The following is a 72089-nucleotide window of genomic DNA, read 5'->3' on the forward strand; positions in this document are numbered from 1 at the left end:
AATGTCTATACTCAATTTTCATGAAATGAAAATGATCTAATTGCCTCAAGGGAGTACATTGATTGAGTTATGAAATCGAATTCAAGTTCAACATCGTTGCAACGTATTCAAATTTTTAAAGAAGTTATCAGAATATTTAGGTCTCTTAAAGAGCCTATGACATGCTAGCATAGTATTACAAAAGTTTATATGAATGGCTTATACTCTTGTCCTTGTAATTGTAAAGTATGAGTTTGATTATATTATTGTTTTGATGATATTATAGAATATGATGTTATTTTGAGAATTGTTAATGTGAAAGGATTTGTGAAAATAGTCTAGAATTGTTTGGTATTACTCTAACCTCAACATGGATTCGAAGGAATTACACACATATATCCTCCAATGATGATATTGAATAAAATTTTATACAAGCATTACCAAGGCTCGCTATGTAAGAGGAAAATGAGATATCAATATCATTTGTGTTGCATCTTCAAATAATTCAAGTTTGTCATCATCATGGGGAATTTATCAGGGGAAGCATTCAATAATTTTCTACATACAGGACACATGCGCACTATACTCTTTTCCCTTCAACTAGGTTTTTGTCCCATTAGGTTTTTCCTAGTAAAGTTTTAAGGAGGCAACATAAGCGCATCCAACAACATATCAATAATTCAAAAGAATGTTGCACTCTTTTTCCCTTTATTTAGGTTTTGTCTCACTGGGTGTTCCGAGCAAGGTTTTTATTAAGGTAAGTATGTCATTGTATGGTAGACATCCAAAGAGAGTGTTGTAAATTCACCCTTTTTAAATTCTATGTAATGTACTAAATATCATAGTTATGGACTTGTAATTTATGAATTGTTAATGTCTTCATATAATTGTAAGCCTATAAATAAGAGGTCTTACCGAGAAGAAAAATATAAGTTTTAGAGCCCAAATTCCACTGTCTTTATTTACTTCTCATCTCTCTCTACAGTTTTCCTCTCAGTTGTATAACTTTCATAATTTTCAAATCCATATGCATTTTTTTATTTGTTTTAGATTATGACCGTACCAAAATTCTGAAGGCGAGCATGAGCAAATAAGTTGATTTAACTCTGTAAAATTTTAGATGATAATTCTGAACACAGGAGTTGTTAATTTTTTTACATCGACTTGGTAAGTGAGCCACAATTTCAATTTTACCATTCCTACATGTGATATAAATCCAATTTTACTTTGGTAACCATTGCCATCGTAAGTGCAAACCAAGAGAAGCTGGAGATAAAGGAGCAAACCAAACAACCAACAAAAACACCTAGATTTTTCTGATTTCTACGTTTAATTTGAAAACCACGCAATCAAGGAGCATACAAATAGTGCTTAATCATAAGAAACTCTAAGGCCCAAATACACTCAATCTCACTCACAAATATACAAGAGAAAACAAAAGGAATCTTTGCAAATAAGAACGAGAAAAATGAGAGCATATACTTGCAAATAATACAACAAAAGAAGTATACTGGCATTTAACCCAATGGAAAAAATATACAATGTTGTGCTCCACGTTCAAGTACAAGAAGAAATTGAAAAGGAAAGGAAAAAAAATACAAATAAAAAGCTCAAGAGTGTAAACAATGGAAAGAATATGGTTCTCAGCCTATTAACTACATTACAACACTAACACATACAAAGTGACATTCAGAGAGTCAAAACCTTTGGAAATTTACAAATTCATCGACGCCTATTCCGGGAGTAGCTTGGGGATCCTGTGTTGCCTTTGTAGTTTCTGCTGGGTGAATCTAGTGAGCCCCTAAATGAAGCATAAGCGCGCTTAGCTGATTCGGGTACTGAGTCTAATGGAATTGACTCCACAAAACATGCTGTGTTGATTTGAGTCCTCTCGAGCTCTGCTTGAAGTAACTCAGAGCTATACTGCTGAGCAAGGGCCTGAAACATTCAACAAACTAATTGAGTTGACACCTAAGAAAAAAACCTACAAGCATACAACTTTAACAAAGGTCATACATGAAAACCAATAGATGACATAATAAGAAAAGCATACAACTTTAATGAAGGTAATACATGAGAAACAATTGCTGAGGTATAAGAAAATTTACGTTTATATTTTTCTTCATTCTATACACTATCCAATGTCACTAGTTTGGGTGATTTTGCAAACGCATATGCACACAATACTATAACCAACTAGTCAACTGCTTCATTGGAATTGAAACAGTATACAAGAAGGATTACTAGAGAAACTAAGGTTCTTACAATCAGGTCATCTGGTGACACACTTGTCCCCTGCTGTCTATCATCTGAAACCGCATCTTCACTTCCGCGTGTTGCTCGTCGGTTATGCCCTGGATTCTCCACATTTTCTGTCACACTCTCAGTGGCTTTATCCAGAAGTATCCCTTGTAACGACTTCAGAGACTCCCTTGCAGCCGAAGTAAAATATGGATTCAATATAGTCTCGAAGTACTCAAGCTGCATTATACACCACATAATGCAAATGTCTAAGATACATATAATATATTTATAACATGATTAATGACGGTAATGACTCGTTCACAGTGAACAAGAAATCAAATGAAAGCTCACTCTCTAATTTTTAAATTCTGATCAGCCTTCTAATTTTCCTTTATCTTTTATCTGTTTTTTTTTTTGGGGGGGCGCGGCCGGCTGGGGAAAGGGAGAGATAGGCAGTGCTAACAACTTTCCTATATGCATAAAGCAGATGCATTAAGATCTAATCAAGAATCAAAATCAGGTGCATTATTATTTTTTTTTTTTGGGGGGGGGGAGGGAGAGGGGAGAGAGAGGCAGTGTTAACAACTTTCCTATATGCATAAAGCAGATGCATTAATATCTAATCAAGAATCAAAATCAGGTGCATTTTGACCAAATATTTACTCAGAGAATTTCATTCATCCAACACACAAAGGAATATGGAGCAACTGCAATTGACTATCGCACCAGCACAGCAATATGCAAATTCAAAACCATCAACTTGATACAAGATTTCCAGTTCAAAGATCTTTTACCTCAAGCATTAGCTGACAGAAACCATTTGCATCAAGTGATCTAAGCTCTTTCGCTTGATTTTCATGAAACAAGCTGATAAAAGTATCAATTAGACCTTCCACCAGAATGCCAAGTGTCTTGTCCAACAGGGGCTTAGCACCAGAAAATACCTGGAAAGAGGAAATTGCTTTAAGTTTATTGAGAAAATGAACCAAAATCTAGAGCTGGGGGGATGATAAATTATAAATGCACAACCATTAACTGAAAAAAAAAAAAAAAAAAGTTAGCTATGTGCTTATTCAAGCAAACAACGAACCATCTGACATTATAACCTAAAGAATAATGTCAACATCAAATCTAAGCTAAAAAGCAGAAGTTAAAAACTGCAACTACTAAAATCCTTTTAAAAGATAAAAATCTTTGTAATAGCACCAGGCTTCCACTAAGTACCTCTGCATGCACAGCTACCAAAGTGTGCAGTAACTCCACAGCAGCATCACGCACACCCTGCAAGACTAGGTCGCATTATATGACTCCATAGAGGACAGGAATGCTTGCCAGTTAATTTTTTAATTGAAATAAATAAATAAAAATACAACTACAAATGCCAAATTCATTAGCGTCTGACTTTTAAAGCAGGTGCTGCTCCCCATTGTACACCAGAATCCAACAAATAGTTGAAGGCAGCAGTTCTGATCAAATTTGCCTGAGATTAAAATAGATCTGTTAAGGTAACAGCCAAACTTTCACACAAAGGACCATAGAGAAGTACATCATAACTTCAATCAATGGCCGCTTAATTGGAGCAACAAAAAGCTCAGCTGTGATCTTTTATTTGGAGCCTCCTGGTAAACAGAATCAAGATATACTTAATGCAAGTAAAATGGGACCTGCCAACTCCATCTATTTTAATAGGTAAGAAAAAGGAGAAAATCTAATAACTGATCCTTTGGTGTTATGGTGACTTTTTTTCTTAGCAGGCCATCTCGCCGCATATATGCAACCACGGTATGCCAAATTTCTATGCAGGCCGCTAGACTACATTGGGTCAAGGATGCAAATGTTGGCTGTGCAGATAGTATCGGCTATTCAATTTACGGATATTTCGTGGGATATACAGATCTCTATTTTGGTATCAATATATTGATGTTGGTTTTATTTGTAGAATAATCATTACATTAATTGGAAATTTAGTTTGGCCGCCTACTGGGTTAGTAGAGGACTGTGGTAGTACAGAAGCCTACTAAAGAAATGCAAAAACTAAATCTCTATAAGGATCTTCATATGAGTGCACTATTGACGCTATGAAGCTTCAACAATTGATCCATTTCAACTCTATCACCACAAAAACCTTAGTTCATACAAGTCCCCTAATTATTTTTTCATGGGACATATATGTCAATTAATTCACCCTAATAATTTTCCATTGACAAATTGACTCACACACCAAACATGTATTGAACCGGCAAACTCACCCTTAATCCCATAATCATGGGGAGAGGAGACGCCATTTGGCACAAAAGTTGCTTGGCCTTAGTCAATAATAACTAGAAAGAGTTGCTTTCAGAAAGGTCCTTCCAATGCCCTTATATGAACACATCAACTAAAGTGGACCTATAGCCTAACTATATTGTCTGAGCAAAGAAGGTATCAAGTGTAGCATAGTGCCAACACGAAAATACAAGGATAAACACTGACAAAAAAGAAAGGAAGATAATACAGTAGAAATAACAGGAGCGCCATGAATTTCTGCGGGTGTGGGTGTGTGTCGGGGTGTTCAACCATACCTTAGCAAAAGTATATTGCTCCAGGACCTTCTCTTCAAGCACAGAAAAAGACATCACCAAGTCTTGTATATCACTATCATCTTCCTCTCTTTCCCTGTAAAGAATGAATAGATAGAGAAGACAGCAGGTAACTAGGCATCAGCAAACAGATCATAGAAGTGCACAAAAGTTATAATTCATCGATAATTTGGCATGAGGCAACCTAACAGTTGGCTCAGGATTATCACCCACTGGCTAGTTTTATGTTTTTTTTTTGTTTTTTTTTATTTTATTTTTTTTTTGTGGATAACCTGGGGAATCTGGATCTTTGACCCAACTAATACCCGTGGGCACACATATAGACCCTCCAATTCATACGGCTGGAACAAAACTCATTTGTCCATTTATTTGATGCTAAATTCAACACAACGTACATTATTCTTATCACAGATAGAGCTAGATTTCATGCGAACTAGAACTGCACAAATGACTCTTTAAACAAAAAAATGTCATTCAGCCAAATACTACTCATATACAAATCCTAGTGAGTATTGACCCAACTAAACAACTAATACATTGACTTAGGCCAGTTGAGAGTAGAAGATAGTAACCAACATGGCTTTCTGGTTCTCTCCGATTTCTGCTTTAGTGAATTACATACACCATTTCAAATATCAGATATCCTGTCTTATCCAGTTGCTCCTAATAACGAGGGCAAGAAACAAGGTGAAAGAAGGGACAAATAGTGGGCCACTTACCTAGACTGTAGCCAGATATGCTTGTAATTGTTGTACAACTCATAAGAAAGTTCTTCTTTGCAATAGCCAACATTACTCAACACTATCAACAACTGTTGATGTGGACCAAAACTTCCTGGGAGATCAGACATTAGCTTTTCTTCTAGGTTAGGAGAATAACCATTGTGTACAAGTGAACTTCCTTTGCTTGATTTGTTTTGGGCAAGCCCACTTCCAATACGCTCTAGATGACCTGATTAATATATACAAAAATGGAAACATTATAACTGGACACAATGAATACTTAACAACATGAAATTTAGTAAGCTACTCATCCATCATACCTGCAAAATCAAGAATACAGTTCAAAAATGCAAGTCTGACAGAGTCTTGAATTTCTTGGAGTTGCTTATACACTTCCTCTGACCTCGTTGCCTCACTTCTTAAAGACTGAACCATCCTTAAAAAAATATAACAATATTAATTTATAAATAAACAATGAGGCCAACTATAAAAAATAAGTTCTCACGATGATTTCTAACACAACTACCAACAACTCAAACCAAATCCAATATAAAATTAGCAGGTCTTTGTTGAGGTTGGAACTAGTTTAACTACGAGCAATTAAAAGGTGAAGTATAATTAACATAACAAAGTAGGCAGGCTTCCACTGTCTAAGTTTCAATCAAAATACCAAAGAAAGTAAACTATATGTCACATGTTAAGAAAATTGCTGTTCTGGGTTATAGATGTATCAAATTCATAGGATTTAATATTCAGTTCAAGCTTGTCTTTGAAATTTTTTCATGAATTAAAGAACAGATAAATACCTGTAACCAAGTACCTACATGTGGACACCAATTTATGACCCACAAACCTAAACTTCATCCTTCCCTACATATACTAGTTAGTTTGCCTTTTGATTGCATAAAAGTTAAATAGCTCCATTCCTGGGAATATACAAAGTTTGGAATAAGAAAAAATACAACGAAAAATAAAATTATATGCATCAAATAGATACAAATTGAATAAGATTACTTATTACAAAAGCTATTGATTCCTCTCCTTAAATCCGACCTTTTACTGACACTGTTCTTAAAAGCAACGTCCTTCAAAATACTAAAGAAAGCTAATTAAAAATAAAACCATGACTTTAAAATACGCTTTTAGTTCTATCACAGTACACCTGTCAATCACTATCTAAAATAGACAATATATGCCAAGGATATTTTGGTCTCGTCTTTGGAAGAAATCTATACCGAAGTCTACTTATGTAACATTATTTTGTTAAGCTGAGCAATGAATTCCTGGTTTAGAATCCCTTATTTCTCATGATCAAGCTCTACAACATTTCTCCCTCTTTCAATAAAACTTATATATGGACTCTTAAGCATGAAAAAAGTCTTTTGAAGTCTGATAAATGATAACACACTAACAATGTTCTGAACTTCTGCAGAGAAACAGGTAATTAGTGACTAGCAAATCTTGAGCTTGTCTATCACTTGCAATGAATTCAGAAAACACGGTGAAAGTAACCTTTAGATACTTACAACTTGATCTGATCCATTGCTGACGTCATAACATTGCGGAATGCTAAAGGCAAGAAAGAGATTGTGTAGGGAGATTTATTCCTTTCAAGAACTGATACTGGAACCCATGTCTCATCTTTTGAGATATCAGCAGTTGATGCCCGCATCCATGAGCAAAGCCTTAGGATGTAAATCTTTGTAATCTCCGACTGAAGTGTTCGAATTGCAGTTACTGTTGCAAAAATATGACCGACCTTCAGAATATTTTGAGAAATCAGCAGATTGCAGGTTAAGAGACAGCTAACATACCAGCAATCGAAGGAGCTGATTCCTTCGCTTGAAAAGCTTCGCATGCTTTAGATATTTCTGTTATGGCATCGCTCATATATGGTTGCAGAATATTTGATTCCTCAAGATCATGAAATGTAGTACGAACCTGCATCAAGAGTAAAAAAGTTTATAACCACCTGCTGAACCTGCGGTCTGAACTGAAGATATGCAAGGATGACCATTCAACACAATTTGGCATGTACCCTGCTAAATTTAAATTTGAACCATATTAATACAGCAGATAACCACAAGATATAATTCAATATTTATATCCCAGCAACAATTTGTATGGCTCCTTAGATTTGATAAAGATGAAACATATGAACTTAAATTCAGAGCTCCAAAATCTGCAGTTCTCTTTAAACTCTCCTAATCTCTGAATATGGTGAATGTCTCAAGTAGTGATAATGAAAGTTGGGCTAATTGCATATGCATTAACTCTGGTTAGAACCTGTGTTGCACGGATACCGGTATAGGCACGAGGATACGATACAGAAAATCTCCAAAAACTATGATACGAGTACGGCAAAGATACGGCAATTAAAAGAATATATTTTATTTGTTTATATGAATTATTATTCAATTAACACATTAGTTCTTTAAGTCAAATATATCACATATGCAGGGTATGGTTAAAAGGTCAAAAATGTTTTATTACTTATATATATTACGTTTTTTAAGTATGGGCTAGGGCAACATCATCTTCTTCACCACCTCTGCAACTCAAAAGCAAATTCAAGAATGACCAGCTTTCACTAAAAGGAGGCCAACAACACTATAGAACTGTGCATATTGGCCGTATCCATCACGTATCCCAGCAGTATTCCGGCTGTATCGGACAGTGAACAATTCAAAAAGCCAATGCATACTCCAATTTCCGGATCTGATATGTATTGAGCCGTATCGAGCTTTTATCATGTCTGTATCTGTACCAGAGACAGGCATAACCCCCAAAAGATGTGCATACGTACAACATCAGTTAGAACTTAGGCCAACCTTGTGAAGCTTTCTTTAATTCCTTATTTTTCCTTTTGATGACACTTGTATCCCTTTTTTTCTTAATAACAGGCATTACAAATGGCTACAAAATTATTTCCAACAAAGTACCATCCATAATTTTCACCCTGTTTCACCCTTTTCTTCAAGAAAACTCACTTATATCAGGTCCTAAATCTAATGTTTTCAAAGAGCGGCTTTATATCCCCCAAAACTTTTTTAATTTATAAGATCATAATTAAAGTTTACACATACCATTCTATTTGACCCTTTCTTCAACCACAAGGGGTATTGTCACCAAAAGTTAAAAAATAAGTCCGAAACCAAGGGCTGTAAGCACAGTTATGTGGCAAGGTCGACACACCCTCCCCCTCCCTTTTTGTCGTTGACTATAATCTATGGGTCTTCAACAACTATATTTTTACTTCGCCTATTTTTTTTTTTTTAGGAAACAAGAAATTTTATGAACAAGAGAAAAGAGAAGTACAGAACATGAACAAGAAGTCCATCAAGAACACTTCAACTAACAAAGACACACACTAAACCACACAAAAACCAGAACAAACCACGCTTAATCCGTAACAGCATACGTATCCAACTAGATCCAACTAAAGGGTACATCCTTAAAATTCTTAGACAAGGATGCCCAAAGAGGAGCGGGGAATTTAATTATCCTACTGTCCCACAGTGAAGTCAACGCTAAAAATCAGAACAAATTGAACATGACAATGATAACTAATGACAGACTTTGGCCTCCACTTCCTCCCTGCTAGAATCTTAAAAATCCTCTTAGTTCATTCCATCTGCACTACTAAACATAAAATAGCCAGCACACAGGACCTCCAAAAGGCTATTGCCCCTAAACACATAATTTTTCTTTAACAAGCATAGAAAAGCGTAACATTGGAATCGCCAAAATAAAATTAGCTTCCAAAAACATGTTATGTCGAAAATTCAAAATTATAGGAACCCGAAGAAATAGGTGATCAATACTCAGCCTCTTCTCTACACAAAATGCACAAACCGAAAATAAACAAACATTGGGCTGCTGTAGGGTTTAAGAGTTTTGACTTAACGATGTGAAAGGTGTAACATCAATTTGTTTGTTATAAGAGTTGTATCTGGATTATTTTTATGAAAATTCTCATGAAAAATAATAAAAAAATAAAAACATTGGGCATTTTTTCAATACTATCACAAGCATCTCCTTATTCAAAGAGTGTACCACTGGTTTTCTTTCCAAAAATTGAACACACACACACATACAGAGACAGACAAAGAGGACCAAGGAAAAGAAACCAACTGCATTTGTGTAGTGGTGCACTGCTATCGTAAATGGGTGGACGAGCTTTTGTAAAATGGGCTTTACTAGCTACAAAATACAAGGTTTTCCCTTTTCTACTTTTACTTTAAATCGAAAAGCTGCAGTGTATTAGAATGTTATTATTAGGTTTATTGGGGACTATTTTGGGTTGATTTGTTCTGTATTGGCTTAGATTTTGTGGCTTGTGGCTTTTGAAGAAAAGAAAAGAAAGTGACTACATAAAGGAAAATTAGATGTGAGTTTTTTGTCTACTTGCCCATTGCTTTAGTAAAGGGGCAGACAAGCTATTGTAAAATGTCAGATTTTAATCTTCTTTATGGGCTTGGTGGCTACAAAATTAAAATGTTATTTTTAGGTTCTTTGGGGGCTGTTTGGGTTGGTATTGTTCTGTATTGGCTAAGATTTTGTTGCTTGTATTGAAGCAGATTCCTTCTCCACCACTGTTGTACTTCTTTGTCGATTTTCAATAAAATGTACTTGTCTTCTAAAAAATAAAGAAAATAAAGCATCCAAGAATGAAGAACTCAGTAGATGAAGACAACTTCACATTCTACAAAGACTGTTAATAAGCACTTTTACTAAAGAAAATAAATTAATTCGGTAAAATTTGTGCGCAAACCATTATCTGCGGCCATTTATGTACTCTAGTTTAATTAACTGGCTTCCATCTATGTAATGGTAATAAGTTGGTTCAGCCAGTATACTCACCTTATCTGCATACGCAGTTAATGTAATTTGTATCATTCCAACAACTTCATCTAGAGAATGAGTTGAGTACTTCCCATCTCCAACTTTTTCATCCGTTTTATTTGCTGGAGTGCTAGCATTTGATTCAGTAGAAACTTGGGACGACTGAAAGATTAAGATTGAGTATAAGAAGAAAGTGAAATTGTCTATCATAGAACAATAAATGAGTAGATAAATCAGATCATACTTAAGTATAACAACACAAACATAAATAAATGTAACGCAAAATCAATAAAAGGTTTGTCATCACTGAATATGCATATCTCTGCATTGATCGGTATTGAACATGCAATAGTCTTAACTTTTTCCATAAATATTTACACATGAAAACAGCTCAGAAAAACATGTATCAGTTCAAATACGCCGAAACTCATATTTTGATAGTTGAGAAACATGACTGTAAGAGCTATAGATATTAAACTCTCCAGCATTAGAAATGTTGATACCAAAAGGAGGAAAACCACGTAGAAACTAGGGAACCCAATTTTTCCATTTGGGATTTAATAATAGAACAGTAACCCAGAGTGCATCCATCTTCAAGCACTTTGGACATTTTCAATTTTTTTTTTCTCTAGTGATATATGTTAGTAAGTGATGTTACTTGGATGCCCATGAATATAGCTCCAAAACCTCTGACCTATTCACTACATCTTTACCAATGCGTTGCGTTTTCCAGCCCATGATGAGTTTCATAAGCATATTAGGACTAACAGTCTTGGAGGATAAGAATCCTATTCCCAATTGAAGAGGGGTTTAATATACTTGCTAATATACTCGGGTTTCCTTTCTCTACCTTTCTTATTGTTAAACGATATCACAACAGAATGAACTTAATTAAGGTGACTACATTGATTTGCAATATAGATAACATGGAAGAGTAGGAGATAAACATGTAGTAGAAGAACTTTGTAAGTTACCAGATTAACCTATTGACTATTGTAATTTTACCAAATTACACTGGCTACTTGTTGGTAAGATAAACGAGGAGGTCATTCATATTGATGGTCTTTTTCAAATAAATGATGTTAGTGAAAGCTAACAGCCTACATCTACAGTTCACATCATATGGTAGTATGGATGTGTGATGAACTGCATAATAACAGAACTATTTTTCATACGAAATTGTATCAGTATGCAGTTCAATGAAACTGTCTTAGCATATCTACTGCATTGGCACACCAAATTTATACATGTATACATGCATATCTGGAACTGTAAATAAACTGCGCCACAAAAATATTAAGAGTACAGAAGATAAATGCATGAGCACCATAAGAAGACATATCGTATAGATTATTATAGGTGGATCTTACATTTACACCCAAAAGCTTATAATTAAGCGTCCACCATACCTTTGCGAATTTCCCACTGAAAACAGAAAGTGCTACTTTCCAGAAAGCTGGTATGTGATAAATCAGTACAGCAGTTAATCTGCGAATATACCTCCCTCTAAGAGCATCAACTTCTTCACCTGTCAAGTCTACTGGAAGAGAATCTACTGGAAGGTGGTTGTCGCCAAGAGTAAGAGAATAGTTGACATCTGACTGACAGTAGTAAAAAGGAACAAATTGTTAAGCACTGACCCATTGTTTAACTGTCATTCTGTGTAAGATGATCCTTCCAGTGTCACACTTACAGATTGATTTATATCTCCTTGAATCTGCCTCCATCGTGCATCAGACACAGCCCTTTCACGTAACTCATTATGTAAAGTCTCCATCCTAGTTTCATGATCTAACGTGCATTTCTCAAGCAAACCTCGAATTCTGTTATTCTGGAAAAGAAACAAACTTTTAAGTCAGTAAGTGGACACCTGACCCCTCTCTAGTTTGTTTGTGTGCAGTAACATTAGGGTGATTTCTTTCCCTTAAAAGTAACTTCAGACAAACTGTGGCCCCTCCTTTCATTTGTTGATGTTTGCTTAAAAAAATATAAATATATTTGTTGATGATTGCTTCTCTTTCCAGACTTTGGATCTGTACCCAAATCAGGTTGATTGTTTGCCTGAATGTGTGGTCAAAATACAGTCTGGCAACGAAAGCATTTGTTTTTTCAAGCGAACATTACCCTTATAAGAGCTTCAGTTCATGGATCCCCCAAATAAGCTTATTTGAGGAACACCCTTGTATGGCCCACTATGTATTGTACTTTTATGATCTAAACTGTCAATTATCTAGATCACTTAATAGGATGGGACTAATATATATATATATAAATATATGTATATATATATTATAGAGTCCCCTTCTGTTGAGGGACACCATTTAGGATCTCCTACGAATTTTTTTCAACAATCCAAACCATCTATTATTTAAGTCTACATTCATATTGCAAAACAATTGACAAATCAGAAATCGTTTCGACATCCAATTGTCCTACAAAATCAATGATATCTCTCCCTCTCTCTCTCTCTCTCTCTCTCTCTCTCTCTCTCTCTCTCTCTCTCTCTCTCTCTCGGAAATTGAAATTGCAAAGAATCAAATTCAAGACTTCGTACTTGGATACCATGATAAATTTAACTATTTTTATAATTATTTCCAAAAGCTAAAGCTATTCGGATGTTGCACAACAATTATTTCTCTAAGATACTGGCTTCACCGACCAAACCAACTGCATTTTCACATCCTAATAAGTTGTATATTAAACTATACCAAGGATTTAAAAAGAGGAAAATAAGTAAATCCCAAGGATAGTTCTGAATTTACCAACCTGTATATTTAAATAGTGCCAAACCGGGTCTGACTCAGGCTCCAGCTCCAATAACAGCCTCACTGTGTTTTCAACCTACATTAAGCATAAAATCGTTAATGTAGAAAACTATTAAAGCAAAAAAAATAATAATTGCCATTTCCTACAAGCATGAAATCAATACATTGGTAATACAAGACACGATCAGTCTCAAGCCATAACTCACATTAATGCAAGTGTATCATCTTGTTTAGCAAAATCACACTATAACCTCTCGACTAAGTCATAGGTGGAGATGGGGTTTATTCCCTACTATGTAATGGAATCTTCCTCAATACTACTCATAAAAGCATCTCCTATTAAGTTTTACTAATGCCTTCAAGAACAGGATAGCTCAAAGATAACTGAGATCCTCTACCCTGAACTTGGATACCCTTAAAGACTCCACTCCAGATCTATTAACTAATATGGTTACCAAAAAAAACACCATCATTCAGAAGATCTGAAAATGTTCAGCTATAAATAAAAGAAAGAACCAACTTAGCAACCCTACAAAGATTTTTATTCAATCACCGGTTAACTATCACGTGTGCTTTATTTGGCAATGACTTTTTTATTTGCAATAAATTTATTACTTTTATCGAATTAAAGTGGACCATGGAAAGAAAAAGAAAAGAAAAAAACCCCTGAGAAATGGTAATATGGTCAGAACCTGTATTTTGGAATTAACCACTGCAAAATAAGAAACTGAGGACAGAACACCACATGCTACTTTCATTATTATTAAGATTATTGAAGAAAGAAAGAGAATGGTGGCCCCTTTCGCCCAGGGGGCATCGTAGGAGAACAATGTCGGGGGCAGGTGAGAACCTTCTAAAGATTAAAACATTACCAATATCTAAATAATGAGCTTACATTTGTTAAATCTATTTGTGGATCTTCCATAGACTTGTAAAGCATGCCTTTAAACTCATGCATCACTTTCTCAACCTCTTCGAGAACACGTTTCAGTATGCCCACCTGCAATTGAATAATAGAAAAAGTAAATAGAAGATTAGCTGCCTTCTGTACAAACATAATATACCGGACAATGGAAAGAGGATCAAAATTCTTTGCCTTTGAAAATTGATGTCAACAATTAAACCATCCACACAATAAAACTACAACATAAATGCGATATATTTCATAAATTAAAGAATAAAATAGCAAATAATGAATCATGATAAGCAATTAGAAGGAATCAAATTAGTTGATGCGTAGATACAGCTCATGTGATTTGAAACTATCCAATTTTACCGCAAAAGAAAGTTAAAACTAATACAGATTGTTTTATACATGAGAAGGCAGAGCAATCGACTTGGCCTTCTTGTACTCCCTAACTGCCAAGTCATATTCTCCCTTGCTTATGCTACCACGAATTGTACTGGGCAAGTTGAACAATGTCCGGAACCTCTGTAGCATTCCTTGGACGGACCTGATCTTCTCAGCTTGAGCCTAGAATCAGTCAGAAACTAGATGAAACTTATATCATCCCAGTTGCATAAACAGACATAAACCTCGAACCACATCGAAAACTTAAGTCTGACCAACCTGTCTCTCAAATAGAGGCTGGAATGCCCGATTAGCCAACGAACTCACTCCTTGCATACAATTAAACAAATGAGAAGTGCCTGAACCTTCAGGGTCTTCTTCAATCCGTTTCAACTTTGACTCAATATCTGTGCAAGAATCAATATCTTCAGCATCAAAAATCAAGAAGCACCCAACAAGCAGCTATGATTGCAATGAACTACTAAAATTTTATACAAAAGGAAGAAATAAAGAAAGGCATTGAGAAGTTGACTATTCATCCAATAGAACAAATCTCACAAGCGAATATTAAACAGAAAAGTAAACCAACTGCCTTTTATTGATGTGCTTTCCACAAGGGTGCTCCAGATAACAAATTCGTAGTATGCGAGCACATAAGTATTTTGATCGCCGAAGCTATTACATCCCTCAAATAAATAGGACTGCAGATATGCTGGTTGAAAGTCTAATCTTTTCATGTTAAACAAGATGCAGAACTTAAAAGGGGAGAAAAGCAATCCGATGAACAAGATGAACTTTAAACGGGAGCAAAAGAACGAGAAAGAGTTTAGTCGTTTATGGCTAGGGCTACTAGCGGTGAGAGATTCCACAAGAAGGCAATAGAATAAGACTAAGAGGATTGCAGGTGGGGATAATTTTCTTTTTGGTTAATGGACAAAATAGCTGTAAAGATGCAACATTTCTGGGTGTGACAGAAATAGCACGAGCATGTACGAGCATCCAATATGGGGTTATGGAGGTAATTGATAGTTAGTTTGATAGATGAGGATTATGATGCCGTCACTGGTCAACCAACCAGAAGTGCACGACAGCACTAATAATTTTCAGCTAGATGCTACTGGATAGTTTTCCCAAGACCGTGATGTAGCTAAGAGATGCACACGATGGTGATGGACAAGGGCTTATGTCTAGTTGTCACACATGGCACAGGTTCTTGTAATTTCCAACTTCTGAAATGTAAAACATATCTAAAATCAAGCAGCTCTAAAAAAACCCAGAGCTGAATGTAAAGACGATTGTATACCATCAATTGTTGTTTTGCAAGAGACAAAGCAGTCAAAATTGTCTTTGACCAATTGTTTTCTCTGCAGAGTTCGTCCTTTAAGATCACTTTTTAGAGCCAAAGCACCAGCCTCCAACTCTGCTGCAGCAGTGTCTTGGTGAATCCGCGATATAAAGAGCTTGGCATCAAATTTCTCAGAAAAATATAACAACTTCTCTGCAAATATCAACATAAAAAAGAAATGAGCAACAACCGTGAATGAAGGAAAAATGAACAAATTCGGGTTATGAGATCAAGGTGTATAAAGTATAACATTCAAAAAGATTTTCTGAAACTAGAAAGATTTTCTACTGTTCCTACCATTTTTATTAGTACTAGATTTTGTATCTCAAAAAGAAAGAAAATGAAATTTTTTGTCCAAAGACATAACGACATTTAAGCAATCCAATATTTTGGGAATTGCAGCCTTTTAAACATTTTGATAAGTAGAACCTCAACTCCCAGAGAGGTGTTCATTTATTATATACACAGACGAGAGAAAAAAAAATAGTCATCTCTAGGTGCTTCCATTTTAATTTTATAAACAAAAGAATAGTATTAAAAAGGGGAGAAAAATAACTGCTAGGTGGGGATGAAATTACAGATAATCCAATTCAAGGATTAGTCCTTGTTATGCTACATTACCCCGAAGGTTATTATCCAATTTGTCGTCCTTGGATGGCGAATAGTCTGAGGATTCAGTTATCAATCTTAAGGTTTTGTTGTCTATGATCCTGCCAGAAAACACAAATGCAAATGAGACTAAGAGTGAGGCTCAAGTCCCAAATAAATTTGGAAAAGAAAATAGACAAATCTGAAGATAGAAGCAGATGCTAACCCCAAGCCTAGGGGATCAATACATTCCATGCCCCGAGGGAAGGACTGTAAATTGTTAAGGCCCTTTCGTACCAAGCCTGCCGACGACACTTTGCGCTCAACCTTTTGGGCCACCGGTGCTGTTCTCGTCTCTCGCATTTCACGAACCCTACGAGCAAGCTGCCATACCGCCACACAAACCCAAAAATTGAAAAATCAAGCATTCAATTCTTCAAAATGTGAACATATATGTATATATTTACCTCAGCCTCGTCGACGTGCTTCCAGCAGCCAGGCTCACCGCCGTCCCAAGGGTCATCGTCGTCCCGGGCTCCAGCTCTGGCGGTAGCAGCAGAAGCAGCACCGCCGCCTCGGAAGCGGACACGCTGCTGATCCCTGGCGGTGGAGTCTTCATCGCCGCTGGAGATGCTGAGCATGTCCACATCGGACTCCTCGTCGTCGTCCACCACCCGCCGCTTCGGGTTGTTGGCGTTGCTTCTGGTAGTGGTGTTGTTTTTGGGGCTCGGAGAAGCCGCGGCTTTTCGTGGCTGCTGGGACGGAGGAGGCTGCGGCTGCTGAACGTAATTGGCGACGGGGGCAGTGCGGGAGTTGCTGGAGGGTGGCTTTTTGTAATTCACATCGCGCTGGGCTTGCTCCTTTAGAGCCATCTGGAGGAGATCGTCCTCGTCTAGGTCGCTGTCGCTTGCCATTTTCTGATTCTTCAGAGTCTGATTCTTCTGCTCTCTCTCTCAATTTTTTAATTTCGAGTTTGATTTCAATGTGATTTCCTTCATGACAAGTTTCAAGTTTCAACACAGCTTTTAGATCTCAATTCTGAGACTGGAACTCTTTCAAGCTAGCTAGTAATGAGAATGAATTTTGATCCTTTTTTCTTTCTTTCTTTCTTTCTTTTTTTTTTTTTGTTAAAATAATGAATTTGATCTTTTATACAAAGAAAAGTCGGAGTTCTGCAAATTGTGGGAGCAGGAAAAAATAAAAATAAAAAAGCTTAATTACATTTTTCATATTATAGTTTTGACTTATTTTTCATTTTGATCCCTGTCAATGTTTTTGTTTGGGGAAATAGCGCTTAATGCCATCATTTTTTTAATTTTAACTGGAAATACCACTTTTTTCCATAAATTTTATAAATATCACCTATAAATATATACTTATTGCCCATTTATTGGCCAGATAACACTTTTGGTCAGTTTTTGATTTCTCTCTTGGCTCTCTCTTGGCTCTCTTTCTCAACACTTTTGGTCAGTTTTGGGTTTTTGTAGTTTGAGTTGGCATTATAATTTAGGTTCGCTTTTTACATGTGTGTGTTTTAATGGATTGGATCTTCTACCTGTATGTCAAATCTCAATCATATTTCTTAGATGAGTTGTGCAATAGTGTTGGTTGAAATTAATATGTTATTTATTCATTGAAAGCATATTGTTTCCCGACGATAAGTACTTGACCAAATTATAATTTGTTGTAGTTTTAGCTTGACAATTTATGTTTCTTTCTCTTTTTCTTTTCAAATTGCATAAGGAAAATAAAAGCCGAACCCAACTCATTTCCCTGTCAAGAACAAATTTGAAGTTAACGGTTACACAATGTGTTTTAACTGGTTTGTGCAGGCATTGATGTGCAAGTCATACACTGGCGTTGGAGACCATTTTGTGTTATAATATAATGTGTAGACAAGGAGTTTTTTGAGATGCTTTCTAAAGACAAAAGCAAAGCTTCTATTATGAAAATTCTAAGCAAACTTGCAGCAAACTATATACATCATTGATTATGCTTGTTATTATTAGACCTCAAGAATTAGTAAGGACATCTAAGACATTATGTATTCTTCTTGTGGAGCTGTATGTTTCTAATATTTGTGTAATGTACTTGATACTATTTTTGAGGTCATTATTATAATGATATGAAATTTTCATGTATGGTTATTATTTTTTATGTACTATTTATTATCTGTAGCAACTGAATATTGTAATAGTTCAACAATTAGAACATTATATAATATGGGAAAGAGAGTACAAAGACATCCATAGGGTACTTGTTTATTGCCATTTTATTGCTTTTTTTTTTATTGCTTTCGCATTGGTTGTCTATTGCCACTTTATTGCTTGTTTATTGCTTTCATATTGCTTTTGTATTGCATGTCTATTGCCACTTTATAATCTACATGACATTATAATGGAGTGGAAGCAACTATGGATATCGTCAAAATTAACCATTCTTACATTGTCATCTTGTATGTTTCAAAACTGTCGTATACGTGACTGCCGTACCTTGCTCAAGATCCCAAAGTTTTCAAGTAAATTGAACTAAAATTTCATTTAATGTTATCAAAATAATTACATGGTCTCGTATACAATAATATTCAATACGTGTTTTTTATTTCACATAATCTTAAAAAATGACTAAGTATCTCAAGAATTAACAAATTGAAAACAAAAATCTCCTATTTAATTGTTGAATTTACATGAAGCATACCTTTTACTCTTGTAGTTGCTCAAGCCAAACCAACCAAAACAAACCCCATAATATGAAACGAAACCAAGCAAGCCCTCAAGTTAAATTCACAACCTGCAAACATAACCAAAACTGAACCATGCTTAAATTACAACTAGAACATAAAACCTCTAGTGTAAATTCTTTTAGTTCACAAATATAATCTCCACATCAAAATGAAGTTTTTTTTTAGAATGAGAATTCATTCATAAAACCACAGATGTACAAAGAGCGGCATGATATAGTGACCTCGTTAAAACCTTCCTAGGACAACCTCATGGGACAAATCTCAGAGGAGGAAAGAGTACCACACACGTCATGGACTAACAGGAGAGTCCAATTCAAGTCACTTTGGACCATTACAATAAAAGAACAAGTCAAAAACAAAATCTAATACAAAGACCGCTGACGAGAACCACAACTAGAGACCAACATAGTAGACCCACATGAAAGGGCCGTAGAAATCCTAAATAGTAAACTCATAGGAGAGAACCGCAGAACATCCCAACTGTCAAAAGAAGCCTTCTATGAGCAAAATCATAGTCCTTTGACACCCATACAAACAATAAGTCATACCGTAGCAGAAATCAAGAGAGAACAAGGAGAACGAACACATAAACCACAGTAAAAAGACCCATGAGAAGTACTCCACTTCAACTCAGAACCTAACAAAGAAAACCTCCTATGACCAAGCACTGTTCTTCGATCGGCGCAAAGTAAAGAAGAGCACCACATCCCAACAACTACCACCAGTATTGCTGCTGCCGCCGTCGTTAAAACAGAGACAAAACATCAGCCACCCGGTATCACAACTCTCCCAAAGAGAGACACAATCCAGCATCACTACTGTCGTCGCTGTTTTATGATCTGGAAGTCTCTGAAATAAAACAAAGACAATACCAGTCACCTGAAATACTGCAAAAACAACCAAGCAAAACAAACAGATAAACATACCTAGATCCAAATAGATCTAGACTATCTAGGGAGGGGAAGGGAAGGAGAAGAGGGGACAAGAGGAAAGGAAAATATGGGAGAAAAATAAGGGGAAATGAGGAGAGGAAGGGGAAGATGGGCGGAGGGGAGGAGGGGCAGTGGCCACCTTCCCCCCTTAGCTTCCTCGCGGTTGGTTGTCAGCAAGGAGAAAGGGGATTATAGTGCGGCTAGGATTTCTTAGTTAAAAAAATTATTAAGAGGGAAGAGAGTTCACCATGACTAAGAGTGAAGTTAACTGTCTACCACAAAGCAATAAAATGGCAACAAAATGACAATAAAATGGAAATAAACAAGCAATAAAAAAACAAATTTGAATTTCAAAGGCCCAAATAATTTCCACTTCTCAGACAACTTAAGAAGATGACTATTGCATGCTACTAAGTACAAGCTAACTGCAAGCAATGAGTTCACCTACAGCTCATAAAATTGCTATAAGAAGAATACACAAGAACCAATGAAATAAAGCATCGTGTCATAAGGCTCCACAAAAAGAATACATAATGTCTTAGATGTCCTCACAAATTACTAATTCTTAGGGACTAATAATAACAAGCATAAGCCAAACTTAATTGCTAGTTCTCCTCAAAAGTCATGATCCAAAATCCACTAGCTGACTAGTCTCTCCAATCTACCAAAATATTTCATTCATTTATAGAATATAAGATACTTGATAAAACAAATCAAAAGACACGAAGCTCTCGAAGGCAAATATTTCATTCATTGATAGAATCTAAGATATTTAATGAGTATACTTCCATGCAAAGTCATCAATTATTTTCATCAAATGCAGAATGGCATGTCAACCATTGTGCTTTCACCCCACAAATTTGTTAATTTGAAGCACAATGACATCTTCGTAGATATACACTCTAGCTATGTTCAACTGTATGTGTGTTATGTATAAGCTTTTCATAATTTTTTATCATTTAAAAACTTTTGTTGGTATTGAACTCAAGACAACAATGAAAACATTTTGAGGTAGTTTGAACACGTACAACAAAGCAAACTATTACAATTGAAGAACACCTCTTACCCAAGATGTGTGACATAGATATACTGCTGGCATACAAGACTTTTCAAATTTTAGACGGCCAAAGTTCAAGTGCAAAAGTAGTAAACTGGCATACATTTATGGATCTTGCAGATCAGAAAATACTCACCAAGAGTACCTAGTCTTTTAGATTACAAAAACAAAGTTCTTTCTCTCCAAACAAAAATGTCTTAAAACTAAGGAAAGAAGAAAATGGAGTAACAATTTCATAGTAATCCTTTAAAGAAACAATGAGATTGACAATGATTATGGTTCCAAAACAATACCAGGCATTAGCACATAAATGTTGAGAAAAATACAAAGAGCAGAGATAGAGAGAGAGAGAGAGAGAGATCGTAAATAATATTTCAACCAAATCACAAGCAGATAAAGAAAAATGATATCAACATATATTCCTATTAAATTACAGTATCATACAATAAATGACAAGATCCGACCCAAATTCCGCTTTGGAATCCTAGCCAGACCCTGTGCGTGTCCGACACCTGGCGGATGTCGGGCACAAATGACCTAATTGCCCTTCCCTACAAAGCACGATAAAATAACAAGGTTGACTCCTACTAAAATAAAATCGGCAGAGTCTCCCTTGTAACTGAGTCAATACCAAAAAATTTACACCTACCAAACAAGCATATATACACAACCAACTGCCAGCATACGTATATATATACATTCTAACAGTTCAATTATAATTCTGGGGCAATTTATCAGAGCGACTACTAAGAATTTACAAAAGGAGTCAATTCTTTTACAGAAAAGTCCTACATCAGAAATGAAAGGGCCCGGTGGTGGATCACTGTGCACGCCTACTGCCTGGGGGCGCAAAATATTAAAAAGGTGAGTGGACCCAAAAACAAAGTTTAGAAAAATACATATGAACATACTAACCCCATTGTAAAAACAGTTATACAAACTAATTCATTCTCTTTATTATATTCGTACTGAAATCAATGCACTCATATAATTATACATATATATGTCAATCATACTCATGGTCAACATTAATTTCTTAAAAGCATTGAAAACAGTTTAAAACTACCACCTAGGTGTACCCCTTATTTCCATCAATTCCTAATATCCGTCAATTCCTCGCATCATCGTGGGTGACACGTACTCGTAGGTCTCAGTAACACAAGGTCAGTCCGAGCCACAACTCATAGGATTCAGGGGACCGTAGTCAGCCTGATCCGCATTACTCGCTCCACACCAGTTCGAGTACCATAGAACTCGTGGGGCAACTGTCAAGCATGTTGACTAAACCGAAGGCAACCAATAAAATCTGAGGGCAACATTTGATCTGAAGGTAACTTATTTACCGAAAGCAACATCTGTATATCTGGGTACCTACGGTGGTTTAGGAAAATATAAAGTTTTTGAAGAAAATCTGCTGAATAACTGAATTTCTGTAAACTCTAAAACTCTGCTGCCATTTATCTGATAATTAACTAGAATTTCTTTTCCTATATCCTTTAAAGGATATTCCACTCAGCAGCATGCAAAATAAATATTTAAAAGCATATAACAGCTTATAAAACACTAATCTTTGAGTAAAACTTATTCGAGATCAAATACTGTAACTAAACTGTTTAAATTCATTTATAAAAACAAAGAGTCCACTCATTGGTGGTCCGTGCTCGCTGGACCTCTTGAAGGTCCCTCCTGCAGGTCAACTTGTGCCCGGGTGCCTGATTCAATTACCATAATGTTCTATGAATACAATACTCAATATAGTATTAATTTAAAAACCCTGACCCCTAACTCCTAGAAGTGCATGTGTCAGATTAAAGTTGTTCCTATGCCCATAAAAGCTTTCCTTCCACTTGGAATAGTTTAGAAGTATCTTGGGACTCAAAAAGCGCTAAAGTCCCAAAAGTCAATCCGGGACCCTGCGGGTCCACGACCTCAAAATTATGATCTGGATGTCTCTAAAAGTGTCAATATACCTAGGACACATGTCCTGAGGGTTTGATCTCGATCGGACGGTCGGATTGATCATGATCGTACAATCGCATTATTTCTAAAATCCTAACCCTAGGGTTCGCGATTTCGGAGTATCCGGAACTCCGATTCACGATCCGTTGAATCCTAAATGATCTTGAAAATGTCTAGATTAACATATCTGAAAATGATTACGATCCAACGGCTCAACAGTATTGAACTTGGAAATCGCACAATATGCAAAAATCTGTTTGAGGCTCAAACGGTATCCAAATTGAGATCCGCGAATTCCTACGCGCTCGTGACAACACGAGGATCATTCTAGGACTGAAAGTGAGCTCCACTAAATTGCCCACGTGCTGGCAGCGCGTGGGTGGCTTGATAAATTTCTAGCGGTTGGAAAATCTCCAAACCGCTGGCCCAAACTCATGTTCTAGGTAAAACACCCTATTTGGAACCACTTTTGTTCTTGGACTTACCCCAAAAACTGGCCGGAAATGGCCGAAATTTCAAACTCAAAACCGGCGAAACTTTGGATCGTGATTTGATCTATCTAGGCTAGAAATCGTTCCAATCCTACTCAACTAGCAGCTAAGTCGTGAAAAATAGATAAGGATTCATACCTTGATCGTCCGATTTGGTGGCTGGATGACGGAGATCGACGGCCGTGAATTTTCGAACGAAAACTGGCGGTTTTCGTGGTTTTTCGGCGGGATCACGGCGGTGGCTGGCGTCGAGGTGGGCTGGGATTGACGATGAGGCTTGGCCGGTCGTTTTGGCTCTGGTCTTACGACTTGGGGTGGTCGGTGACGGAAGTTATGGGGGTTTGAAAATTGGCTGAATGGAGGATGTTGGGAGAGGGAGGGAAGAGACTGAGGGAGAAGAGAGAGAATGAGGTTTTTCAAGTCTAATTTTTTAAATTACCGTTTTGCCCCTCATAGTATTTTAATAGTATTTTCTTCGTTAAAGCTCCGATTTGAGCCCACTTCGTGTCTACGAACTCGTTTCGTCGTGCTCTACGCAACGGTGTATGTGGAATTGTCAAATTCCTTCTCGGTCAAAAAGTCAACTTTTCTTTAATAAATTATTCTAAGGGTAAAATTGTCTTTTCTTCTTAATAAATTAATAAATATATATTAATTAAGGTTTGGGTTATTACAACCTACCCCCTTATAAAAATTTCGTCCTCGAAATTTACGTGCCTGTCACTCGAAGAGGTATGGGTATTGCTCCTGCATTTGGTCTTCGGGTTCCCATGTAGCCTCTTCCACATTATGACTCCTCCATAAAACCTTCACAAGTGGAATCTCTCTCAACCGCAATGCTTACGTCTTCCAATCCAAAATCTGAACTGGTTGCTCTACATAAGTGAAATCGTCCTCCAATTCTACTGGTTGCTCCTCCTAAACATGAGAAGGGTCGGAAATATACTTTCGAAGCATGGAGACATGGAATACATCGTGCAATCGTGATAGATCTGCAGGCAAAGCAAGCCTGTAAGCTACTAGACCCACACGCTCTACAATCTCATATGGTCCAATATAGCGAGGGCTTAATTTTTCCCGCTTCCCAAATCTCACGATACCCTTCTAAGGTGATAATTTCAGAAATACCCAGTCTCCAACTTCAAACTGAAGGTCTTTTCTTCTATTGTTTGCATAACTCTTTTGTCGGTCCTGGGCTGTCTTGTGTCGTTCTCTAATTATTTTCACTTGTTTCTTTGTCAGTTCAACATCCTCAGATATTTCCAATCTGTGTTCACCCACTTCATCCCAATAGAATGGAGTTCTACATTGTTTTCCATACAAGGCATCAAATGGAGACATTCCGATACTCACTTGATAACTGTTATTATAAGCAAACTCCATAAATGGTAACTTCTCATCCCAGTCACCCCGAAATTGTAGTGCACTCGCTCTCAACATATCTTCCAATGTCTGAATTGTCCTCTCAGACTGACCATCTGTTTGGGGGTGAAATGCAGTACTAAATTGCAATTGGGTTCCAAAAGCTTCATTTACCTGCGAAAGTGGTTCAGTTAGTTTTTGTTTTGTGTTTGTTTTAATTTCTAATTTTGCTCGAGGACTAGCAAAAGATAGGTTTGACGAAAATTGATAGATTCATATTTTGCATATATAATCTATCTTTATTTGCATTGTTTTCATGTGAAATTGGTTAGTTTAATGCGTTTGGTGAAGATTTTGTAGGAAATCATACCTAGCAAGGCTTTGGAGCAAATTGTGGGTATCGGCTGGACCCTTGAGAATACTTTCCTATTTTCCCTTTAAAACCCCAAAGCAAATTCCCTCTTTGACTAAGCCGCATGTTACTTCCTTTTGAGAATAGGTCTTAATTTTTCTAATATTCCTATTTTTCTTTCCTTCCTAAATAAATATTATCTTCCTTATTTTTGGAGGAGTCCTTTGGCCTATAAATACAAAGCGTTAACCTAATAGCCAGGGCATCTTTTTTCCACCATCGTCTTCTCTACCATATTTTTCCACCAACTTTCATTCAACCAGAGAAATATCAGAGGAAGCTAAGAATTTGCTGCTGCATTATTTGAGGAGCTTTTGAAGGTGTTCCTGTGAAGATTCTGAAGATCAAGTCCATCGGCCAAATTCGTTTTATGACAATAATTCTCTTGTTTATATTTTCTTCTGTCATGAACTAATTTCCCTTGCTAGGGCTACGATGTAGCCTAGCCTTGAATACTTAATTTCTATCGTTATATTAATTTCTGATTATTATCTCATGTTGAGTATTTGTTACTGTTCTTAATGATTTAAATATCTAGCTAGTATTTAATTGATGATCCAAGCGGAGACCGAGAGGAGATGTTTGGTGTTTGCTTCTTGTAACAAATACCATGACTTGAATGAGTGCCCGAGAGGGACTAACATGACTCATGCAGTTTTCTTGTAGGTTCTCATAGAACTTAATGGGTTCTTGGTTTTCTAAATCCGTTGCTCGAGAGAGAATGGGTTGTTAATTGAGAATACTTTTGGTTGAGCCCGAGAGGGGATATCGAATGAATTAGGAGAAACCAACTGTCAACATGGATAGTAATTAAGGTTAATTGGCTATAAGAATTAAGTAGAATTGGTTATGGTGAAGTCGGATGCTCTAGTGTCTCATCATCTTAATTTTCTATTGTTAATTAAATTGTTATTTTTCATAATTGTTTTAGTTTTCTTAAAATTAATCAATCTTCTTAATCAACTGTTCAAATAAACTTTATGCATTAATCATAATTGGTAGTTAATAGGAAATTACAGTCTTCGTGGGAACGACACTCTACTTATTTCTATATTACTTGTATGGATTGTGCGCTTGCAATAATTTCACAACAAAAATCTTAGCCAGTTTATTCAAACTATAATTTGCTCTCACCGGTAGAAAATGGGCGGACTTGGTGAGTCGATCCATGATTACCCAAACTCCATCATGTTTATTCTGTGTTCGGGGAAGCTTGAACAAAAAATCCATTGTAATCTGCTCCCACTTCCATTCAGGAATCGGAAGTGGTTGCAACAACCCTGATGGTTTCTGCCACTCAGCTTTCACTTGCTGACAAAATAGGCACCTTTTGACATACTCTGCTATTTTTTTCTTCATAAAAGGCCACCAGTAGTGCTTTGTCAGAGTATGATACATTTTTTTGCTTCCAGGGTGCATCGCAAAAACTGACTCACGGGCATCCTCAAGAATCTCCCTTTTTAAAACTTCATCATTAGGGACATATAACCTGTTACCCACCATTAACGCTCCATCATTTCTTACTGAACAATCAGTTCTGTCGCCATTCTCAACCTCCAATTGTAGTGTGCAAATCAAAGGATCCTAGGATTGAGCTGCGAGTATTCGTTCTACTAGCACTGGTCTCACATGGAGAGTAGCTAACAGTACTCCTTGATTATCCATACCTAGCCCAACTCTGAGCTTCCTCATTTCTACCATCAATGGCAAATACCTCCCTCGAAGATAAGCTATAGATCCCGAAGATTTCCTACTGAGTGCATCCGCTACAACATTAGCTCTTCTTGGGTGATACTCGATGGTACAGTCATCTTCTTTGCCTCAAATTCAATTCCTTCTGGGTAAATAAATACTTTAAACTTTTGTGATTTGTAAAGATCTGGCATGTTTCCCCGTAAAGATAATGCCGCCAAATCTTTAAGGCAAAAACTACTGCAGCAAGTTCCAAATCATGAATAAGATAATTCAACTCATGCTTCTTAAGTTGTCTAGAAGCATAAGCGATCACCCTACCATACTGCATCAACACACATCCAAGTCCTTGTTGAGATGCATCACTGTAGAGAACGAAGTTCCCACTATCATCCGGAAGTGCTAAAACGGAGCAGTGGTTAGCCTAGTCTTAAGTTCATTGAAGCTCTCCTCACACTTATCTAACCAGTCAAACCTAACTCCTTTCCTTATCAAACAAGTGAGAGGCGCCACTATAGTGGAGAACCCTTCCACGAAGCGACGGTAATACCCGGCTAACCCAAGAAAACTCTGTACTCTAATACTGTCATTGTCCACTGTTCCAGCTGTAAAAACTCTTCCATCTTCACATTCTGGTAAGCTAGTGGATAGTACTGACTGTCAAATGCGACTCTGAATAATTGCCATGTAATGGCTGAAGGATCTCGATATCTCCTCTTAATCGATTCCCACCAATATCTAGCATTTCTGATAAAAAAAGAAGGTAGCCAGAGTAACCCTGCGGTTCTGTGGAACATCCATGACCTCCATGATCTGCTCCATCCGTTCTATCCATTCCTCAGCTACTGCTGGGTTACCATCACCATCAAAATCAGTGGCTCCAATCCTCTTAGCTTGATCAGCATATCCCAGGGAGGGATCTCTGGACTACCTAGTCCGGGATAAAACTTGAGTCAGCAACTCCAAAGTCTGCTGGAAGTTGGGATCTCCCAGCATAGTGGGCACAGCAGGTACGGCTCCTGACAGGCCTCCAACAACGGATTGCTCTACCAGTTCAGGTACCGGTGCAAGAATAAGACATTCCTCCCGCTCGAGCTGGGGATCCTGTCCCCTTTTTCGAGACGACTGTCTAGTCCCTCTATGGAAGCCACCACGCTTAGGGTGACTGGACCCGATCCAAATTCCGCTTTGGAATCCGAGCCAGACCCTGTGCGTGACCGACACTTGGCGAATGTCGGGCACAAATGACCTATTTGCCCTTCTATACAAAACATAATAAAATAACAAGGTTGACATCTACCGAAAAATCGGCAGAGTTTCCCTTGTAATTGGCTCAATACCAAATCAATTACACCTGCCAAAATAAGTATATATATATATATAACCAACTGCCAGCATACATATATATACATTCCAACAATTCAAATCTCAGTCTAGGGCAAAACATCAGAGCGACTACTAAGAATTTACAAGGAGTGAATTCTTTACAAAACAAAAATCCTACATCAAAAGAAAGGAGCGGAAGACGGGAAACGGCCCGGTGGTGGATTCCTGTGCACGTCTACTGCCTGGGGGCGCAAAACAACAAAAAGGGTGAGCGGACCTAAAAACAAAGTTTAGAAAATAGCATATGAACATACTAACCCCACTGTAAAAACAGTTATACAAACTAGCTTATTTTCTTTATTTCTGAGATCAAGGCATGTATATAATTATATAGTTGAAAACAGTTTAAAACTATCACCTAGGTGTACCCTTATTTCCGTCAATTCCTTATATCCGTCAATTCATTGCATCACCATGCGTGACATATACTCGCAGGTCTCAGTGACACGAAGTCAATCCGAACCGCAACTCGCAGGATTCAGGGGACCGTAGTTCACCTGATCCGCATTACTCACTCCACACAAGTTCGAGTACCAAGGAACTCGTGGGGCAACTGTCAAGCATGCTGACTAAACCGAAGGCAACAAATATAATCCGAAGGCAACATTTAATCTCTGGGTACAAGGTGGTTTAAGAAAATATAAAGTTTCTGAATTTCTGTAACCTTTAAACTTCTGCTGCCGTTTATCTGATAATTCACTAGAATTCCTTTTTCTATATTCCTTAAAAGAGATTTCACTCGGCGGCATGCAGTATAAAATATTTAACAGAATAAAACAGCTTATAACTGAAACTGAACTGCTTAAATTCATTTATTAAAACAAAGAGTCCACTCACTGATAGTCCGAGCTCGCTGGACCTCTTAAAGGTCCCTCCTGCGGGTCAACTGGTGCCCGGGTGCCTGATTCAATGACCATAATATTCTATTAATACAATATAGTATTAAATTAAAAACCCTACCCCTGGCTCCTAAACGTACGTGCGTCAATTTAAAGTTCTCCATATGCCCATAAAAGCTTTCCTTCCATGTGGGATAGTTTAGCGGTATCTTGGGACTCAAAAAGCGCTAACGTCCCAAAAAGTCAATTTGGGACCCCATGGGTCCATGACCTCACAACATGATCTGGAAGCCGCTGGAAGGTCCAATATATCTAGGACACATGTCCCGAGAGTATTGGTGTCAATCGGACGGTCGGATTGATCACAATCGTGTAATCGCATAATTCCTAAACCCTAGCCCTAGGGTTCGTGTTTTCGGAGTATCCGGGACTCCGATTCACAATCCGTCAAATCATACATGTTTCTGAAATTATCTAGAGAAACATATCTTAAATTGATTACGATCCAACGGCTCAATAGTTTTGAACCCGATAATCGCACAATATGGAAAATCCGTTCGAGGCTCAAACGGTATCCAAATTGAGATCTGCGAATTCCTACGCGCTCGTGAAGACCTAAGGATCGTATCAAGGCACAGTACCATTGCACTACCCTCGCCCACGCTCCGCCGCACCTGCCGGCAGCACTGGGTGTCCATAGCGATTACGCATCGCCGGAAAATCTCTAAACCACGGCTCCAAACTCGTACCCTAGGTATAACACCATATTTGGAACCACTTTTGTTCTTGGACCTACCCCAAAAACTAACCGGAAGTGGCCAGACACAGAGGCCAAAAATCGGCCGAATTCCAATTTGAAAACTGTGCTAGCTACGGTCAAAATCGATGCAAACCTACCCAACCATCAGCTAGAGCATGGGAAATAGGTAGAAATCCATACCTTACTCAACAAATTTGGTGGAGAATTGAGGGAGAACCACCAGATTTCTGCAAATTTCGGCGACGCCAGCGGTGGAATGGAGCGGCCGAAGGCTGAGACTTGTAGAGGAGGATGAGCTGGTTCTTTTGGGACCGGTGCCGATGAAGTTGACGGCCGGACGTGGTGGCGGCGAGGAGAAGAAAAATCGACTGGGTTAGGGGGAATGGGTTCGCGCGACGGGAGAGAGAGAGGGAGAGAGAGAGAGAGAGAGAGAGAGAGAGAGAGAGAGAGAGAGAGAAAGAAAGAAAGAAAAACTGAGGGAGAAAGGAGAAACTGAGGGTTTAAATCTGATTTTGCAATTTACCATTTTGCCCCTCGTGATATTTTAACCGTATTTGCTTCGTTAAAGCTCCGACTTGAGTCCACTTCGTGTCTACGAACTCCTTTCGTCGTGCTCTACGCAACGGTGTATGTAGAATTGTCAAATTCCTTTTCGGTCAAAAAGTCAACTTTTCGTTAATAAATTATTCCAAGGGCAAAATTATATTTCCCCATAATAAATTACTAATTAAATATGAATTTTAGGTTTGGGTCATTACATAGGGCCCATATTTACTATCACAAGAAACAGATATTCCGGAAAACTGGAATGCACAAAGTGCAAAGTCTACAGGAAGTTAAACCTAATGCTCTGATACCAAGTTGACAAGACCAGACCCAAATTTCGCTTTAGAATCCTAGCCAGACCCTGTGCATGTCCGACATCTGGCGGATGTTGGACACGAATGACCTAATTGCCCTTTCCTACAAAGCACGATAAAATAACAAGGTTGACTCCTACCAAAAATAAATCGGCAGAGTCTCCCTTGTAACTGGGTCAATACCAAAAAATTTACACCTGCTAAACAAGCATATATACACAACCAACTGCTAGCATACGTATATATATACGTTCCAACAGTTCAATTCTAATTATGGGGCAATTTATCAGAGCGAGTACTAAGAATATACAAAAGGAGTCAATTCTTTTACAGAAAAGTCCTACATCAGAAAGGAAAGCGCGGAAGGTGGAAAACGACCCAGTGGTGGATCATTGTGCACGCTTACTGCCTGGGGGCGCAAAACATTAAAAAGGTGAGTAGACCCAAAAATAAAGTTTAGAAAAATACATATGAACATACTAACCCCACTGTAAAAACAGTTATACAAACTAATTCATTCACTTTATTATATTCGTACTGAAATCAATGCACTCATATATTTATACATATATATGCCAATCATACTCATGGTCAATATTAATTTCTTAAAAGCATTGAAAACAGTTTAAAATTACCACCTAGGTGTACCCCTTATTTCTGTCAATTCCTAATATCCGTCAATTCCTCGCATCACCATGGGTGACACGTACTCGCAGGTCTCAGTGACACAAGGTCAGTTTGAGCAGCAACTCGCAGGATTCAGGGGACCGTAGTCAGCCTGATCCACATTACTCGCTTCACACGAGTTCGGGTACAATAGAACTCGTGGGGCAACTGTCAAGCATGCTGACTAAACCAAAGGCAACCAATAAAATTCGAAGGCAACATTTGATCTGAAGGCAACTTATTTAACGAAAGCAACATCTGTATATCTGGGTACCTAAGGTGGTTTAGGGAAATATAAAGTTTCTGAAAAAAATCTGCTGAATAACTGAATTTCTGTAAACTCTAACACTCTACTTCCATTTATCTGATAATTAACTAGAATTTCTTTTCCTATATCCTTTAAAGGATATTCCACTCGGCAGCATGCAAAATAAAATATTTAAAAGCATATAACAGCTTATAAACACTAATCTTTGAGTAAAACTTATTCAAGATCAAATACTCTAACTGAACTGCTTAAATTCATTTATAAAAACAAAGAGTCCACTCACTGGTGGTCCGTGCTTCTAGACCTCTTGAAGGTCCCTCCTGCGGGTCAACTGGTGCCCGGGTACTTGATTCAATTACCATAATATTCTATAAAAATCCTGACCCCTGGCTCCTCGAAGTGCGTGCGTCAGATTAAAGTTGTTCCTACGCCTATAAAAGCTTTCCTTCTACTTGGAATAGTTTAAAAGTATCTTGGGACTCAAAAAGCGCTAAAGTCCCAAAAGTCAACCCGGGACCCTGCGGGTCCACGACCTCAAAATTATGATCCGGAAGTCTCTAAAAGTGTCAATATACCTAGGACACATGTCCTGAGGGTTTGATCTCGATCGGACGGTCGAATTGATCCCGATCGTACAATCGCATTATTTCTAAAACCGTAGCCCTAGGGTTCACGATTTTGGAGTATTCGGAACTACGATTCACGATCCGTTGAATCCTAAACGATTCTGGAAATGTCTAGATTAACATATCTGAAAATGATTACGATCCAACGGCTCAACAGTATTGAACATGGAAATCGCACAATATGCAAAAATCTGTTCGAGGCTCAAACAGTATCCAAATTGAGATATACGAATTTCTACGCGCTCGTGACAACACGAGGATCATTCTAGGACTGAAAGTGAGCTCTACTAAACTCCCCACGTGCGGCCACATGCGCGGACAGCATGTGGGTGGCTTGATAAATTTCTGGATGTTGGAAAATCTCCAAACCGCTGGCCCAAACTCCTGTCCTAGGTAAAACACCCTATTTGGAACCACTTTTGTTCTTTGACTTACCCCAAAAACTTGCCGGAAGTGGCCGGAATTTCAAATTCAAAATCAGCAGAACTTTGGATCGTGATTTGATCTATCTAGGCTAGAAATCGTTCCAATCCTATCCAACTAGCAGCTAAGTCATGAAAAATAGGTAAGGATCCACACCTTGATTGTTCGATTTGGTGGCCGGATGACGGAGATCAACGGCTGTGAATTTTCAAATGAAAACTGACGGTTTTCGTGGTTTTCCGTCTGGATTACGACGGCAGCTGGCGTCGAGGTGGGCTGGGGCTGACGGCGAGGCTTGGTCGGTCATTTTGGCTCTGGTCTTGCAGCTTAGGGAGGTCGGTGACGGAAGTTATGGGGGTCTGAAAATCGGCTGAAGGGAGGACGTCGGAAGAGGGAGGGAAGAGATTGAGGGAGAAGAGAGAGAATGAGGTTTTTCAAGTCTGATTTTTCAAATTACCGTTTTGCCCCTCAGAGTATTTTATCAGTATTTTCTTCGTTAAAGCTCCGATTCGAGCCCACTTCTTGTCTACGAACTCGTTTCGTCGTGCTCTACGCAACGGTGTGTGTGGAATTGTCAAATTCCTTCTCGGTCAAAGAGTCAACTTTTCTTTAATAAATTATTCCAGGGGTAAAATTATCTTTTCCTCTTAATAAATTAATAATTAAATATTAATTAAGGTTTGGGTTATGACAATAAAACACACAAAAAGAAAAAATCAATGTACCGACAATACCATAGCAATACCACTGCAATACAACCACAATAAAACCACAATACAATTGCAATAGCAAATCAACAATGCTACCTCACTATGATATAATCATAACAAGTTCATAGAAAATTCCAATACCAAATGCAAGAATCAATCGACAAAGAACAAACAAATTTGTTGTAATAACCCGATCCTAAATTAATATTTAATTATTAAAGTATTCAAGTAAAAGATAATTTTACCCCGGGAATATTTTTAAAGCTTTACAAGTTGACTTTTTGTCCAGAAAAGAATTTGAGAATTTCAGTTGTACTGTTGCATAGAGCACGTCGAGATAAGTCTGTAGACATATAGTGGGCTCAAATCGGAGTTGTAACGAATAAGTTACAATAAAAAATTGTCTAGTGGCAAAATTGTAAATTTTTCAAAAAGGTTTTTTTTTAAAACCTGATTTAACTCTCTCTCTCTCTCTCTCTCTCTCTCTCTCTCTCTCTCTCTCCCTATGCGTAGTTCCCCCCTCCCTCCTCCCTTCGATTTTTCTTCACAGCTGGTGGCCCCAAGAGCCACCACCGCCACCACCGGAGGCCATTCTTAGCGGCACGGGTCCCAAAAGGACCGCACCACTCTCCCCTTCTAGTCCCAGCCCAGCCCAACTGTCACTGTCGCCGATTTTGGCATGAAAATCGAGAAAAAGTGGTTGGTGTTAACTAATTTTTTTCTCATGTTCGTTTGAAAGATTTCGGGCACCAAATCTTGCGAACCAGGTATGCTTTCTCATCTTTTCGAGGTGTTCTAGTTGCTGGTTATGGTATTTAGAAGAAATTTTTGCTTTTTGGGGGTTAAATAAGCTATAGAAGTTTTGGCCAGTTTTGGCCTCTGATTCCAGCCACTACTGTCAACTTTTTGGGGTAGGTCTAAGAACGAAAATTGCTCCACTCTATGTGTAATCATGTAGGTATAGGTCTTGACCGACGGTTTGGAGATTTTTCAATTGCCGGAATTGCTTCGGACACCTACGCACTAGCGGCACGTGGGCACTGTTTGGGTGTTCTTCTTGGTCCAAAAATGATTCTCATGTCTTCCCGAGCAACACGGTATGCTTGGATTTCAATTTGATTATCGTTTGATCGCTGATCGGATATCGCATATTAGGCATTATCCAGGTTTGATATGTTCGAACCGTTGGATCGACTCCCTTTTAATATATGTTGATTTAGGCACTCCTAGGATCGTGTAGGATTTCACGGATAGTGAATCGGAGCCCCGGATTTCTGATTTAATAACTTAAAGTTTACGTTAAACAATAACCGTCCGTTCGTGCGATCGCGAGCGATCTGATCGTTTGATCCGAACCAAACTTGCAAAACGTGTTTTCTAAAACTTGTGAAATCCATAGGAACTTTCGGATCATAAAACAGAGGCTGTGGGTCCCATAGACCCGGTTGACCCAATGTAGAAAGTTTGACCCTCGGTTAAACGTGAGTCTTCCGGGGTAGTTCACCCTTCGAGAAGTACTAGAACGACCGTGTAAATGAGGCTTGACTGTTTGTGAACTATTTTGATTATGTTCGGATGGTGAGTTTATGTTATAGTGTTCTTCTCTTATTTGAAGTTTATCTCGTTATTTATTTATTTGTTATTATTATGAGTAATATTATTAGAGTGAATGATTGGGTGATATTGGATTATGCAAATGTTTAGAAGTTATTAGGCAATCGATTTTCTTTTCTAATGGTATTAAACTATGTTGGGTTGTGTAAAGTTAGGAACGGCTTATTAATTGGATTTTGGTGTGGACGAGAAATTTATTATATATATATACACTTAGTAGTTTAAAGATGATGAATCATGGACATTAGTTCTTATCAGAATGTGGTGTATATTTTAAGTGTAGTTGAGAACTAATTCTTGGAAAGTTGATATAAAGGTCGGATAATGGATTGTGAAATAAGGGAAAATTTATGATGAGCTTCAGACAATAGTTTTCAAACCCACCATGGGAGTACCTCCAGTTGCTTGAAACAGTTTTCTCATTTATGATAATGCCCCACAAGTTTCGGGGATACCTGAACCGTGTGGTGCGAGGATATGTGTTCTCGGGCCGACTACATGTCCCCCAAGTTTTGCAAGGAATGCGGCTCAGGTTGACTTTGTGTTCCCGAGGCTTGGGAGGAATGCGGCTAGGGTTGACTTTGTGTTTCAAAGGCCTGCGAGGGTGTAACAGACAGAATACTTAGAATTGACTGAAAATGATTGGGGTACGCCTACGTGGAGAGTATTTAAGTTTTGAGATGTTTTAAACTAAAAATTGAGGATTTTATCTTGGTATTTATGGGCAAAGGTTTTAATATATGTTTTCCTACTTAAGAGACAAGGATTAAGAGTGTTCTAAGTTTTAAGGATTCTGTATAATTTACGAATATTTTCTTAAGTGAAGTTTTATTTTACCATGTTGTTACTTGATTTTATATACCCGTTTTGTTCTCCTTGTGTTTCTTTTCCAGTTTAAAAGTTATTCCCCTCTCATTATTTTTTTTTCTTTTTTAATTTCTTTTCATATTTGATTTTGCAAAGCAGGAGGTAAACATAAAAGTTGAATACTTAACTTGTCAATAAAAGAAAGAGAAAGAACTACATATGACTTGATACCTTGTTAAGGGTACGTAGGCAACCTAGAGTTTCTAGGTGCAGCCGCAAGACCAAGTGATTGAAAATCTATTCAGTTAAGTTATTTTGAAATCTGTTAACGTTCTCATGTTGTTCCAAAAGTTGGGACTAGTTTCAGTTGGCAGAACAATTTATTTGATTTAAAGAGGCCTAAGGCCATAAAGATTTGATGTTTGGTTACGTGAATTCTATTATTATGCATGTTGAACAGTTGTGGATATTTATATTGCTTGTTGCCTACAGGTAATTTTTTGGGAAAAGAGCGAATTACAAGGGAGACTTTGCCGAATTTTCGGCAGAAGTCAAACTAGAAGAAAAAGAATTTTGGAAACTTAGAAGGGCATTTTGATCAAGAGTGCCCGACACCTGCTAGGTGTCGGATACGCATAAGGTTCGGCTCAGATTCCAAAGTGGAATTTGGGTCGGGTCCTGTCATTTGTTGTTTAAGACAAACAAAATCAATCCGAATACTTAACTTTCTACACAAAATACAAACGAAATCAATCACAATTCCAATTTTAGTAATCAAATTCAATTTAACATCAAAACTTACATATTCCCAACAATTCATTTTCTGGAGAAGCTGTTCTTGAAGAGGGCATGTAAACTCTGACTTCAAAACCCCCCAAAATTGGACCAAAATGCTTAAATAATGGCCACCTAATGCCCAGACATGCTATCATATTCAGAAAAGATGGTTTTGTTTGGGTTTGTTTAGGTTGCAGGAGTGATTTGTATTTGGGTAGAGAAGAAAACATAAAGGAAGAGGAAGAACTGGGTTTTGAGGGCAAAGCTGTGGGCGAACCTAAATTATAACGCCAACTCAAGCTACAAAAACCCAAAACTGACCAAAAGTGTTGAGAGAGAGAGAGAGAGCGAAGAGAGAGCTGAGAAAGAAACCAAAAACTAACCAAAAGTGTTAATTGGCCAATAAGTGGGCAATAAGTATATATTTCTAGATGATATTTGCAAAACTTATGGGGAAATGTGGTATTTCTAGTTAAAATTAAAAAAATGGTGGCATTAACCACTATTTCCCCCTTTTTATTTTTTTTTCTTTTTTTATAGTAAAGATTAGTTTCATTGCTTGGAAAAAAATAAAAAAAATGCAAAACATAATCTGCAAATACCATCCTCAAGCTACACAATTTGCCAATACCATATATAAATACAAACTTATTGCATACTTCACAAATTTTCACATCTTTTTTTTTTTTTTTTTTTCTCTCTTCGCTCTTCCTCCCCATCTCTCGAGTTCTCTCTTTTCCTCTCAACTCTTTCTCTATCTCAATTCTCTTCCGCTATCAGCTATCTCTCAATTCTCTCTTCACTCTCTCTCTCCATTGTCGCTCTGCAACCACCACCACTCTTTGTCTCAGCTCTCTCTCTCGCAAAACCCATCTCATCCTCTTCTTCTCTTCTCTCTCGTCTCATACTCAAGAAAACCTAACTCACGCTTCTCTTTCAGGCCCAAATCGAAACCATTCTCTTTTCCATCTGTTGTGAAATTATTGCAAGCGCACAATCCGTACAAGTAATATAGAAATAAGTAGAGTGTCGTTCCCACGAAGACTGTAATTTCCTATTAACTACCAATTATGATTAATGCATAAGTCTATTTGAACAGTTGATTAAGAAAATTGATTAATTTTAAGAAAACTAAAACAATTATGAAAAATAACAATTTAATTAACGATAGAAAATTAAGATGATGAGACACTAGAGCATCCGACTTCACCATAACCAATTCTACTTAATTCTTATAGCCAATTAACCCTAATTACTATCCATGTTGATAGTTGGTTTCTCCTAATTCATTCGATATCCCCTCTCAGGCTCAACCAAAAGTATTCTCAATTAACAACCCATTCTCTCTCGAGCAACGGATTTAGAAAACCAATAACCCATTAAGTTCTCTGAGAACCTACAAGAAAACTGCATGAGTCATGTTAGTCCCTCTCGGGCACTCATTCAAGTCATGGTATTTGTTACAAGAAGCAAACACCAAACATCTCCTCTCGGTCTCCGCTTGGATCATCAATTAAATATTAGCTAGATATTTAAATCATTAAGAACAGTAACAAATACTCAACATGAGATAATAAGCAGAAATTAATATAACGATAGAAATTAAGTATTCAAGGTTAGGCTACATCGTAGCCCTAGCGAGGGAAATTAGTTCATGACAGAAGAAAATATAAACAAGAGAATTATTGTCATAAAACCAATTTGGCCGATGGACTTGATCTTCAAAATCTTCACAGGAACACCTTCAAAAGCTCCTCAAATAAAGCAGCAGCAAATTCTTGGCTCTCTCTGATATTTCTCTGGTTGACTGAAAGTTGGTGGAAAAATATGGTAGAGAAGACGATGGTGGAAAAAAGATGATCTGGCTATTAGGTTAAAGCTTTGTATTTATAGGCCAAGGGACTCCTCCAAAAATAAGGAAGATAATATTTATTTAGGAAGGAAAGGAAAAATAGGAATGTATTAAAAAAACAATACCTATTCTCAAAAGGAAGAGTAACATGCGGCTTCAAAAGATAGAGGGAATTGGCTTTGGGGTTTTAAGGAAAAAATAGGAAAGTATATCTAGTGTCCAGCCAATACCCATGCTTTGCTCCAAAAGTAGCTGACGGTGGTGGCTCAACAAAAAAAGGTAACCAACAATTGTTTCACAATTGTTAAGCCAATCAGCCTTTTACGTTGGCAATAGTGCAATTCATTCATGTTGCTTTCTTTCCTTTCAGACCATTTCATTATTTTGTCATCTAGCATCTCTTGCAATTGCTCAAATGATGCAACCACCATTTCAGCAATTCACGATGGGTTCTTCTTCATGAGAAAGGCAGTGATGTGATGGTAAGCTTCTCTAACTCAATCTTTCTGGCGCTGGTCACTGAGACCAGTTGTGGATATAAATTGACACTTGCACAGATGCACTCCAGGTGTTTGATGAAATGACAGAGTGACTTCTTGAGATTTTGTTGAGATGATAATTCCACCCATTTTGATCCCTTAAGCTTCCAAAATTATAGTTTTTGCTCCAAAGCCTTGCTAAGTATGATTTCCTACAAAATCTCCACCAAGCACATTAAACTAACCAATTTCACATGAAAACAATGCAAATAAAGGTAGACTATATATGCTAAATATGAATCTATCAAACTACCTCAAACCTATCTTTTGCTAGTCCTCGAGCAAAATTAGAAACAAAAAGAAAAACAAAACAAAACAAAAAACTAACTAAACCACTTTCGCAGGTAAACTCGATGGCACTTAGCATGTGCCACAAGCCATTAAACCTCTAGGTGTCCCTAGTAGGAGGAGTTGTGTCTCCTGAGGGTTTACCAGTTACGATACCCACAAACGTTTTACTACAAAACAAAAGAGCTAAAGACACCACTTTAAACAAGCTAATAAAAACCAATGCATGCCAATCATATTTGCATCACTAAAGCTATGCCACTTTGAGTAAATTGCATCATAGTGTAATGTGTAACACCAGAAATTCATAACATCAAAGTTTAAAGATAACCACAAACGAATGCCATGGAATTATTTCGCCTTGACTCTAATCCTCACCGGATATCACTCTATAATTTTTCTCTCAGAATCCTAGGCTTACACTCAAATGTCACATATGTGTATGAAGTTATGTAATGGAAATCAAATATTAACACATATGCTTAGCTTGAAGAATGGCAATTTCTGAAAATAATGTCTCATGAAAAGAATTGAATACTAAGAACTAGAGTACATACCTCTCCTCCAAGCAAGATTTCCCAAAAGATCAGTTAGGTCTTCAACTTTGGTTGTAATGAAAAGCCAGGTTCAGGTTAAGAAGGAACGGAAAGGAATAACAAAAACTTAGAACATACCAAAGTATTATTCACGATCACATACACGGATAGCTCTTTTTGAACTTTTTATACCACTCAGCGTCCAGGGATTGTGCATATTTTCTACTCCATTTGGAGTGATTTTGAACTTTTATTCTTTTGATTTGCAGAATATTTTCTTTTCTTTTCTTATACTTCTTTTTTTTTTTTTTTTTCTTCTTGCAATTTTGCACAAACACCTCGGTACACGTCAATTCTTTGGTGTAGAGCTCAACCTTCTTATTTTCATTACTTTGGCACATCCTAAGCTATAAGGTATGGCTTAGAAACGGGTTATATAGGTTAAAAGATAGTGGGGGTGATGAAGGAAGGGCTAAGTATTTGGTTACAAAGGGGTTAATGACGCACAAAAAGGGGTAGGATGAAACGTCTTTGAGAGGGTGAAAACATGCATAGCCTAACATCATCTCTTATGGTCCATCCAACTTGGAAGCGACGTACCTACAAAAAATAAGAAAATTCTTTAGTATCCAACACAAACCTAATGAGAGCAATCTAATTAAGAATGAAATCGAAGAGTGTTTAAGAGTAGAAACAATAAAACCCCTCTCAAAGAATGGCTTTTGGCTCAATTATCTCAAAAAGGTAGTCTCCACTAATATTCCGTAGTCATTCGAGCATAGCAACCTTGTCCACCAAAACATTACGAGTATGGTATTGTGAAGTGCAAAGATTATAATGCAATAACCCTTTATGGCAACACTTTAGTAAAGCATTCATGATCAAAACATGACATATACATCTCTATTAGCAAGAAAAACTAATAGCTTTAACTGGAATTTATATTTCAGAAAAACTGCTTCTTTTCAATTTTGACCTCAGATCAGTTTTCAACAATTATCTCTTAAAGTACTGCATGGATTTTTGACAAGCCTTATATGCTCAGAAAATAGACAAACAAGCGCACAACTTTTCCTCAGACCAACTACCAGAAAACAAAATAGAACTTCATGAAAACTGACGTTAAAAACAAAACACAGTACAGAATCGCAGAAAAATTTCAGTTCCAGACCCCTGTTCAGAAAAACAGCTGTAACTTCCAAACGAAAAGTCAGAAAATTACGAGCCTTATATGGCTGGATTCAGCACGAAAAAATGAAGAAGGCAGCATGGGCCAAATCTTCAAATCCATCACAGATTAAAAGAGTATTATCGAAACATAAACACTAATGTTTTGCATGACTCGAAAAAGACTAAAAACGAAAAAAATTAAAAATAAAACGAATGTTACCCACCTCAAACCTAAACGAAACATTGTCCTCAATGTTTAAAAAGAAAATGAAAGTAAGGACAAATAATAGTAAAAGCAATGAACGTGGGAAACACACAAACGAAAATTAAAAAGATAAGGAACGAAGGTACCTAGTTGGGTTGCCTCCCAACAAGCGCTTAGTTTAGAGTCAATAGCCCGACTTTAGGGTGCGTTTACTTGGGGTCATCGAGGAGGATAGTGGTTTCCTCCTCAAGAAATGCAGCTGCCACATAAGGTTTGAGTCGATGGCCATTAACTTTAAAAGTTGTACCGTCACGATCATTCTTGATTTCAACTGTCCCATAAGGATACACTGTTAACACCGTGAATGGCCTAGACCAACGAAAGCGAAGTTTCCCAGGAAAAAGTTTCAACCGTGAGTTGTAGAGGAGAACGCTTTGACCCACATAAAATTCCTTCTTCAAGATGTGCTTGTCATCCCACTTCTTTGTACGGTCCTTGTAAATCTTCGCATTCTCATACGATTCATTTCGAAGTTCCTCTAGCTCATTCAATTGTAACTTCCTCTTCTCCCCTGCCGAACTCATGTCAAAATTGAGCGTTTTAATAGCCCAAAACGCTTTATGCTCCAATTCCACCGGAAGGTGGCATGCTTTCCCAAAAACTAGTCTATATGGTGACATCCCAATTGGCGCTTTGAACGCCGTTCTACAAGCCCATAGTGCATCATCCAATTTTAATGACCAATCTTTCCTAGAGGCACTCACCGTCTTTTCCAAGATTTTCTTCAATTCCCTATTCGAAACTTCAACTTGCCCACTAGTTTGCGGATGATAGGGAGTAGACACTTTATGGGTGATGCCATATTTTGCAAGAAGGGAGTTAAATTGACGATTGCAAAAATGCGTACCTCCATCACTAATAATTGCACGAGGGACCCCAAATCTTGTAAAAATATTCTTTCGTAAAAATCTGACCACAACCTTGGCGTCATTCGTGGGTAGGGCAGCTGCTTCGACCCATTTGGATACATAATCCACTGCAACCAAAATATACAAATTCCCATATGATGCTGGAAACGGACCCATGAAGTCAATACCCCAAACATCAAACAATTCCACCTCCAAAATATTATTCAAGGGCATTTGGTTTCGACTAGAGATATTTCCTGTACGTTGGCAAGGATCACACCTTGCAACAAAGTCTTGAGCATCTTTAAACAAAGTAGGCCAGAAAAATCCAGATTGTAGAACCTTGGCCGTAGTCTTGGAAGCACCATAATGGCCTCCACATGCCAAAGTATGACAATGCAATAATATGTCAGCCATCTCTGTCTCAGGTACACATCTTCGTATAACTTGGTCAGGACCATGCTTCCACAAATATGGATCATCCCAATAATAATGTTTAACCAATTATAGGAATTTCTTTTTCTGATAAAAAGACATATTAGGGGGAAGAATACCACAAGCTAGGTAATTTACAAAATCTGCATACCAGGGAGTGATGAATTCTTTTTCAGAGTAGATGGAAAATAATTGCTCATCCGGGAATGTCTCTAGGATAGGCCCAACATCTTTTATAACTTCATCCTCACGGACTAGCCGAGAGAGGTGGTCGGCCACCACATTCTCAGACCCTTTTTTATCTCGAATTTCAATATCAAACTCTTGAAGTAATAAAACCCATCGAATTAGTCTTGGTTTTGCTTCCTTCTTGGCAAGCAAAAATTTCAAAGCTGCATGATCCGTATATACAATTACCTTCGCACCCAATAGGTAAGAACGAAATTTATACAATGCGAATACCACTGCTAACAATTCCTTTTCTGTAGTGGCATAGTTCAGTTGGGCATCATTCAATGTACGACTTGCATAGTGAATTACATGTAGTAATTTATTCTTCCTTTGACCCAAGACGGCTCCAATAGTATAATCACTTGCATCACACATAATCTCGAATGGTAATTCCCAATCAGGTGCCATAATGACTGGTGTAGTGGTGAGCTTTGTCTTCAATAAATTAAATGCCTCCAAACAGTCTGAATCAAAGTTGAATTCAGAATCCTTCAATAACAACTTGCAAAGAGGCTTTGTAATTTTAGAGAAATCCTTTATAAATCGACGATAAAACCCAGCATGTCCTAGGAAGCTTCGAATTCCTTTCACTGTAGAAGGGGGTGGCAGCTTTTCTATGGTCTCAATTTTTGCACGGTCAACCTCAATACCTCTTGCTGAAATTTTATGCCCCAACACAATTCCTTCTTGTACCATAAAATGGCATTTTTCCCAATTGAGAACTAAATTGGTTTCTTCACATCTTGCCAACACCAATGCCAAATTATCCAAACAAGAATCAAAAGATGAACCAAAAACAGAGAAATTATCCATAAATACCTCAATAAATCGCTCCACCATGTCCGAGAAAATGCTCATCATGCAACGTTGAAAAGTGGCAGGAGCGTTACATAACCCAAAAGGCATACAGCGATAGGCAAAAGTGCCAAATGGACATGTGAAGGTCGTTTTTTCTTGGTCTTCAGGTGCGATAGGAATTTGATTATATCCTGAGTATCCGTCTAGGAAACAGTAATAGGCATGCCCAGCAAGTCTTTCTAGCATCTTATCAATAAAAGGCAGCGGGAAGTGATCTTTTCTGGTTGCAGAATTTAATTTCCTGTAATCTATGCAGACTCTCCATCCTGTAACAGTTCTTGTTGGAACTAACTCATTATTTTCATTTTTTACAACAGTCATCCCTCATTTCTTTGGCACAACCTGTGTAGGACTCACCCAACTACTGTCAGATATAGGGTAAATAATACCTGCATCAAGCAATTTTAATACCTCTGTACGAACCACTTCCTTCATGTTGGGATTCAATCGACGTTGATGCTCCACTGATGGCTTATGTTCCTCTTCCATTAGTATTCGGTGCATACACATAGAAGGGCTAATACCCTTGATGTCAGCGATTGTCCACCCAATTGCAGTTTTATGTTTTCTCAAAACCCGTAATACTTTTTCTTATTCAGTTTCACTCAAATTTGCAGCAATAATAACTGGTAAAGTTTCAGAAGTTCCCAAATAAGCATACCTCAAATGTGTTGGCAATGGCTTCAGAGTAAGTGTGGGTGCAGCAATCACCGAAGGTGCAGCCTTAGGAGGTGCCGCTCCTAGTGGTTCGAACGGATTCCTTCGCCTTGGGTGGTATGGTTGTGATGCATCCAAATATAAGGCATATTCAGCAACCATGGGGTTGTCATCTTGGGAGGTAGCAGCATGGACCAATGTAGATTCCAATGGATGGCGTGGATTCTCCTTTTCAAATGTGTCTGAAGCAATTTCATCAACTAATTCCATGCAAAAACAATCCTCTGCTTCTCTTGGAAATTTAATTGCCTCAAAAACTTTGAATGTCGCTTTTTCATTCCCAACTCTCAAAGTTAGTAACTCTTCTTCTACGTCAATCAGAGTGCGTGAAGTAATCAGGAATGGGCGGCCCAAAATTAGCTGTGTGTCAGAATCTTCTTCCATATCCAAAACCAGAAAATCCGCTGGAAATATGAGTGTATCAACCTTTACTAGAACATCTTCTATAATTCCATCTGGGTATGTGATTGACCTGTCCGCATCTACAAAGAAACAGTAGTGGGTTTAATTTCACCAATACCAATCTTTTTAGCAACAGATAAAGGTAGTAAGTTAATGCTAGAACCCAAATCACATAAAGCTCTTTCAAAGAAATTAATTCCAATAGTGCATGGAATTTTAAAACTCCCTCTATCTTTTTGCTTTGGTGGAAGCTTCCGTTGTAGGATGGCACTGCACTCTTCTGTCAGTTGGATTTTCTCGTGCTCTCCAAAATTCCTCTTCTTGGAGAGAATGTCTTTCATGAATTTTGCATAACTTGGCATTTGTTCCAAAGCTTCAGCAAAAGGAATGTTGATATGTAACTTTCTGAACATCTTCAAGAATTTTGCAAACTGCCCATCAACTTTATTTTTTCTCAACCTCTGCGGAAAAGGGATTTGTGGGACATATGGCTTCAATTGAGGAGAAGGAAATGGTATAGAATTTTCTTCTTCTTGGGATTTTTCTGTGGTGGTGATTGGTGGTGAAAATGCATGCCCCTTTCCGTCGCAGACTTCTTAGCTTCTTTTTCTTTCTCTAATGCTTCTTGTTCCAAGTCGACCGCTGTATTTACTTGCTTCCCTTTACGAAGAGTGATTGCCTTTGCTTGTTCTTGATTTTTCGGGTTAACTTCAGGTTGGCTTGGAAATACTCCATGGTTTCTTCCACTTATAACATTAGCTAATTGGGCAACTTGCACCTCCAAATTCTGAATAGAAGCTTGCTGATTCTGAAATTGAGTTTTTGTTTCAGTCATGAATTGGGTGGTAGACATAGTCAATTGAGTAAGCGCATCTTCCAAATTTATTTTCTTCTCTTGAGTCGGAAAACCAGGTGGTGGTCTCTGCACATTCTGAGTGTTGCTCCATGAAAAATTTGGATGGTTTCGCCAACCGGGGTTGTATGTATTGGAATAAGGATTATTCCTTTGTCGATTAAATTCTCCAACCTGATTGACTTACTCAGCGGACGCAAATGGGTTCCCTGTGGTACACTCTGAACTTGGATGAGGGCCTGCACAAAGTTCACAACCAAAATTAGTACTAGTGTATATAGCATTAACACTTAAAGAATCAACTTTTTTAGTAAGGTTAGAAATTTGTGCTGTTAGCAAAGCCATAGCATCGACTTCCAAGACCCCAGCTGGTTTCAGATTCATTCTCTCACTCGACCATTGGTAGTTGTTGGATGCCATGGTCTCCAATAATTCAAATGCTTCGGTAGCCATTTTTGTCATTAAAGCCCCTCCAGCAGCTGCATCAACTAGTGTCCTGCTTGTTTGACTCAACCCATTGTAGAAAGTTTGAACTTGAATCCAGGTTGGTAGCTCATGGTGAGGACACTTGCGCAATAAATCTTTGAATCGTTCCCAGGCTTCATATAGAGGTTCCTTATCATATTGAGCGAATGACATAATATCTTGTCGAAATTTTGCAGTTTTTGCTGGTGGGAAAAATTTAGCAAGGAATTTCTTAGATAAATCATCCCAAGTACGGATGGAGTCTTGTGGCTGTGACAGTAACCAAAGCTTGGCTTTATCCTTCAAGGAGAAGGGGAATAGCCTTAAACGGATCGCATCGTCAGTTACCCCATTGAACTTGGATGTATCACAAATCTCCAAAAATATTACAAGATGGATGTTGGGATCTTCATTCGGTAGACCACAAAATACGGATGAATTTTGCAGCATGGTGATCATGGCTGGTTTGATCTCAAAATTGTTGGCTGCAATAGCAGGACGTCGGATCGCTGAGGGAGTTGCCACTGGGGGGCCAAATTCCCCTACTGCTCTTTCTGCTTCCTCCGCCATAGGTGTGGATGGTGGTTCCACCAAAGTGTGCTTTTTGTTTCCTTTGCTCCGCTTATGAAACGTCCGTTCGATTTCTGGGTCAAGTGGTATGAGTTCTAGGGTACGAGAACGATGCATATACGGATCAAAGTACCTGAAACAAAAAGAAGAAATTCAAATCAAACTCAGAATTAAAATATATTGATATTAATAGAAAATAAAACAGTCCCCGGCAACGGCGCCAAAAACTTGTTGTGAAATTATTGCAAGCGCACAATCCATACAAGTAATATAGAAATAAGTAGAGTGTCATTCTCACGAAGACTGTAATTTCCTATTAACTACCAATTATGATTAATGCATAAGTCTATTTGAACAGTTGATTAAGAAAATTGATTAATTTTAAGAAAACTAAAACAATTATGAAAAATAACAATTTAATTAACGATAGAAAATTAAGATGATGAGACACTAGAGCATCCGACTTCACCATAACCAATTCTACTTAATTCTTATAGCCAATTAACCCTAATTACTATCCATGTTGACAGTTGGTTTCTCCTAATTCATTCGATATCCCCTCTCAGGCTCAACCAAAAGTATTCTCAATTAACAACCCATTCTCTCTCGAGCAACGGATTTAGAAAACCAAGAACCCATTAAGTTCTATGAGAAACTACAAAAAAACTGCATGAGTCATGTTAGTCCCTCTCGGGCACTCATTCAAGTCATGGTATTTGTTACAAGAAGCAAACACCAAACATCTCCTCTCGGTCTCCGCTTGGATCATCAATTAAATATTAGCTAGATATTTAAATCATTAAGAACAGTAACAAATACTCAACATGAGATAATAAACAGAAATTAATATAACGATAGAAATTAAGTATTCAAGGTTAGGCTACATCGTAGCCCTAGCGAGGGAAATTAGTTCATGACAGAAGAAAATATAAACAAGAGAATTATTGTCATAAAACCAATTTGGCCGATGGACTTGATCTTCAAAATCTTCACAGGAACACCTTCAAAAGCTCCTCAAATAAAGCAGCAGCAAATTCTTGGCTCTCTCTGATATTTCTCTGGTTGACTGAAAGTTGGTGGAAAAATATGGTAGAGAAGACGATGGTGGAAAAAAGATGATCTGGCTATTAGGTTAAAGCTTTGTATTTATAGGCCAAGGGACTCCTCCAAAAATAAGGAAGATAATATTTATTTAGGAAGGAAAGGAAAAATAGGAATGTATTAAAAAAACAATACCTATTCTCAAAAGGAAGAGTAACATGCGGCTTCAAAAGATAGAGGGAATTGGCTTTGGGGTTTTAAGGGAAAAATAGGAAAGTATATCAAGTGTCCAGCCAATACCCATGCTTTGCTCCAAAAGTAGCTGACGGTGGTGGCTCAACAAAAAAAGGTAACCAACAATTGTTTCATAATTGTTAAGCCAATCAGCCTTTTACGTTGGCAGTAGTGCAATTCATTCATGTTGCTTTCTTTCCTTTCAGACCATTTCATTATTTTGTCATCTAGCATCTCTTGCAATTGCTCAAATGATGCAACCACCATTTCAGCAATTCACGATGGGTTCTTCTTCATGAGAAAGGCAGTGATGTGATGGTAAGCTTCTCTAACTCAATCTTTCTGGCGCTGGTCACTGAGACCAGTTGTGGATATAAATTGACACTTGCACAGATGCACTCCAGGTGTTTGATGAAATGACAGAGTGACTTTCTTGAGATTTTGTTGAGATGATAATTCCACCCATTTTGATCCCTTAAGCTTCCAAAATTATAGTTTTTGCTCCAAAGCCTTGCTAAGTATGATTTCCTACAAAATCTCCACCAAGCACATTAAACTAACCAATTTCACATGAAAACAATGCAAATAAAGGTAGACTATATATGCAAAATATGAATCTATCACCATCTCTTCTCTCTGTTTATCTCTATTCCAGACCCAAACCCTAAAACTCCCACACGCACCCTTATTCAGCCTTCTCTCGCATCCTAGCTCCCTCTATCTCTCTCTCTGGCTCTCTCTCTCTTTCACTCTTCCTCTTTCTCTTTAGTTCTCTGGTATTTTCATTGTGGTTCTCAATTATTCTTTTGCTTCTTATCTTGGTTCCTTTTAGGAATCTGAGTTTGATGGGTTGGGGTTTCGAAAACTGATAGATCGATGGTGGGTTAGAGTTTCTAAAATTGAGAGATGGAAGGGTGCGATACCTATGAAATTATGCTTGATTACGAGTTTAAAAAAATGAATATGCATGCAAGTCATTTTTCAAATATGAAGCTTTTTAACTATGTTGATTTCTTGGCTCACTTGAAACTTATTGGAAAATTTGCATGTCTCTACCACTTTGAAATTTGGTTGGCACATCCACAGTGAGATTCATGATCTGTGCTTAGAAACCTCTTGCTCTATTTCAACTGGTGATTTCGTGATTGCTTACTCACAAGATTTACCTAGATATACTCCACCTGTAAGTCCTTGCCCAAAACACTTGTATCATTTAATTTTTTCAGTGTTTCTTGTGAGTACAGTCTTTACAAACTTGAATAAGCCTCTGAGTTTAATTTTTGTTTCCAAATAATCCAATACGAGTTTTAAGTTAATCCCGCCCAAATTTTATGAATACAATGAAGTAGTTTATATTAACTGTTTGATTGCTTTGTTAGAAAGAGAATGACGACAACTAACTGCCTTATTCTAAGTAATCACATTGGTGCAATTTCATTGTAAATAACCGTGGTGCACAATTGATCACTTTATTGAATATGTGTTTGATAAGTGTTGTTATTTTCTTGCCGTGATCAAAATTCTTGTTCTACTTCTAGGCTTCTAGCATTACAATAATTTTTTTTTTCTCTTGGTCTCTACATGTCTAGCATTGCACCTACTTCTTTTTAACCAATTTAAAAACTTATGGTTATATTCTTCAACAAAAAAATATTTTCTTGTAGTAATTCTATGAGTTGTAGGTAAACTCATTGTTGTACTTAATAGCATGCAATAGTCATCTTCTCAAGTTGTCCAAGAAGTGTGACCTTTCTGAAATCCAACTACTTTGCCTTTCGTTGCTATTTACTCTTTTGTTTCTGTATTTGGACAATTAAATTCAGGTTTTGCTTTGTTATCGTTGATATGTGAATAGAATGTTGCACATGAAATTTGAGATATGAGGTCTGTTGAATCTCAAGCTCCATGGATTAGACATTGCTTAGATGCAAAAATTACTATGATCATCACCATCTTGTTTAGCTCCTGATAAAAATTTTGAATTATAATAACCCGATCCTTAATTAATTTTTAATTATTAATTTATTATGAGAAAAGACTATTTTGTCCGTAGAATATTTTATTGGATAAAAAGTTAACTTTTTGTTCGATGAGGAATTTGGGATCAAAAGAAGTTCAGTGGCACAATCATAAATTTTTCGAAGTTTAGAATTTTTAAACCCAGATTTCTTCTTCCTCTCGTGAATGTTTCGGACAGCCATTTCTCCTCCGTCTGGCCACCAAATTGAGTGCCACAACTTGCAAACTCTTCACCTCTCTCTTCTCTTCCCATACATACCCATATCCAGCCTTGATTCCAAGCGAATCAACCAGAAAATCGAGCCAAAGTTGAGCCCAAAAAGGGGCAGCTTCGAACCCCGAAATTTCTTGGTCTTTTCCAGCCATCTCCGGCCACCACCAGCCACCCAATCACTTCCAAAACACTTCCCTACCTTCTCTTTGTAGTTTCCTTCAAAGACTCGACCCAATTTGAAGTAGAAATTGTCAAATCCCAAACTAGAATTTTTTAGGTTTTCAAGAGACAGAAAGCTTCGTTCGAGGGCTTTAGAGGTGGAATTGATCATCGAGCCAAGGTATAAAGTTACTCCCCTTAATGTGCTTAATCTGTAGGTATGATTATTGACCGGCGGTTTGGAGTTTTCTGATTGCCGAAAAATTACTCAATGCAACGGCCGGAGGTGGTGGCGCGTCGCCGGGGTGTCTGGCTTTTTATCCTAGAATGTTTCCCACGTCGTCCCGAGCACAACGGTATGCTCGGATTTCAATTTGGTTATCGTTTGATCGTCGATCGGATATCACATATTAGGCATTATCCGGGTTTGATATGTCTGGACCGTTGGATCAACTTCATTTTCAAATATGTTAATTTAGACACCTCTAGGATCGTGTAGAAATTCGCAGATTGAGAATCGGGGTCCTGGATACTTCGATTTAATAATTCAAACATTAAGTTAAACAATAACCGTCCGATCGTATGATCGTGAGCAATCCGGCTTTCCGATTCGGACTAGCCTTGCAGGACATGGTTATTAAAATGTGAGAAACTTATAGGAACTCTCAGATTGGTAATTGGAAGTCATGGACTCCACCTGTTCCCGGATTTACCAATATGAAATTTTATCGCTCAGCGAGTCTCGGGTCTTTTCAGACTGCTCTAACCATCCGAAATGCTTAAGTGGGCATAAGAATGACTTGAAAGTTAGTGCACGCACTTCTAGGAGTCGGGGGTTAGGGTTTTAACTAAATACTTATACCAAGCAGTTTTGTTAATCAAATATTTATGATGGTTTAATCAGGCACCCCGGGCTAGGCAGACCCGCAAGAGGGACTTTCAAGAGGTCCAGCAAGCTTGGAGCAAGAGTGAGTGGAATTTTTGTTTTATAAATGGTTTATGCAAATCAATTCCATTATTTGATCTTGAATAAGTTTTATTCAAAGATTAGTGCTTTCATATTTTGACAGTCCCGATCTCTTGGACCACAGGAGTCCAAGAGATTATGGTCACCTACCGTTGGATATTAATCCAATTGTTCAAAAAAAGTTTCTTAAAAGGAGTGCAAGAGTGAGTGGACTGTTGAATTTACATCCAACGTTGAGTGACCACAAATCTCTTGGACTCCTGTAGTCCAAGAGATCAGGACTGAACATATTTTGATATATGCTTTAAAATACTTTAAGTATACACTGCCGAGTGGGATATCCTTTAAGGATATAGGAAAAGGAAATTCTAGCTAAATATCAAATAAATGGCAGCAGAGTTCTAGATTTAACATAAATTCAGTTGGTCATCAGATCTTTCAGAAATTTTATATTTTCTTAAACCACCTTAGGTACCCAGATATAAAGATGTTGCCTTCCGTAATTAAGTTGCCTTCAGATAAATTTGTTGCCTTCGATTTAGTCAGCATGCTTGACAGTTGCCCCACGAGTTCTGTTGGTATCCGGACTCATGCGGAGTGAGGAATGCGGCTCAGGCTGACTAATGTCCCCTGAATCCTGCGAGTGTTGCGGCTCAGATTGAAGTGTTATCTCTGAGACCTATGAGAAATGCGGTACGGTTAACTTTATGTTTCCGAGACCTGCGAGGATGGAATTGACGGATATAAGGAATTGACGGCATATAAGGAATTGACGGATATCAGGAATTGACGAAAATAAAGGGATACACCTAGGTGTTAGTTTTAAATTGATTTCAATGCTTTTAAAAGAGTAATATTGACCATGAGTATGATTGGTATATACATATATAAATATAAGAATGCATTGATTTCAGTACGAATATAAAGAAGAGAATGATTTTAGTTTTGCATAATTGTTTTTACAGTTGGGTTAGTATGTTCTTGTGTATTTTTCTAAACTTTATTTTGGTCCACTCACATTTTCAATGTTTTGCCCCCCCAGGCATTAGACGTGCACCAGAGCGCCACTACCAGGCAGATTCTAGACTCCGCTCCATTCTCTTTCTCTTATGTAGGATTTTCTTTTGAAATCAAATTGTGTTGCTGTAAATTCTTGAATTAGTTGCTCTGATGAATTGCCCTAGGACTTTCTGTATAGCCTGAGGTCGTTTAGTTCGGTTGATTGGTCTGGATATAGATTGATTGCATGCTGGCAGTTGGGATATGTGTATATATGCTTTTAATATATGGAAATTATGAGAAATGAACAAATTACAGGGGAGACTCTGCCGAATTTTCAGTTGAAGTCGAACTTGCAATAAGATTGAATTTTAACTAGAAGGGCAATTTAGTCTTTGTACCCTGCACCCGCCAAGTGTCGGTCACGTACAAGGTTCCGCTCAGATTCCAAAGTGGAATTTGGGTCGGGTCCTGTCGACTCTAAGAATATGCTTTTGGATTATATGTCATTCTGCTTCATAAATCAATTTGTTGTTGTGTTGTGTTTGCCACTGTCATCCATCTTGCCACTGTCATTATCTCCTATAAAATTCAAAACAAAAATCAAAATTCATTATCTCCCCCATAATTGCCACTGTCATTTCCTCTTTGTTTCCTCTTTGATTCTCGAATTGATTTGAATTCTGTTTTGGTTTCCATTTTGGTTTCCATTTCTGTTTTGAATTTTGGTGTCATGTTTCTGTTTCTATTTTGGTACTCTCCAAACTCTTGGGGTTTGTAGCTTCTCGATTGATTTTTCATATTTGGGTATATTTGAGCTGCAATTGGTTCCACTATTTGTGACAAGACTCGATCCAAATTCCACTTTGGAATCCGAGCCGGACCCTGTGCGTGTCCGACACCTGGCGAATGTCAGGCACAAATGACATATTTGCCCTTCTATACAAAACACGATAAAATAACAAGGTTGATTTCTACCGAAAAATCGACAAAATTTCCCTTATAACTGGCTCAATACCAAATCATTTACACCTGTCAAAACAAGTATATATATGCAACCAATTGCCAGCATACATATATATATATACATCCCAAGAGTTAAATTCTCAGTTTAGGGCAAAACATCAGAGCAACTACTAAGAATTTACAAGGAATTAATCCATTTACAAAACAAAAATCCTACATCAAAAGAAAGGCGCGGAAGATGGGAAATGGCCCAGTGGTGGATTCCTGTGCACGTCTACTGCCTGGGGGCGCAAAACATGAAAAAGGGTGAGTGGACCCAAAAACAAAGTTTAGAAAAATAGCATATGAACATACTAACCCCACTGTAAAAACAGTTATACAAACTAGCTTATTTTCTTTATTTCTGAAATCAGTGCATGTATATAATTATACATTTGAAAACTATCACCTAGGTGTACCCCTATTTCCGTCAATTCCTTATATCCGTCAATTCCTTGCATCACCATGAGTGACACATACTCGCAGGTCTCAGTGACACGAAGTCAGTCCGAGCCGCAACTCGCAGGATGCAGGGGACCGTAATCCACCTAATCCGCATTACTCGCTCCACACGAGTTCGAGTACCAAGGAACTCGTGGGGCAACTGTCAAGCATGCTGACTAAACCGAAGGCAACAAATAAAATCCAAAGGCAACATTTAATATCTGGGTACAAGGTGGTTTACGAAAAATATAAAGTTTCTGAAGCAAAACTGTTGAATAATTAACTTTCTGTAACCTTTAAAATTCTGCTGCCATTTATCTGACAATTAACTAGAATTTCTTTTCTTATATCCTTTAAAGGATATTCTACTCGGCAGCATGCAAAAATAAAATATTCAAAAACATATAACAGCTTTGAATAACATTTATGCATGATTACATACTGTAACTGAACTGTTTAAATTCATTTATAAAAACAAAGAGTCCACTCACTGATAGTCCGAGCTCGCTGGACCTCTTGAAGGTCCCTCCTGCGGGTCAACTGGTGCCCGGGTGCCTGATTCAATGACCATAATATTCTATTAATACAATATAATAGTAAATGAAAAACCCTGACCCCCGGCTCCTAAACATACATGCGTCAATTTAAAGTTATCTCTATGCCCATAAAAGATTTCCTTCCACGTGGGATAGTTTAGCGGTATCTTGGGACTTAAAAAGCGCTAAAGTCCCAAAAAGTCAATCCGGGACCCCATGGGTCAATGACCTCACAATATGATCCAGAAGCCGCTAGAAGGTCCAATATATCTAGGACACATGTCCCGAGGGTATTGGTATCGATCGAATGGTCCGATTGATCACGATCGTGTAATTGCATAATTTCTAAATCCTAGCCCTAGGGTTCGCGATTTCGGAGTATCCGGGGCTCCGATTCACGATCCTCGAATCCTACACGTTTCTAAAATTATCTAGACTAATATATCTGAAACTGGTTACGATCCAACGGCTCAACAGTAGTGAACCCGGAAATCGCACAATATAGAAAAGCCGTTCGAGGCTCAAACGGTATCCAAATTGAGATCCACGAATTCCTACGCGCTCGTGACAACATAAGGATCGCATCAGGACACAGTGCCACTGCACCACCCTCGTCCACGCGCCGCCGCAAGCGCCGGCAGCACTGGGTGTCCAAAGCGATTACGCATAGCCGAAAAATCTCAAAACCATGGCTCCAAACTCCTACCCTAGGTATAACACCATATTTGGAACCACTTTTGTTCTTGGACCTACCCAAAAACTGACCGGAAGTGGCCGAACACGAAGGCCGAACACCGGCTGAATTCCAAATTGAAAACCAAGCTATCGACGGTCAAAATCGATGCAAACCTACCCAACCATCAGCTAGAGCATGGAAAATAGGTAGAAATCCATACCTTACTCGACAAATTTGGAGAAGAATTGAGGGAGAATGAACGGTTGCAAAACTATGCAAAACCGGCTCGTTTTTGGACGGAATCCGGTGAAAACAGCGACGGCTGGCAGCGGAGAGTGGTCGGGGCTTGAAGACGGAACCGAGCTGGTCTTGTTGGCACCGACAGCAGGGGCAAAGGTGGTCGGTGGAGGAAGTTTTGGCGATCGGAAGGTGACGGGAATGAAGACAGCGGGAGAGAGAGAGAGAGAGGAAACTGAGGGAGAAGAGAGAGAGTGAGGGTTTAAAATCTGACTTTTCAAATTACCATTTTGCCCCTCGTGATATTTTACCCGTATTTTCTTCGTTAAAGCTCTGATTCGAGTCCACTTCATGTTTACGAACTCGTTTCGTCGTGCTCTATGCAACGGTTGTGGAATTGTCAAATTCCTTTTCGGTCAAAAAGTCAACTTTTCGTTAATAAATTATTCCAAGGGCAAAATTGTCTTTCCTCATAATAAATTACTAATTAAATATGAATTTTAGGTTTGGGTCATTACAATTTGAGCTTGCTATTTTTATCAGGTGGAAATTATTTGGGCATTTGAAATTCAAATTTGTTTTTTATTGCTTGTTTATTTCCATTGTATTGCTTGTTTATTGCTTGTTTATTGTCATTTTATTGCTTTGTGGTGGGCAATTAACTTCACTCTTAATAATGGTGAACTCTCTTCCCTCTTAACAATTAACTTCTCTCTTAATAATTTTATTACTTTGTGCCATTTTCTTTGTTTCTCTTGTTTCTTTTTAGGTAAATGAAAAGGAAATTTGTTTTTCCCCTTTCTCTATTTAGGGTTTTTTCCTCCACCACCTCTCTCACTTTCTTGTCTTCAACCCCAACCCTTCTTCCCTCAAAACACAACTTGACTCCACCTTCTCCAACCTCCAAAACCAAGCAAAGGATGCATTCCATATAACTCAACGAGGTATAGGGAAATAGGAAGATCGAACAATAACCTTAACATAACAATGTCGGAATCTACCAACTTAACATAACAATTGGAATCCACCAGAAAATTGAGTAAAACTTAAAGGTATTTGATTGATAATAAACTTAATTCCCAAATACAATACCATGAATTGGCTTAAATAGAAAACAAAGAAACCCTAACATTGTAGAAAACCATAGGTTCTAGAATATTCCTAAACTTAGCTAACAAGAAAATAATAAAAATCCTAGCTAAAATCATATTAGGAAACAAATGTCCTAATAGATAACTTATTCTTAAAAATATAAAATAAAACGTTAAATTAAATATAAATCTTGACAAAATTATAATTGCTTCAAATTTCCTTAATCAATCTGAAAATCTCAACAATACGCCTTCATTCTTTCCCTAGCGCCATAATTGACATTTAATTGAAATTGTCCTCTCTTGCACGATTTCTTTCCAACTTTGAGCCACTTTATTTTGATTAATTTTTCACACCATAATTGACCCATATTTCGTCCTGCATTAGACCCATTCACTTGTATAGAACTCGACCTCGAGTACTCCTTAAAACGAATATGAGTAGACATAGAACTTGATGTGTAGATAAGCTCTTCAAATTGTGGTGTCTGGACTTGCTCATATTTGGATGGAATAATCATATATTTAATTCCATGAACAAGATTAGAATATGCCAGTTGAGAATCAAACTCCTTGTATGAATTATTTTCCTCTCCAAATTCATATTTATCTATACATTGAATTTCATAGGAATCCAATTGTTATTCTTCATCTTTTGAAATATCTGTTTTAACGACAATAAGAGTTTCAATAGGCTCAATATCTTGTTTTTCTTGGATTTCTTCCTCCATCTTGTGGATTATTGGATCTTCAATTAATTTAGCATCCATCACAGTTTCTTCCTTTTCGAGATCTTCCTCCATATTTTCTTGACTCACCATGATATTGGATTGAGCAATCTTGTAACCATTCCTTAACAAATATATATCATATTCAAAAGGAAATTTTTTTTTCCACAACAAGTCTCTTCATCCAACACCAAGAAATGATAGGATTTTTACCTTGTTGCTTCCTAGATTTTCGCATCTGATCCCACCAAGAAGCAACATCGTCTTCTAAAAGGGACGCAACAATTTTCACCATCTTCTCTTCTGGAATCCCTATTGAATCAAATATTTCCTCCATGTCTGCAACCCATTGGAGAAAGCCTTCGATGCAGTCACTCCCTATGAAGTACAGAACAACTGCAACATCAAATTCTCTAAGAGTGATTGGTTCCTCGTCTCCACGGGTCCTATCTTCTTCGTCTAGACGAGCCCTTGGAGGTACCTCGAGTCAGGCAAAACCTGCTTTGATACTAATGGAAGCAGCAAGATATAAGGGAATAGGGAGATCAAACGATAACCCTAACAAACTGGAATCCACCAGAAAATTGAGTGAAACTCAAAGGTATTTGATTGATAATAAACTGAATTCCCAAATACAACGCCATGAGTTGGCTTAAATAGAAAAACAAAGAAACCAAAATCGTAGGAAACCTAGGTTCTAGAATATTCCTAATGTAATAACCTAATCCTAAATAAATATTTAACTATTAATTTATTCAAGAAAAAGATGATTTTACCCCGGAAATATTTTAATGATTTAAAAGTTGACTTTTTGTTTGGAAAGGAATTTGGGAATTTCAATTGTACCGTTGCGTAGAGCGCATCGAGATGAGTCCATAGAGCTCAAATCGGAATTGTAAAGAAGAAATTAGATAAAAAACGTACCAGTGGCAAAATCGTAAATATTTCAAAATGGAATTTTTAAAACCAGATTTCTCTCTCTCTCTCTCTCTCTCTCTCTCTCTCTCTCTCTCTCTCTCTCTCTCTCTCTCCCCCCTGTGAACAGACCCCTCCCCCAATTTTTTTTCTTCTCACGGCAGTGACTTCAACACATCACCACCGCCACCTCCGCCCTTCGTTCTTTCCCTCTACTAGCCCTGCCTCTCCTCAGCCTCAATCCGCTGCTGTGATTGCCGGAAACAGGCCGATTCAGACAATTTTCTTGAAATTTTTCGGGAGCTCGTTCTTCCTCCTCCGACCACCATTTCCTACAAGTGAGGTATGGATTCTCATCTACTCTTCGAGCTCTAGCTGATGGGCGGGTAGGATTTGATCAATTTCTAGCCTAAGTAACTTGATTTGTAACCCAAAGTTTGGCTAGTTTTCAAGTCGAAATTCTGGCCACTTGTAGTTCGAATTAGACGTTGCTGTAGTTGAAGAAAGTGTTCCACTCGTCGAGTATAGCTATAGCAGGAAGGGTGGCCCTCGGTTTTGAAGTTTTTGGGCCACCAATATCGCTTAGGACACCCACGCACTGCCCGCGTGTGGGCTCTGTGGAGGAGGTGCATTGTATTTCAATGCAATCTCCTTGTTGTCACGAGCACATAGGTGTGCTTGGATTTCAATTCAGATATCGTTTGGATTTTGAACGGATTTCGCCTATTGTGCATTATCCGGGTTCAATATGTTCGAACCGTTGGATCGTCTCCAATTTAATTAATGTTGATCTAGGCACTCCTAGGATCATGTAGGATTTTGCGGATCGTGAATCAGAGTCCCGGATATTCAAATTCAATAATTTGAAGTTTAATTAAATGAAAACCGTCCGATCGTACGACCGTAATCAATCCGACCGTCCGATTCGGACCAAACTTACAGGATATGGTTATTAAAATGTGTGGCTCCTATAAGAACTCTTGGATTGGTAATTGGAGATCGTGGACCCCACGGGGTCCTGGGTCGACCTCTTTGAGAATTTATCGCTTATAGAGTCTCAGGTTTTTTCAGACTGTTCTAACCATTGGAGATGTTTAAAGTGGGCATAGGAATGGTCTTAAAATAAGTACACGCACTTTTAGAAGCCGGGGGTTAGGATTTTGGTTTAAATATTTTTAATGGCTTAAATAGATACCTGGGCACCGTCAGACCCGCAGGAGGGACCCTCAAAGGGTCAACCTAGCTCGGACGCCCAGTGAGTGGACTTTTGTTTTATAAATGATTTTATGCAGGTAAAGTTTCATTATTTGATCTTGAATGAATTATTAATGAGTTTTGCTTTCCAAGCATAAGTATTTAAATTACAATATTTTTGGTTATATGTTGTTATATTTAAAATGAGAATGGCTTGGAAAGTAGAAAGGATAATGGCAAGAGGATTTAAGGATAGAATAAGAAATAGTTAAATTTTCAGGAAATATTTTAAAACCACGATAGGTACCCATGTTGCCTTCGGATTATTGTTGCCTTCGGTTATATCAGTGCGTTTGACAGTTGCCCCATGAGTCCTAGATATATCCGGATTGTGTAGAGCGAAGAATGTGGATCAAGTTGACTAAATGTCCCCTGAGTCTTGCAAGAATTGCGACTCAGGTCGACTTTGTGTTACCGAGACCTGCGAGGACGTGTCACAAATTGTGACACGAAGAATTGACATTATAATGTGTGAATTGAATGGAAAAATTAAGGAATTGATGGATAAATGATGGGTACACCTAGGTGGAAGAGAAATCTTTATTTTTCAATGTTTTAAACTAGTGTGACGATTTATGCAAATAGATGAATTGTTATATAAATATAAATATGCATGTGTGAATTTTGTACGAGTATAGCATGCGACTTTAATTGAGTTTTCTAAATGTTTTAACAATGGGGTTAGTATGTTCGTATCCTATTTTACAAAAGTTTATTTTTGTCCACTTACATTTTTTTAAAAATGTTTTCCCCCCCCAGGCAGTAGTCGTGTACCAGAGCGCCCCCACGGGCCAGTAACCACTCTTCACTCGTCCTTCCCACTATGTTGGATATTCTGTTGTGATCTTGTCATTCCATTGTAGATTTTTGAATTAGTTTGCTCTGAAATTTCCCTAGGATTTCTGTAAGGACTAAGGCCATTTAGTTCTAATGATGGATTGTTGGAATTTTATGTTGATGCATGTTGAACGGTTGGGATATATGTATATATTGCTTTTTGTGCAGGTGGAAGTATTTTGGGAAACGAGCATTTACAGGGGAGACATTGCCGAATTTTTGGCAGAAGTCAAACATGAAGTAAATTGGTTTTTAGTTAAATGGGCAATTTGGTCATTTGTGCTCGGCACCCACCAGGTGTCAGATACGGGCAGGGTTCGGCTCAAATTCCAAAGTGAAATTTGAGTCGGGTCTTGTCAACTTAGTATTAGAGCATTAGGTTTAAATTCTAGTAGACTTCGCACTTTGTGTGCGTTCCTGTTTTGATGAATTCATGTTTCTTTTGACAGAATCATGGCCCAAAACGTGGTGGCACTCGTAGAGGGACCCGACTTCGAGGACGGGATCCCTCTCTTGAGCCGGAGAACCCTCCGATTCCGAGTCTGGCACCTGAACAAGTTGTGCAATCATTTGTTGGAGGTCCAGCAAGAGCTGTACCAGTAATGCCCACTCTACCGGTTGATCCGAATTTTTAGCATACACTGGAGCTGTTGACCCATGCCTTGTCTAGAATTGGACATACCAGAGATGCATCCCTTACATATGTGAACCAGGCATAACTCCAAGCTTTTCCTTCCTCCTCGTAACCTTCCAAGCTATAAACATCATAGCCTTCAAGCGTCAAGCTTTTCCTTCCATCCTCCCACCTCTAGAACTCATAAATCTCTCTAGAATCATAGTCACAAACACCATAGCCTTCAAAGTCTTAAGCCATGCTCTTTAAAACCCCTATTCATTTGACTGCTATAAGCATCCCAACCACCTTCACAGCCAAACAATCAAACCACCATAGCCATAGCTTCAAACAATAAGTTCTCAACACCCAAGCTTGAGCATATCAAACACCAAGCCAAGAATAAGCATTCTCATTTGCTAAACTTGTATGTCTTTAGCTCCCACACTCCAAGCTCTCATGCCAAGCTCATATAATCTCAGATAAACATCACAAGTCATCTTTAACTATCCAACGCACGACCAAGCAATCGTCAAGCTGCTGGAAATCTACTCAAGCCACACATCCTTTATCTCTTTCTATATATATATATATATATATATATCTCTAAAGGGTCCATCCCAAATCTGAAATACCCATCCTCTCAATCTAAGCTGAAAGACATTACCCTTTTGGTAAGAAAACGCACACATTGCAAGCTCTTCTTCTAGCTGCCGAAAACACCCAAAATCTAAAGCCTTAATCTTTTCTTTAGACTCATTTTCTCTTAGCTTCCAAGCCACAAGCTTCTCATGCCAAGCCTAGTAGTATCTTAATTCACCAAAGCAAACTCTCATGCCAAGCCTGTGCAACATCAATGCACCATCTACAACTCTTTGTCAAGCTGCCGGAAACATCAACACAAAACACGCAGCATCTGGAAGAAGAACAAAGTACTCCCCTGGGACTTGCTTCTCCCTCTGGATGCTTTGGTCCTAGTTCTCGCTAACTTAGAAAAAGGAGCAATGAAGGCTTGATTCATCACTCTATGGCGGTCCAAGAATCAACAAGCCTGGATGAGCCTTCCGACGGAAAAAGACCCCAACATAAATGGCAACTTGGCTGGGGACTAGGCCATTAGTTTTGCAGTGGTTCCTAAAGAATCACATGCTCTAAAATTAGTATTCATGCAACTGCACTACAACAAAATTTGCTTTGTTCAGTTGTTCTTAAAAAAAAAAAAATTGATGCAAAAGCATTTCTAATACTTTCTCTTATGTTGTAGACTTATGTTGTAGATATACTTTCTCAGATAAAACATCTTGCGAAATGCCTATGGGAGCATTGGCAAATCCATCATAGCAAACTGCACATGCAAACTCCAAATGACTTGGGGACTTCGTGCCAAGCAAAAGAGAGAGACAAGAATCCAGAAGTTGCTGTAAATTTTAGTTTTCCTCCTGGAGGAAAGCAAACTGTTTATTACTTATCTAGAGGAAAACAAGTTGTATGTATCTGTTCTAGCAACTTGCTTCACCTCTCCCTTCTCATTTTCAATTTGCTTATTCCGGAGATCTTCTTTGAAGCAAGTTGTAGGAGAACATTAAAAAAAAAAAAAAAAAAGAGCAGGCCTCTACTCTATTTCTCGACCTCGAGTAAGCCAAAGAGAACATAACCCAATTCTGCAACCAATTGTTGACCCCAACAAGTTGACTTGGGGGCTTCATGCCAAGAAAATTCAAAGAAGGACACCATGCCATCCAAACAAGCAACAAAAAGGTGGATGGGTTTGCTTACCATAATGCAAGATTGTCTAGTATAAATCATCTCTTTGATTACAACAGGCCTAGACAATCCTGCATTATGGTGATAAACAGTTTTCTATTTCCCATTTTTGAAATAAGTCAAGTACTGCTAACTCAATAAACTATCTACTTCTGAGTTTCCACCAGTAATCAGCACACCTAGCCTTTGTCAAAAATCAATTTTGCAATTCACTGCCAAATATTGTGCCACTCATACTCATGCAACCTTGTGCTGTAAGTAATCAAACAGGACCTTTGCAACAAGCCAAGAAGGAAATTACAACATGCCAAGCAAATCAATCAAGCCAATTTACATGAAAAGAAAAGAAAAAACCTCAAGTATCTGGCACATAAATTTTAGGAAATTTCAAATTTGCTCTTGTCATACCAGGCTATACCTTGATTCCAAGGAATTGTATGACTCAACTTTATTCCATTCTCATGCCAAACCAAGCTAAATCTTGATTAGATTATCTACATCCTGAGAGCTAGTCTAAGCTATATCATTCCAAGCCAAGTTACATTCTTCCAGCACCTACTCTGCAAATAAAGAATTTCCAGCACCTGCCCTATTTCAAACATCCTTCCAGCACATGCCCGATTACAAACATCCTGCCAGTGTCTATGCTTCATAACCTCTAGGACTCAATCCATCCTTACAACAATTAAACAAACTCATTGCATCTCTAAAAGAACACTGAAAGTGACCTCAACAACTAGCTTGTTCTTTGTCTCACCCAAAGTCTCCTTCGTCAAGCAGTTCAAATCCTCCATAAGCCTTCATAATTTTTTCGGACAAGTTGCAAGCAACCAAAACTCACTTTCATGCTATCAAAATCCTAGAAAATGAGACTTCTCATGCTTTCTCATGCTTTGGAGCTTCTAAACATGAGAATACATTCGCCAAAATCAGGCGCCGGAAAGGTACTCATAAACAAAGGGAGGCGCCAAAAGCATAATTTTCCCAGTCAAGTCAAGGTGCAAGCAAGCAAAACTCACCTTCATGCTATCAAGTTCCTAGCAAATCAATAAGAAGATGACATTTCTCATGCTTTGAGCCTCTCAATCAAGCCTGAAAAAGAAACAAGAAAATACGTTAGCCAAAATCAGGCGCCGAAAAGGTACTCCTAAATAAAGGGAGGCGCCGGAAGCATAATTTTCTCAAAGTGCAAGCAAACTCATCTATCAAGCATTTGACAAATTCACAGGGCGTAATACCAATCCACAGGCCAATAAATTTCATTTCATTCAAGCATTCTGAGCAATTCAAGCGTTTGAAGCAAATTGAAGAACTCATGCTCTTGCGACAATAAAATACAACATCACGCTCTCACGATAATATTGCTCAAGATCATACTCTAGCAATGCCCAGATCAACACTCAATGCCAAGAGAAAGGACATGCTAAATTCTCAAACAAAAGAAACACGCTAAGCAAAACTTATACACAAGCTTTCCAACAATTCTAGCTGGAACATCCCACTTTTAAAAAATCACTAGAAATCAAGCTTACAACCAACAAATCACAAACTTTGCAGATTAGAACTAGACATATCAAGCTTCATTTTCCCAAAATTTCATTGCATTTAGAGCTAGGGAAGCATGTCAAACAGATTCCCGAAACATGCCATATAGTAGAAACTACACAATTCCAGCAGCTTAACGACCCGGTCCTAAACTAATAATTAAATACTAAATTATTAAAGAAAAAGACAATGTTACCCCGGAATATTTTAATAGGTTTACTTGTTGACTTGTTGACAGGGAGACTTTGGTGAAATTGTTACATCTCGGCCCGAAAAAGTGTTAAAATATTTAAGGTAAGAGAGAATAAATTTAAAAGAGGAAATAAATTGAAATAAACATTAAAATAAAATGATTTGAATTAATTAAGGTTTTTGAGAAATTAAAATACTGTTTAATATTATAAGGGGTAAAAAGGTCATTTTAAGTTTAGGAAGGAATTTGGAGATTTCGATTATACCGTTGCGTAGAGCACGTCGAAACAAGTCCGTAGATACGTAGTGGACTCGAATTGGGATTGTAACGAAGAAATGACGATTAAAAGAAGTTCAGTGGCATAACTGTAAATAATTCGAAGTTCAGTTTTTTTTAAAACCCAGATTTTCTGCAGTTTGGCAGCTCGACCAGCTGACTTCCAAAGGTGATATCTCTCAACTCCGGCCACCAATCGAGGGAAGACCAGTCCCGTTAGAACCACCATACTTCCCTCTTCCAGTCCTAGCCCATCTCAGCCTCGATCCGCCGTTGTGGTCGTCGGAAACCGCCACGAAACAGGGCGGTTTGGACAGTTTTTGATGAAATTTCGTGGAGCTCGTTTGGAGACCTCCGACCATCATTTTCTTCGAATTTGGTATGTTTTTCCATCCTTTCAATGTGTTCTAGCTGATGGTTGGGTAGGATTTGATCAATTTCTAGTGTAGGCAACTCGATTTGTAACCTAAAATTTGGCTGGATTTCGAGATGAGATTCCGACCACTTCCGGTCATTTTTCGAGGTAGGTCCAAGAACAAAAGTGGTTTCAAATAGGGTGTTATACCTAGGACAGGAGTTTGGACTGGCGGTTTGGAGTATTTCTGGCTGCCGGAAATTGATCAAGCCACCCATGTGCTGCCAGCGCGTGTGGCGTCGCGTGGGCTGCATAGTGAGGTCAGTCATAGTCCTAGAATGATCCTCGTGTCATCACGAGTGCGTAAGAATTCGCGGATCTCAATTTGGACAATGTTTGAGCCCCGATCGGATCTCGCATATTGTGCGATTTTCGGGTTTGATACATGTGAACCGTTGGATCGTAGTTATTCTCGTATATGTCAAGCTCGACAATTTCCGGATCGTGTAGGATTCAATGGATCGGGAATCGGAGACCTGAATACTCCAAAAAGGCCAACTCTAAAGCTAGGGTTACAGTAACCGTCCGATCGTGCGATCGTGAGTAGTCTGATCGTCCGATCGAAACCAAACTCTCGGGACATGTGTCCTAGGCATGTTAAGACCTCTAGGAACTCTTGGATCGGAATTTTGAGATCGTGGACCCCCCGGGTTGACTTTTTGGGACTTATCGCTTTTGAGTCCCGAGGCACTCCTAGACCGTTCTAATCATTGAAAAGGCTTATATAGGCTTGCGAATGACTTCAAATACAATGCACGCTGTTCTACACATCAAAACCATGCTAATCTTCATGCCAAGAAAAACAAAACGACTACGGCCAAGCAACCAAGCATGGATATTTCAGCATATTGAAGAACCAGCCATGCCATGCCACTGCCAATTATTTTGGGCAAAAATTGATTATTTGGCCCATCTCACTGCCACTACGTGGCCCTAATAATCAAGAGGGCTAATGTTGAGGCCCAAAAAGTCACGAGAAACCCAAAGACATTTAAAGCCCAATATAACATATAATGTTGGTCATGCATTAATCCAAGCTGTATTTTGGGAATTAATTTATTAAATAAATATAGAAATAGTGTGCATGCCATGCCCAACCAATAATACTTCATTTTACCTATTGGAAACCAAAGAGAGCTGTCACTTTCCATAAATTGGGAGGCATTGCAAAGGCAAAACCAACCCGTCTTGGTTGCTACAAGCCTCTCAGCAACCATGAAAACTCACCTTTCCTCAGCTGTTGCAAGCATTCCAATAGCCATCACAGACATTCCTGAGGCATCAACCTCTATTATTTGGCCCCAGCAACCATCGACCAACATCTCTTAGTTGCTCAAGCACCCTAGCAACCATTAGACCACCTTCCTTCCTCCTTTCGGCTACTGCAAGCATTCCAGCAGCCATTCTAGCCATTCCTTAGCCATCACAATCATTTCTTCTACTTTCTTAGCCTTGAAATCCTCCATCTTCCTTATAAAGCCTCACCAAGCATAACTCCAAGCTTTTCCTTCCTCCTCATACCATTCCAAGCTATAAACACCATAGCCTTCAAGCCTCAAGCTTTTCCTTCCATCTACCCACCTCTAGAACTCATAAATCTCTCTAGAATCATAGTCACAAACACCATAGCCTTGAAAGTCTTAAGCTTTTCTTTCCTCAGCCATGCTCTTTGAAAGCCCATTCATTTGACTGCTATAAGCATCCCAACAACCATTACAGCCAAACAATCAAACCACCATAACCATAACTTCAAACAATAAGTCCTCAACACCCAAACTCAAGCATATCAAACACCAAGCCAAGCACAAGCATTCTCATTTGCTAAACTTATGGGTCTTTAGCTCCCACACTCCAAGCTCTCATGCCAAGCTCATATAATCTTAGATCAACATCAGCAAGTCATCTTTAACCATCCAAAGCATGACCAAGCAATCGTCAAGCTGCTGGAAATCTACTCAAGCCACACATCCTTTATCTCTTTCTATATATATATATATATATATATATATATATATCTCTCTCTCTCTCTCTCTCTCTCTCTCTCTCTCTCTCTCTATCTCTAAAAGGTCCATCCCAAATCTGAAACACCCATCCTCTCAAGCTAAGTTGAAACCATAGTCATTACCCTTTTGGTAAGAAAACGCACACATCGCAAGCTCTTCATTTGGTTGACGTAAACACCCAAAATCTCAAGCCTTAATATTTTCTTTATACTCATTTTCTTTTAGCTCCCACGCCACAAGCCTCTCATGCCACGCCTAGTAGTATCTTAATTCACCAAAGAAAACTCTCATGCCAAGCCTGTGCAACATCAATGCACCATCTCTAACTCTTCGTCAAGCTGCCGGAAACATTAGCACAAATCACGTCGCTGGAAGAAGAACAAAGTACTCTCATGGGACTTGCTTCTCCCTCGGGATGCTTTAGGTATAGTTCCCACTAACTCAGAAAAAGGGGCAATGAAGGTGTTTCCCTCTTTTCGCCCGAGGCGGCTGACGAAAGGAACTTTTGGTCCTTCTTCTTTTGAGTGCGGGACGTGCCACCTCCAAGCCACGAACTTGGGCTTGAATGAAATGTGAGTAGATGGATGTGTTGCGCTTATAACTTCTGATCAAACGATTGATCGACCAAGAAAGGAACCTGCTCTTGGCCTAGGTTCTTTCACTTCCTCGGGCTCGAGGAACCTGCTCTTGTTTTGTAATTTTTAGGGTTTTAGGTAAAAATAATGCAATTAAACTAAATGTGCGTTTAAATGTAAAGACAAGAATTAAAGTGCGATAAAACAAATCAAAGCGGTAAATAAAGCAAGAACGAAATAAAAGCGATAAGAATGATACGAACAATAAACTGAAATAAACTTGAAATTAAACTCAAAAAAAGTGCGATAACAATGAAAAGTAAGGCAATGGAAATAAACTTAAATTTAAATGACAAGAAAATATAAATTGAACAAGAATTTAACTTACACTAAGGAAGGGAAGAACTCGCTATACTAGGTGCTTGAAAAGTAAAATCCTAAGTCTAGGAAAAGAAAAGTGCCAGACAAAAAATAGGTTTGTCTGTCTCATGTTGTGTCTCTTCTGCATCCGTTGGCCAATGGGCTGACCATTGAATGGCCAAATGTCAACTCTTTTAAAATTCTTTCCTTTTGAAGCCCCCTAAATCCGTGGATCACGTCGGCGAAGATATTATGGTTGCTTGATTTTCTCTCGTTTTGGAATCGTCATCGACATCCTTGATTTATTTCCTTGTATGACCTTCGTCACGTGCACACTAACCTTTGAAAATCTTGGGTGCGAATTCGTGGCTTGGGTTTGGACCTCTGAGATTTCATCTTGACATCTGGTGGAACCTCGTGCTATTTGAGTTGTTAGGATTCTAGATTTGGCTGACCATTAGCCAAGGTGGGTGGCATGGGAACTCCAAATATTTGGATATTGGGCTTGGCCCTATGTTGGACTATCTTTGAGTTCTCAAATATTCGAATATTGAGAACTCGGTTTACATACCTCCAATTGAATTTCAACTCCCTTGACGGAAATACTTCCTGCTAACTCCCTTGGCAGAAATACCTCCCGCTGAACTTCAACTCCCTTGGCCCAACTTTGCTTGCACAAGTGTTGCGAGGAGGGCGCCTGGATGCGCAAGGAGAAAATCAGCCTCGGCCCAACTTTTTGCAAGATGAGTGGCCTACCAAGGTATTTAAGGAGTGCTCGACCCAACTTTTTGAGAAGTGCCTGGCCACTTTTGCAAAAGGAAGCATTCGAAAAATTTTGCAAGGATATGCCCGGCCACTTTTGCAAGGATAAGCCCAACCACTTTTGCAAAGGGAAGCGCTTGACCATATTTTTGAGAAGGTACCATGGCCTTTGAAGAAAACACCTCGGCCACCCTTTTGAGAAAGCACCTCGGCCTTTAGAAATTCTCGGCTAAGAATTCCACCGCTAAGAATTCTTCGGCCGCTAGGAATTCTTGGCTGCTAGGAAATCTTCGCTGCTAGGAATTTTTGGCCACTAGGAATTGCGCCACTAGGAATTCTCGGCCGCTAGGAATTCTTCCGTGGCGGATTCAGGACCACCCCTAAACAGTGCCCCCTAGATTCATTTAGCCCGAAGTTGGCGGATAGATAGATGAATCGAAATTTTCTCAGATGTTGATTTCTAAGAATTTTTGTTCGGCCATTTGATGGATACTTTCCTTTTATGATACCTATTTCTCAACGAGAGACATCGTTTCATTATAATGATATTTTCTTGCGGCAGACTATCTTTTCGCCATTTCCCAAGTCATTGGGTAATATTTCTTCAAGAATTGACCATTGATTGGTGAATCATGGATCCGACAATTTTGGTTACTTAACTTATATGCCCCCTTCCCCAATACTTGGTGGACGAGAAATGGACCTTCCCAAGTTGGAGACCACCTACCAAATTTTGGATCCTTCGATCCCATTGGAAGAATAGTTTTCCATACCAAATCTCCAACCCCAAAACTTTTGGCCTTGGTCCTTTTCTCGTATGCCCTAGCCACCGCCTCTTTTTGGGCTTTCAATTTATCCAAAGCACCCAACCTAACCTCATTGAGGTCATCTAATTCTTGTGCCAGAGCTTGATCTTACTCATCCTTACTCCATTCGGCATGACGGGCCACCCTTAAAGACTTGATCAAAATTTCAAGTGGAAGGACGACATCGTGACCATAGGTAAGGGCGAACGGTGTCGTTCCCATGCCAGACCTTTTCGAGGTTCCATATCATAAAGTATTGGAGAGGAGAGAATGCCATTTTTTGGGATTATTATCAATCATCTTTTCCAAGATCCCTTTTATCACCTTATTGCTAGCATTCACTTGACCATTCGATTGAGGATTATATGGGTTAGATTGAACCATACTTACCCCTTAATTCCTCTCGGCAGCTTGGATAGCTTCACCCACAAAAACCGTTCCTTGGTCGGACATGATGGACTAGGGCAAGCCGAATTGGTGGATGATAGTCTTATAAATTCTATCACCTTGACCTGGTGACCTTCTTGAGTGGGATGGCCTCCACCCATTTTGTGAAAAAATCGGTGGCCACCAAGATGTACTTGTGGCTCTTTGATGACTTTGGTTGGATTTGGCCAATCACATTCATTGCCTGACCTTTGAAAGGCCAAACAAAGTTTCTCCACTGGGGAATACTTCCTTTTGGTGGCCGTTAGAATTCAATTGAGGTAGTATACTTGCTTTTTCCTCTCATCGTTCTCTTGAGCTAACAAACTTCCAATGGAGTTCTTCTCGGCCAAAATATACAATTTCAAGGGTCGGCCCTGCCTTGGTGGAATGACCGTCGGAGGCTTGGCCAGATAATCTTTAATGATGTCGAATGCCCTTTGGTGAGTCTCCTCCCACCAAAATTCCCCTTCATCCTTGAGTTTTAGCAAAGATGAGAAGGGCTCAGCTTTCCCCGTGGAGTTAGCTATGCATCTCCATAGGAAATTAATTTAGCACAACAAAATTTGCAATCCTTTCTTGTTTTTCGAAGGGGGCACATCAATGACAGACGTAGCCTTATTTTTGTCAATTTTAATTCTCCTTTGGTGCACTAGGAATCCTATGAAATTCCTGGCGAAAACCCCGAAGTCACGGCTTACAAATTTGGCCTAATAAATTTAGCTTTCACAAGCCTTATAATTTCTTCCTTGACCTGTAATTTTACTTCTCCTGACATTTGGAGGGGCGGTTGCTTGAAGGGCTTGAAATCTTCTATTGTTGGGAGATGATGCTCTACCAAGTCATCACTCAATCAAGGCATCTTGGTGTAATCCCGAGTGAAGCAATCCTTGAACTCTCTTAAAAGCTTTTCCATCTTGGCCCGGAGTTCTGGCTTCATTAGGCCATTGATGTAGATTTGCAGATGACGCCAATTCCACTTCCTTGAATTCGAGTGCATCATCTTCTAGATCTTCATGGATAAATTCCACCCAATTAGCGGTGGACCCATGCTTGGCCGCCCTTCAGGCCCAAAAACCATTTAGCCATCTCAAAGTGTCTTCTACCACTGCCCTTTTTTATTCCTCTATGGTTGCACACTCATTGAGAGAGAGAAGAAATCAGCTATCATGGAGTGCTCACCATCTACTTGGGCATCGTGTGCCCCCAAGTCTATCAATTTTTAGGGTGAGACTCTCATAGGTTGGCCGTTGGTATCTGACCCAATAAAATAAAGAAGCCCGATATCATTCTCATAAAATTTTGTCTTCACTGCATTGGGGGAAGCCATGAAGGGCTGTGCATCGGCCTGAACAATCTCTTCATTGCCATACTCGTGCCAAAATTGCAAAAATTGATGAAGTGAAAAGGGAGCACACATGCTTCCGTGGATCCAATCTCTGCCCAACAAAGCATTGAAATGGGCCATTGTCTCCACCGCAAAGAAAGCCATTATCCTATCATTCTGCCCCACTCTAACTTGGAGTGCGATGATCCCTTTTGATGTTGTGGTATCTCCCACGAATCCACTAACCGTTGTCTCGGTCAGGCTTAGTTCGTCCGACCCTTTCTTTCATTTCCCCGTGAATGAGGACGGGAGGATGTTGACTATAGCCCCCATATCTACGAGAACCTTTCTCATAGGAAATCCATCGAAATGAGTCCCAGATATAAGGGTTTAAATTGGGAGGACATTTTCTTGGCGGGCATTTCATAGCAAACATGTTCTAGCAATTTCTCCTCCGTCTTAGGCACCACGGTGTAAGGTTGGTCATTCTTTAGCCTTATGGATTCAATTTTGTCAAAAACAACTTCGTCCAGGTAATTAGATTGATCTGTCTAAGCTTCCAAAAATAGTGGAAGTGTGATTACCATGGCATTAACTTCGTCAAAGTCCTCAAACTTTACTTTGGTCTTGCGCACCTTCAACTCGCTCCCAAACTTGGCCATCTCTTCCTTGCGTTCCTTTTCGAGATACTCTATACCCTCCTTCGGAAATTCCTCTAAGTACTCATCATCCCCATATTCTTCATCTTCGGCCATCAAACCTTCAGCCATACGTTCGATATCCCATTAGCCTCGATATCGATCATGACTTGGTCTTCCTCTTCCTTTGGCCCACTTTCTTTCATATGGGGCTCGCCCCTAGTTTCTTCGACCATGTACTGGTCGTTTTCTCTTTTCT

General features: G+C 38.4%; 1 protein-coding gene and 1 long non-coding RNA gene across 2 annotated transcripts; one reads left to right on the forward strand and one right to left on the reverse strand.

The window, feature by feature from the left end:
• LOC18787965 (exocyst complex component SEC5A) lies at positions 1469-17515 on the reverse strand. Its single transcript, XM_007221358.2, has 21 exons — positions 16826-17515; positions 16585-16742; positions 16392-16480; positions 15729-15923; positions 14705-14832; positions 14450-14608; positions 14030-14134; positions 13136-13210; positions 12063-12200; positions 11779-11970; positions 10388-10531; positions 7339-7465; positions 7051-7261; positions 5845-5960; positions 5522-5753; positions 4785-4878; positions 3626-3703; positions 3448-3504; positions 3018-3167; positions 2245-2460; positions 1469-1917 (listed from the first exon to the last, which is right to left on the reverse strand). The coding sequence occupies exons 1-21, from the start codon at positions 17270-17272 to the stop codon at positions 1702-1704; spliced, it is 3327 nt and encodes a 1108-aa protein (XP_007221420.2). The 5' UTR covers positions 17273-17515; the 3' UTR covers positions 1469-1701.
• On the forward strand, positions 38816-39641 carry LOC109950769. The gene is made up of 2 exons (XR_002273066.1): positions 38816-38873; positions 38965-39641. It is a non-coding gene; the product is annotated as an uncharacterized LOC109950769 (long non-coding RNA).

The sequence above is a fragment of the Prunus persica genome, chromosome G8 (genome assembly GCF_000346465.2).
Source record: "Prunus persica cultivar Lovell chromosome G8, Prunus_persica_NCBIv2, whole genome shotgun sequence".
NCBI classification, from domain to species: Eukaryota; Viridiplantae; Streptophyta; class Magnoliopsida; order Rosales; family Rosaceae; genus Prunus; species Prunus persica.

Bases quoted from the DNA above. Each gene is read 5' to 3' on its own strand.
- LOC18787965 (XM_007221358.2), bottom strand. From the start codon at position 17,272: ATGGCAAGCGACAGCGACCTAGACGAGGACGATCTCCTCCAGATGGCT. The intron at 14,135-14,449 runs GTATAAAACAAT...ATTCAATTGCAG, and splicing joins CGATTGCTCTGCCTTCTCAT to GTGGGCATACTGAAACGTGT. The intron at 10,532-11,778 runs GTATGGTGGACG...TTAATCTTTCAG, and splicing joins TCAGTGGGAAATTCGCAAAG to TCGTCCCAAGTTTCTACTGA.